The sequence below is a fragment of the Gossypium raimondii genome, chromosome 9, assembly GCF_025698545.1.
Source record: "Gossypium raimondii isolate GPD5lz chromosome 9, ASM2569854v1, whole genome shotgun sequence".
Lineage (NCBI taxonomy): Eukaryota > Viridiplantae > Streptophyta > Magnoliopsida > Malvales > Malvaceae > Gossypium > Gossypium raimondii.
Window position 1 is genome coordinate 46,704,153 of NC_068573.1, and position 60,948 is coordinate 46,765,100.

A 60,948-nucleotide genomic window follows, 5' to 3' on the forward strand; every position below is an offset into this window, starting at 1 on the left:
TATTTCTCAAATTTGACCGAAATAGGAGTCATACTCAACAAATCTCCACCTTGATTCATATTTCCACAATGTCATCTTTGTCAAAGCCCACCACGGGCCTATCTTGAACTATGCAAGGAATTAATTGAGTCGTATTTGTGCTTAGAATCTGGAAAACTTCTAGCCTTTGACTTGTACACTGCCAAATTAAAACTAACTCGAGTCTGATTTTCACAAACACAGTGCCCTAACTTTTCAAAACATGCATCCAAAAGAGAACATATCTTCAACGAAATGGTCATAACCTTTTCCCTCCTATGACCAAGTTGCCTCCGCTCCAAACGAGTTAACTTCGACTCCGTAACGGACGAGGGACGTATGATTTCACCGGTTACTGTAGAACCTTCCAAAATATAAAGACTGCCAATTCTTTTACCTCTAAACAAAACGAGAGTTCCACGAGATACTTTAATGTCGCTCGACTAGATGTTGATTCTGCATCCTTTCAAGTCTAAAATACTCAAGGAGATGAAATTTTTTATTAAATCAGGTACATACCTGACATCTGAGAGTGTCCTAATCGTCCCATCGTGTATCATAATTTTAACAATACCAATACCAATTACCTTACTAGATGAATCGTTTCCCATGCGCACAACTCCACCTTCAACCGAACTGTATGTGGAGAATCATTTTCTATTGGGACACATGTGGAAAAAACATCTCGAATCTAGGATCCACTCAAATGTGAGCTTGGAGTTATCGCTCGTTGACACTAATAAGAAATCATCACCACTTTCATCAGCCAAATTAGCACCAGTAGAGGTGCTCATGGGCTGGGCGGCCCGGCTCAGCCCTGCCCGATGGCCAGCCTGAAATATAGGAGGGTTTGGGTAAAAATATAGGCCCAAAATATGGGCTTGGGAAAAAAATGAGGCTCGTTTATAATAAATATATATTTTTATTTTTTTAATTTTAAAATATTTTTAAAATACTTTTTTTATTTTTTATTTTTAAAATAAATTTTTGGTGTTTTATTAAAAAATGGGCCGAGCCAGCCCGGGCTTAGGAATTTTTTTCGGGCCGGGCCTGGACAAAATTTCAAGCAGTATTTTGGTAGGTCAGCCTGCCTAGGATCTGAGCTAAAATTTTTTGTTGGCTGACCCGCCCATGAGCACCTCTAAGCACCAGTTACATCTTTTTCGTTACTCTCAGTAGCTCTTTTATTTCGTAGTTTATAACAATCTACTTTGACGTGACCTAACTTTGTACAATAACGACACTTTTTGTCTCATTTCTTTGATGCTACCAAAACGGAAGCTTGCCTATCTGCCTTGCTATCCAAACCAAACTCACTGTCGTCTTTGTCTCTACTCAACAAATGACCCTTCACATCTTCGAACGAGAGTTTGTCTCTGCCATAAATCAATGTCTCCTTGAAAGACTTGTATGAATGGGATAAAGAGCACAAAAATAGCATAGCTTGATATTCATCGTCAATATGAACCCCAACATTCTTTAAATCGTTTAAAAGAGTAATGAATTGACTGATTTGATCCTAAGAAGCTCACATTTGTTCATGCAAAACGTAAATAAACGTTGTTTCAACACTAAACAGTTAACTAGAGACTTAGTTGCATAAAGAGTTTCTAACCTTTTTTCACAAGGCGGATAAGGTCTTCTCCATCAATACCTCCTGCAATACCGTATTCGTGAGGCACAACTAGGTTGCAGACAATGCATTTTCATCAAGCTCTTCCCATTCTATTCGATTTAGATTCTCAGGCTTTTTCCTGTAACAACCTTTTTCAAGCCAATTTGAATTAGAATTGTCATAATCCGAACTTGCCACAGATTGAAATTTGTCTCACCATCGAACTTCTCAATTTCAAATCTTGTTGCTGCCATCTCTAAATGACATGATCTATAAAAATTAAACTAGCTCTGATACCACTTGTTGGGATCGACTCGATGAAGCAACAAGTAAAAAAATAGTGGAATAAATTGAGAAATTGAACACACAAATTTAACATGAAAAAACCCCTCCAAAGAGGATAAAAAACCACGGGCAAAAATAATTTTACTATAATAGCAAAAGAACGAAGAGTACAAATGTTGGAGATAAAAACTAAACCCCGAAAACTCGAAAACAAATAACTCTCAAAACGTAAACACAAAATTCTCTAAGTGTGTTATGAGTTCTAATCTCTAATGGGTGTATTTTCTAAGGTTGTAAAAGAGCCAATTTATAGGCTAAATTCATAGGTCAAATAATAATAAAATAATCTAGACTAATCAGAGTTTAATTGAAACAAACAAGCAGAGTTTAACTGAAAAATTATTTCTCAAAATTGACTGAAATAGGAGTCATACTCAACAGTTTGTATAGTCCTTTGAATGTTATGTTCTGAATTGGCATGTATCTAGGATCAAAATTGGTTTAGGGTCCCTTTTAATGATTTAGATGTTTGAGTCTAATAATTTTGTAATCATGTTGTTGTTCACATGTTTGGATGTGTTTAGATAAATATGAACGATTATTAAAATATATATTTTGAGTCTCATAAGTTATGGATTTGATTTGGTAGGTAATTTTTTTAGAGCAAGAGTTAGGTGTCCAATACCTTTCCTCTAGGGACCTATATGTAGTAGAAAAAAATACAAATTTTTACAGTAACAGGACTAGGTTAGGTACTGATACCTAAGATCATTGGTACTGATAACTAGCCCCAAACAAGGTTCTTACTGATTTATTATAATTAAACCGTTAGGAGTTTGTACCTAGCCCTAAACATCCCCGTACATATAGAAATTATTTTAAAATGCTCGCAACTTGATCTTTAAAGGTCTTAAAAATGATTTTAAACTATTGGAATGGTTTGATTTAATTTTGTTTTTGAATGCTTATCATGTTGAATTTAAGTAAGAGTTAGTTCGAGTTGTTCTGACGACGAATGTGGCGTCTTGCATTTGAACCCGACAAATGGGTCGAATGTGGGATGTCACAATTCGATTCTAATGCGCATTTACAATAAGAAAATAATAAATAACTAATGCTGTAAAAATATTTAATTTTAAAATACATTATGTTTGACTAAAATTAAATTTCATAAATATGTATTCTTTTATACCATGTTTATAACTATCCATAACCCTCCTTAACTAGAGATGTACATCCGGTCAGTTCAGTTTTTTATATCAAAACCAAATAAATTAAACTATTCATGTAAACCAAATAAATTGAACAAAAATTTTAGGTTTGATCCAGCTTTTAGATTTTATTTTGAGTTGGAAAAAAATTAAATTTCTTATAATTTAATTTCCTTTAATTGCTTTTTCACATAACTATCTTTTTCTTCAATTTAGTATATCATATTACTTTTGTTTTATTTATTTATTTCAAATTCATTATAAAAATATTAAAATCAAATCAAACATTTTCTAATGAACTCAAAATATATTTATTTTATTGCATGGCCAACAATCTAACGTACAATTTTCATGTCTTCTACTATTGTTAACGGGTATATATCAATTTGGGTTTTTATATATTAAATGGTAAAAATTAAAATGATATACCATAAAAAAAGCAAATTATCAATTTGAATTCTAAATATTAACGGGTATTGAATTTTAAATTTTAATGGGTTTGGACTTTTAAGAATATTAAGTTTTAATAAGTTTTTGGTTTAAAGTTTAAATTTCAGTTTGAGTATGTAAATAAGTTATAAGCTTATGGCCTCATGAGTTATGATTGAATCGATTTAAAATATGAAAATTGAAAATCAAATCGATTTAAAATATGAAAATTGAAAATCAATCGAATAAACTAATTAAACTGAGCATGAAAACCACTTAAACCAAAAAATTGAATAAACAAAAAAAAATTAATTTTTTCAATTTGATTTCTTCTATTTAGAAATTTTCTGCACACCTCTATCTCTAACCCTTAAATAGGAGAATAAAAGCGCTTCAACACGCTTGAATCCACGTCATTTTGCACTAACAACAATACTAACACTAACCGAACTAAGACTTACTCAACCATAAACATGCAAATAATTGCTAAAATATATTATATTAATTTAGACTATTAACATAACACATAATATCATCGTCAGATTCTGTATTAAAGAGGACAATTAATTTCTTACTAAAATAAAGACAATTAATTTTCTAATTTAATATATATTATCATTCACAAAAATAATAATGCAATCCTCAGCTATAAATATTTTTTATTATTCACATTTCACCTTTTACAATTTTCTTACATATCTTAAGGGTTATAAATAATTTCTATTTTTTAATTGTGTCGATACTAAAATTTAGGTTAATCCTGTAACAGCAATTAGCTGGATATGTATTAAACCTAAACCGATCTTATATAAGTATATCACACAAAATTATTAATTTAGTCCCTACGATTTTATACTTATTCTTAATTCATAAATAACTTATTAGTATTATACACATTAATCTCTAAATACTTTCAATTACTTATGAAAAAAATGTATTATTTTTTCCTTATTTATTTATATAATCTTACTTTTATAAATTTAATATAAACATTTTAATTTCTAAAATCTTAATGCTTAATATATAATTTTAACTAAATAATTGATAAATTGTATTCTTATATTTAAATGCTACAAATGTTGTGACAATATTTTAATTGATACATACAATTAAACTTGTGCATCGCATGAAATAAAAAAACTAATTTTTATATATTGTTTATAGATTGCATCAATAAAAGTTTAGTATTTTTATGTATTAAGCAATTTTTTAATTATTTAAACATTTTCCTCTTCACCTGTGTTCTTGAGAATTTAATATAGCTCGACTTTAATCTTGTCCTAATTTGTTTTGTCAAAGTGGAATTGGTTTTTTATCGTGTTTGTGCTTGTGGTCAATGTTTATAGAATTAGAGCAATGATCGAATCAGTCAAGTTATTGATTCACTAATTTAATTAGTTTAGCGGATTTCGCTAATCTGATTATTTCAATTAAATAAATCATTTAAAAATTTTAGAAAAATCCGATTCAATTAACCCGTAATTTCAGATCAACAAATTTAACAATTTTCTCTTAACCGATATTTTAATTACTTCTCAATCCGATTCATCGATAATCTGATTCATCGATCTAATCTTGTTTAAACAATGGAGTACTTTGCCCCTTCTTCATGTGATCTATTTATAGAATAGAGGACCTCGTTAATATACAAGACTTGTCTTAATGAGGTGTGTCCATATCTGGACGGCAAAAACAAAAGATAATAATGTTTTTAAGATAATCTATTTTATTTTTAGTTATACATTAATTTTAAATAAATATATAATTTGGTATTAATTTATTGTAATTATACACATAAACTTTTGATTGGAGTTCAAATGTATACATAAAACTTTAATTTGATTTAAATCGTACACATTTAAAGAAATAAATATATCAATTTATTTTATATTGGATAAATATAATTAATATTGTATACAATATTTAAATATCAAAACGATGTTATATCAATAAGCGTGTTAATAATTTGTGATAATTAAATCAATTTAAAATTTCATGTATAAAATTACACAAAATTAAATTTAACATATAAAATTACACATTAAACCCAAATTCAAGTATAATTTTAAGATTTATATCTTTTAATTAAAATCAATAAATTTTTGAATAAAAATATTACTTGAATAATAAAGGTACTAATTTAAGGAAATTCCTATTTTGTGCCCTTAAGCCCACAGATTTTCTTTGATGATTGCTGGTTTTAATTTGACTTCATTTTTGGCCATGAGATGAGAATTTATTTGTAATAAAAGCAATAAGCAGTGTAACATATGTTTGGGATAAATATTAAAATTATACATAAATTTTAATTTAATATACAATTTGAAATATCGATTTTGATTTGGTATAATTATATATATGAAAATTTGATTGTAGTTTAAAATATATATATATATATATATATATATATATATATGAAGTTTTAATTTTGAATCAATTATACACATTTGAGTAAATAAATATGTCAAAAAATATTAAATAAATAAAATTATTTGTGTATAAACTTAAAATGATGGTATATCAATAATTATGTTAATTCGTGAGAATTGAATTAAATTAAATTTTATGTATAAAATTACACATTAAATCAAAGTTTATGCATAATTTTAAGATTTATCTCGCGTTCTTTATTAATTTTTTCTTTAATTTTTAATAAAAGACAGAATTTTTAACTTCAATTATTCTATTTCTAAATTTTCCATTATTAAATCTTTTGAAATTTTAAAATCTTAATAACAGAGGAATGAAGATTTCATTTTTTGTACTCTTATACCATATTAATTTAGAATCCTATATTATATATTTAAGAGTTTTAAATTTTATATTAAATTAATTAAATATTTTCAAATTTTGAGCTACCTGATCTATAAATATATATAAAAAACTAATTTTACACTAACATAAATAAATATTTTGTTGATTGAAAAAAAAATATATTTAGCTCCGAGTCTGATTGTCAATATATAGTTAATAATTTTCTTTCGAATTAATTGTTTAGCTTTGAGTATATATGGTTGTTGTCAATTTAAATCACAGTTTCAACAGTTGTCCTTCTATTAGATTCGATGGAATGCTAATAAGATGGCTCACCGATCACACGTTTGATATTCTTCGTTGTTTATTTTCTTCTTAGTTTATATACATAGATGTTTCTTCTCTTATTGCCAACGAAGTAGAGTGATTTAAAATCAAATGTATAAGGTTAGTTCATCGGTTTGAGATCAAAGACAACACCAAAGGGGGCTAGCAAGGGTCTCGACTCCCTAAAAATATAAAATTTCACTTTCGTTCTTTAACTTTTACAATATTTTAATTTAATAAAAAATAAAATTATAATTTGATCCTCTAAAAATAATAACATTCTAATTTAATCATTTAAAATCTGTATAAAAATATAAACTATTAAAATTATAAAATTATTGTTAGAAGTTGAAATAAATACAAGTGACAATATACGGGATCTACGAGGGCGAAGGTTGAGGTGTTTACTTATTCTATTTGATGTTGATTAGAATAAGGTGCTTTAATAACCATACTGCATTATTTTTATTTTACTTTGATTAAAATAATGTTTTAAACATATAAATAGATGTAATTGTCTCTCCTATTGTATCATTCGAATTCGACATAGGAAATTTTCTTCTCCTCTGTCCGTGTTTTTTTTCCTGAAAAGATTTCGACGTAAAATTCTGTGTTCTATTTTTTTTTTCCTTTGTAATAAATTGACATTATCAACCTTCTGTTTTTCACAATTATATTTAAACTTTCATAAAATATACAAGTTAGCCCAAAAAAATTTACAGGGTGGCCTCGCTATTTAGAATCGTCCCTTTTGTTTTTATTATTTTGGCATTATCTTTACTCTACGTTTTCAGTGCATTGATATGATTCATAATACTGTAAGTTGGCAACTATAATATCCATCCAAGTGGATCAAGTTGAACCCATTTACAATCCAACGGCATTTCTTGTATGTATATGTGTGTTTATATATAATATACTAGGGGAGGGATTTATTATACTGTTGTAAAATTAAAATTATTTTATATATATATATTATTTTATATAATTAATATTTTAATAATTTAGTCCTCATATTTTATTTATACAGATTATGTAAGTTAATTTTGACATAAATTAATTTCTTATTATTTATTTTATGTAAAAATTTTAACTGTTCAATAAATTTTAATATATACATTTTAAGATCGAAATGATAGAGTTATTGAATTAGTTTGAAAATTTACATGCATAACAAGTATAATTATAGCAATAAATATAACGCAACAAACATATTATTATATGTAATGTCATGTTAGCTTGTTATTTTCACATATTACTTACTAGCAAATTAGTTAATAAATTAATGATAGACATTTATGTCAAGACTAAAATACATTTATGTCGGATTGAAATTTTAAAATTTAAAATATATAAGGACTTAAAATTATTCAATTGAATAATATAGACTAAATTTGCAAATCTGTATGCACAATACAAGACTAGTAATTGAATTTAATCATATCTTGTTTGAGTCAAGACTAAAATTTTAAAAATTAAAAAATATGAAACTAAAATTAATCAAATTAATATATGAAGACTAAATCCATAACTCTCATAAAATATAAAGATTAATAGTAGAATTTAACCAATATTTTAATTCAACCAAATTATTTTCCATACATATTAATAACCTGCCATTTTCAATTCCTAAAACATAGAATCATGATAAAAAAAAAAAAGAACAATAATAAAGAAACATTACGTAGAAAAAGATTAATAGGTTCATAGAATATAGCCAAATGGGTCCCTGAAATTTAAAAGGCACCCACCATGTGATAATAACCCATCACGTTCAATGTATTTCATCTTTTTCCCCAAAATGACTATTCCCTTTTATTTTTCTCTTACATTCTCTCTGGACTCTTTAAATCTTACTTTAATCATTCATTGAATTTGACATTTCACGTTTTTCCTATTTCTAAAAACCTTTGAAACCCCAATTTTTTTCCCTATCATCATAAAGTCTCCAAAGCCTCTAAGATGGATGTTTCATCTTGTTTTTACTCACGAGAGATGTTTCTATCACTGGTAATTTCGTTCCTTGTTTTGATCTACATTTTCTTGGCTGTTTTGGAGTTTCAGTGGAACAATAATGGAGTTCGTTCTTCGCTGTTTCTTCAAGATTGTTGCTTCCCTATGTCGCATCTCGTTTCGAAAAAAATGGGTAATTTTGTGAGTGATTCTAAGTTTTTGAATGTATTGGAAAATGAAGCGTTTTTCCCTTAGCGATTTGCTTCACGAAAAAAGAAAGAGAAAAGTTTGGATTAATGGTTTTTTTTGGGGGGGTTTAATTTGTAGGGTATTAACCAAAGGTTTGATTTAGGGTTTCAATGTAAAAAGAAATGTTAAAATTCTGATGAAGAAAATTTTGTTAGAATCCGTTGTAAAGTTTCGATGTTGTTTAGTTTTGATATGAATGATTGATTTGGTGAATTGAGTTTCGTACTTTTCAATGAATTTTAGGGTAATAATATTGGCTTTCACCAACCAGAGGAAAAACAAAATAGCATACACAATTAATTTCTCTAAATTCCCTTCAGAGAAGACTTGTTTCAATAATTGAACAAATCACTGTTATATGATCTCCCCAAATTTATATAAATAAAATAGCATTTTTTAGCATACACTCAATTTCCCTCAAAAACAACATACAATACCCGGAGATCACTTCAAATTAATTTTATAGCTAAAATAGCTATACAATATATTACTAAAGGTGTCTAGGGTGCTCGTCATGGCTATGCAGTGCTTGGAGCTTTAAAAATAAAAATGGTAAAAATAAAATAGCAAAATTATGATGGAGTAAGTTAAAATTTTGGTTACGCGAAACTGAACCACTACTATTCTTTTATTATTTAAAATTAATTTTATAATTTATGATATAAAACAAATATTTATATTTAAAATAGTAAAAATACCTTAAAAATTTTATATAAAAATGTTTTCAAAAATACCATACAAAAGTTTTATATTTTATTCCTTTGAAAATTTATTATTTTTTGAAATATTTATGAAAATAATTTTAAAATTTTACTAAATAATATTCAAAAATCAAAAGTCATAAAATAAAAATCATTTTGTAAAAGTAATACGAAAAGAATAAAAATCGAATTATACAGTTTTAAAAATCTAAAAACCCAACTAAGCTGATATCACCCTGCAAGTAAAAGTGAAACTTCTAACTATGTGGCTAAATCTCACGCCACTTTGTTAAACTATTTAACGAATCATATTCTGCATATTTGCATTCAAAACCATTAAACATGTAACAGTTTACCCTCATTAGCAACAAAGGCAACTTGTTAATATATGTAAAGATATACATATACATGTAGATTGTCGTCAGAAGGGTGGGGCACAGGAATAAGGTAGGCTCCACGGAAAAAAAAAATAAAGGTTACTATTTTTTATAATCTCACCAATGATTTATAGAACTCAGAAACTAGAAGGCACATAAGTTATAAGGCCTACTTACTTGTATCATCTACATTTTTGGGAGAACCACCGGCTCTGGGGCTCTCTTTGCCCCTGCTCCCTCTGCCCTTACCATTCCGTCCTGTAGGACTTCTTGGACTGGCCGGGCTTCTTGGGCTCACGATCTTGTTGCAAGCTGTGGAATTCACATCTTCTAGGCCATTCTCTAGTGCTCTAACCAGATTCTCAAAGTACGTTTTTGTGACGCTGTAAATGGAGAAATGCACCGAAAAGAATAAATCAGTGAAGGAAACACCAAGGATTGAAGATTCGGCTCCTAATGCGGAACATTTTCTGCTAAATGTTTGGAAGTACAATAAGTTTGTGCATGTCGAGAATGGCATGAATATGATAAGTGCGGGGTGGATTTTAAATACAGTAATGTATAACAGACAATATTATTGCAAGTTCCTCATAACGTAAACGTCAAGTCAGTCATTGGAAAGCAGATAAAACAAACCTGGTTAGTCCAGTTAACTTTGTGCGGAAGTCATCGAAGTCGCTTAATGGACCATCGGCAGTAACATATTTATCTAATTCCTTCTCGGCACAGCGATGAAGCCTTTCCAAACCAGCCTCGGCCTCCCCTAAACAAAAGCAAAGTAGGTAGTGTCATTAATGGTCCATTCAGAAGAATAAATTTTGACGCACATGTACTTTCAGAAAGAAAAAAAAGTGTATACCTTGCAAATACTCGAAAAACTGTGTCTTTGTTTTCTCATGCTCGGGAAGATCATACCCATATGCGTAAGTCCATTTGAGAACTCGTCTACATTCAACTATCTTCAATATTTTATGTATCAGAAAAGAGAAACCAAATCAATTAACTCATTTCCTTTTCCCGGAAAAGAAAGGATGAATAAATGGCGATTATATGACTATGATTTACCTGAAGCCATGCTTCTGTTATACACTTTAGCTGAGACATTGTTGTGCATTGCACATTGCAAAGCTTTTCCATCTGGAAAAGTTAATAATTTTTCTCAGAAATTTAGAACAAAAATGTAAATGAACGAAGAAGAAAACAAAGTATATATCCAGCGGTTCTAATAAAGCAATGAGGTAGTTATTGATTTGAATGAAAACATGTAATATAATAAAGCAACTTTCTGATCAAATCCACTTCAAAAATTCCGAGGTCAATCGACCATGCTGGAACGCCTCTTCAAATATCTCTCAGGTGCACGATCATCGTTAGATAACTCTAGGAGTTCATTATAACACATAATTTAAAAAAAAAAAAAAAACACTCTGGAATAATTTTGAAACAAAAACTAAACCAAAGAAAAAGGCAGTAAAGATGCATCATTCTACACCGAAAACTCTATAAGATCATATTTTAGAGAGCTGCTTTTATTGAGAATATATTTTTAATCTTCACTTGAGAAAAAAAAAACAAACATCAAAAGCCAATATAAAATGACAAGTTTATCTAAGAAAAAAATAGGTTAAATTCTGCTATTAGTCCCTATACTCTAATTTGACCAAATTTAGTCCCTATTCTTTTGAATTGATCAATTTTAATAGTTGTACTTTTAGTACTTTTCAAAATTCAAATTTCAGTCCTGATCTGGATGGTAATAGTTAAATTTGATTCGTTAAATTCTACTATTAATCTTGTACTATGCACAAAGTTATAGATTTAGTCCATGTTCTTCAATTAGATCATTCTTAGTTCCTATACTTTTTAATTTCCAAATTTCAGTTTTGATGCAAACAACAACAATTAAATCCATTAACTGGCTTTTTTTTGTGAGTAATATGTGAAAAAGCAAACTGATACGACATTACAAATGTGGTAATTTTTTGCCACATCAAAATTTGAAAATAGCAGAACATAACTTATGAATTTAATAGCTACTATTTGGTAAGGACTACAATTTTAAAAATCTAAAGTTAAAAGGCCTTAAAATGATCAAATTAAAGCATAGAGACTAAATCCACAATTTATGCATAGTAGAGGGACTAATAGCAAAAGTTAACAAAAAAAAAATGAAGATGCAATTACAAGCAAAAGATAATTCCGATGTTATTCAAACTTGGGGGTGAGAGTCGGATACGACCATGTGTCTAACATAGGTGTGCTCAATCCTTTTCTAGTTTTTCCATATATTTGGAGGATAGTATCTCCATACGTCCGATTATGTATAGGTTACGAACATTGAAAATGAATGCTTTAGGGAAAATAAAAAGTCGGAGTAATTTAGAATAATACTACTTATAAAAGGAACAAAAAAAGGAATAAGTAGATCCACCTCTCAAAATTAAAAAGATAGGAGATAGGAACTAACATTTTCACTTTCCATCCGATTTAAATCTTCAAGAGCCTTTTCTCTTGACTGCAAATAAGAACATTCAGATTATGTAAATTTGTTATTGAAAGAAAAAGTAAAAATTTTACCAACACAATCAACAAAAGGAAACAGTGCCAACTTGTTTTTTTACTTTAACTTTCTCCACAGATACATGCTAATAAATTGTAGTTTCTAGTTACTACAATCTGAAACGGATGATAGGATTCTCAGAAGGTTAAGCATTTGGTGGTACATCAACGAGTAAAAGTCTCAAGTTATGGTACTCAAACTTAGGCATGGGAAGGTTCATGTTTGACAAGAAAAGTCAAAATCTTGAGTTGATAGCACTCATCGTGAAGCAGATAAAAACTGGAACATAGAAGTCGATTTAAGAAATTTCTATCAAAGACCTATGCAATGAAAAATCAGAGAAAAACGGCGTACTGATTGATTGCTTGCCCAGCGTTCATAATAATGAGTGTATTTCTCAAAGGAGTTCTTTGCCATTTCTCGCCTCATTTCGGCGTCCACATTCTGCCAGCAAGAATATGAATCATGTCACAAGTTCAACCATTATGCTAGCAGATGTTAAAAAAGACAATGACCAAAAAGGACTATTAATCTCCATACTCCTTTTTGCATTTCAGCTTCATATACATTACAAGAATAGAAACCACCAGTGGCCAGACCATGACTTGACCATGCACGAAGGCATAACCTACATTTACATGTAATTGAAATCAAACAAAGGTTAACATGTTATATAAAGAGAGCTACAGTTTAATCCCAATTTTATGTAATTTGATTTTAGGGATTTCCAATCATCTATCATGAATTCTGAGTGGACAATTTTTCAAGGATGGAATTAATTTCAGCAAATAATGCACCCTACGAATATGATTTTGATTGAATTATGTTACTTGGAGAATTTCAAATTATTCTAGGAGATAAGTCTTATTTGCTCCAAGCCCAAGCTTGTTTAGTTAGTTTCCTATCACAATCTTAGTCCCACCCCTAGTAAATTTAGGCTATGCCACTTGGACTTGGGTGTGAGTGTTGGATGCATGTATGTGTCTGAGACTAGTATAGCCTAACAAGTTTCGTATTCTTCTCACTTTCGCTTTCCCACTTCTTACTTTTTCTTTATTGTTATAGTATTCTTGCTTTAACATTCACACCACATTACCTAGAATTTCCAGCAATCTTTCCCCTCAATCTCACTTTTTTTCTAGATTTATAACTGGATCAAAAGCAGATTGGTTCTTTGTCATTATTCTACTATAGCCTTAAGCCTTAAAATCCGTCAACTCTAATCCTATCCTACTATAAACTCAAAGTAGAGAGACTTAATGAATTATGATGCCATATATCAAGCAGTGTCTTTTTTTTCTCCTGGACAAAGAAAGAATTGAAGCTTACCAGCAGAACTCATAACTACAAGGCGGCGTGCATGTCATGTGCATACACCCTTGGTTCTTTTCAATTGGCCGCTTGCACTTGGGACAAGTCTTGGAATTATGAAGTATCCTACATGGAGCATACAACAAAAACAGTAAACATGATAGCAAGATTCTCCACCATATTCTATGTGAGCAAACAGACTATTTAAACGAATGAAGCTGATAATATGTGGAATAGAATAAAAAAAAGTAGCAGAGGTTTCGGCTTTCACAATAAAAAAAATAGTTAAAATAAGTTAGCACTTGGTCATCCAGCGTTTAATAATGTACAAGTAGTCCTTGTTAACAACAAAGTAAAAGTGAACTTAGCTTCACTTTCAAACCATTTCATGCATCATAAGCTAGTTCAAAATTTTCCTCCACTTGCCCTTGCAAACAAGATAGCCATGTTAAATGCCAACAAGAATGTGGAATTATGCATAGCTATATTACTTGGACTCAAGTCTGAGTGTCAGATATGGGTATTTGGCTGACACGGGCTTGTTCATTTTTTCCAAGTTTCCATGTACTCGAAGGGTTCCTAAAGGATCTATCCACACACCCATGTCCTAAAATGTATCCTACACAGGCACTTAAGAAAAATGAAGAGTCAAAACAACATAGATACAGAATGCAAAAACTAAAAAGAGGTTTCATATGAAACCTTTTTTCATTTCTCTCAATAACCAATATGTATAGCATATGCTGCACTGGAGGAAAAACAGTTACAGCATTTCTTCATATATTCAGATTACATGATACAAACACAGCAATCATTATTAGCAGAATGGTTCTTCTAGATGTGCAACAAATCTTTACCAGTTCACGTTTTCCCCATCCACGCTATTCTTCAACATCCATTTTGTTACAGTTTCACAGTCAACAGGACGATGGGCTTCTACAGTACACTGCAACCAAGATTTGCTAGAACTTAGACATCTCGAAGAGAGTAATGACCATGAAATTTAATCTAATAATTAAAAAAGAAAAAATAAGAAGAAACTTACATTCCAACAAAATCTATATGAGCACAAACAGGTGACGTCAAAATCCCCACCACCGACAGCAAAATTAACGGCATTTTCACACCCTGGAGCAGGACACCACTTGGCCTAGCAGTGACATGGTCGAAAAAGATAAGAACTTTGATCAAAAAGAGAGAACCCATTATGCTAAGAGAACCAGCAATTCGTGCTCATTTATGCATTGCATGCATAAGTGCTACACAAAAGGGGACTCATGCAAGCAAACATACATTACAAAGAGTCTAACCTGACTTTCAAAAGTCCGGTCATCATCAAACACAAAAGTTCAAATTATTGATGGCTAATCATCCATTATATGCTATTGGTATATCTCAAGGTTCTAATACAAGACATACCTCCCTGTTATCTTCAATATAAGATCTGAGTAAAAACTGAGAATACTTTTCCTTTTCTTCACAAGGTGCCAATTTATCAATCATATCTGGGCCAACAGCAGCTTTACAAGATGGCTCAGGACATCTCAGCAATAAACATCCAGGACCATCATTAATGCTTGTGCAAATGTAGCCTACCATATTAAACAAAATATCGCAATAAAAAGTATAAGGAAAGGTTTTGTGTCAAAAAGCATTAGAAATGACATAGGCGAAAAACTTACAAGTACACTGAATTTAGTATATATTAGCTACCTAATATATGAAAACTGAAACCTTGATAACCAAAACCAGATGGTAGTTCTTTTTAAGGCAATATTCATGGGAGATTTTAATTTTAAAGAAAAGGAAAGCATTTGCATACAACCATCACCTAGATTTTATATAAAATTAGCCTATCAAACAAAGAATATGGGAGCTACCTTGCCAGCATTCCCGGCAAAAAGGATGACCACAAGAAGCTGAAGCAAAATTGTCACATGGAAGCAAATCAAAACAAATCCCACAAGTAAACTGGTTGGGAAGCAAAAAAGATGTGTCAGAGGAACGTAATTTGCAAGGATGAACAATCAGAAGGAACAAGTTTAAAAAAACACAAGCAAACTTGTAACCTATAGAACTTACTTCGCTAGCATCGGATACATCTACAACTGGTCTCTCAAACAATCCAACAGATTTTCGTACTCTTTCTTCATCGGAAAACCATTCATCATGCACTTCATTAACATTCCTACAAAACCAACCATATTTGGGAAAACACAATTCAAAAACTATACAAACAGCTTAACACATGAAATTGCAGCTAAGTAAAGCAGCCACATTCACCTTTCCATCAAAGCCAAATAGTTTACTTGCAATGTTATACAAGGGAAAAGATGCCTTGAAATTAAAATGGTCCATGTAAACTAAGGCTTAAATAGAAAACATACACAAACTTGATATTAAAACCTCAATATTACCAATTATAGTGACGAAGCAAAATGGTTGCCTCAACTTGTGATAATGAAAGAACAGTTGAAACTTTAGAAATATCATCCTCTTGTCGTTGTTTTATATCTGCTTCTTGCAATACAGTATAACCTAGCTGAAATACTAAACAAAACCATATTAATAATGGTAATAATGCCAGAAATAGTTGTATTAAATTCAATGCATAATGTTTTTTATCTTCCAAACAAGGAATATTTGGAGCTCAGTAATTCTACTATTACTAGAAAGAACATGGAGAGCAAGAAACTAGTGCCCCTTTTCCAGTTCTTTTCATCATTAACAACGTAAACCCAAAAGTTCTAGACCTCAAACATATAACATGAAGTAACCAATTTTATCCAATCGTTTCTATGAACCTATTTCATCGTAATGTCAGAATGAAGATGTAATCAAGAACTAACTTGACAAGGTATTTAAATTCCAAATAAATAAAATTCAAGAAGAACACTAGCAATGGCAACCCCTTAAGCCAATCACTGCCACTTTAATACCCAAAGCGTTCAAAAATCCCTGAAAATAGTCTATGGTCAGCTACATAAAGTCCACTTGAATCATTTCACCACCAATATAACGAGCAAAAGATACAAATTTCCAAACATTTCCTTGCATTATCTTCTATTCTTTCTACTTTCTACTTTTAGCAACTAAATTCATTAAAATTTATGTTTCTTCACAGCTCCATGAAATTTATTCAGAAGCTTCAAATCCAATAACACACTAAAAGCAATTGAATTTAAAAAAAAAAAACATTTGACAAAATTACCTTAGGGCGCCGAGAAACCATGGCTCCTGGATCATCGACGTCGTCATCTTCAACCAAACCGTAATCATCATCGTCATCTCCAGCGTCACCGTAATCGTCGTCGTAATAATCGCCGCCGTCGTCGTAATCATAATCATCGCCGTCAAAATCGTCTTCGACGGAGGCTGAGTCCTCAATCACGTTATCCTCCGACACCATCCCGAAAACCTAAGATGACAAGGCCTTGTTTGGATGGTGAAAGAGGGAAAAGAAAAGAAACGAACAAACAGAGAAAACAAAATGAAAAAGAAGAAGAAGATTTTGGTGAGAAATGAGATTGACAAACAGTAACCCATGGTCATTGTGGAGCGAAAATGCGAAGCATGCGGCTCTGGCATTGGTCTCCTGATCATCCGAATTAACGTACCATTCATTTACCTTTGAATTTAACACTTGGGAGCCAAACACGCGTAACATGGAATTTTGGTGCTGTTAAAAGGCACCCAGATTTGTGCCGGACGTTGGGTTTTATATTTCCCGCCTCTTATATATGTTAATGGGTCTGCCCGTCAGCTCCAGAAGACCCGGCCCGATTTGGGTCTAACTTCAGCAATAAATAATATAGTAAAAAGACCTCTCCAGTCCCTTTTAATTTTGAAATTGAGCAAATTAGTCCCTATAAAAAAAATTGGAGCAATTTAATCCCTGTCAATTTTGAAAGTGAGCAACTAAGGATAATTAATCATGGAATTAATGTCTTCCTTCAATTATACATAATTTTGATTGGTAAAATAACAAATTTAGCCCTCAATGTTTACATATTTTTGTCATTTTGACCTCAATTCTAAAATTTCAACAAATTCATCCTCAAAATTACACATTTATACAAATGTTGTGGGATAAATTTATTAAATTAGGATCAATCTGATAGAATGTGTAAATTTTGAAGGCTAAATTTGCTATTATCTTGATAAGAATCATGTACAATTGATGGTAAACATTAACGATGTGATAAATTGTCCTTAGTTGCTCACTTTCAAAATTGACAGTGATTAAATTACTCTAATTTCTTTGAGAGGGACCAATTTACTCAATTTCGAAAATGAAAGAGATAGAAGTCCTTTTACCAAATAATTTTATATGAATTCAACTTGAATAATAAAAAATTAGATTTAATTATAATTAAATGATAATTTTTTTGAATGGTAAAATGATGAACATGACAATTAAGGTCTGCGCAATAATGATCTTGAGCTTGAATTTTGTTTAACTAGAAGGAAGCTCGACCTATGGACAACTCTTGTCTTAAATAAGATCCGATTTATTTTATTTAAGATCAAATTCTGCTATCGATCTTTTTATTATGAATATATTTTAGATTTAATTTTGTGCTCCAATTTAATAAAATTTAGTAACTATATTTTATGAAAAATTCAATTTTGACTTGAACAATAGTTAATAAATCCGTTAAGTCAAATTACATTATTAATCTTGTATTATATGTATATGATTGACTTAGTCATTGTTTTCCAATTTGATAACTTTTAGTTTTTAGCTTTTCAAAATTTGAAATATGAGTCTTGACTTTAACGATAGTTGTTAAATCTATTAATTAAATTGACATAGACGATAATTTAAAATACATAAATTTTTAGAGATATTGAGTTTTTATGAGTCGAATCGAATCATAGATAAATCAAGATGATATATTTAATCTAAATTATCAATAACTTAATAATAAATTGTAATAGTATCATAATCTAAAATTGTAAATGATATATAGACTAGTTTGAGATATATTTTTTCAAACCCTTTTAAATATTAAATAACCTCTGAACTTATTAGTATGACATTTACAGATAAATCTGATGCTTATATATATATATATATATTAAATTAAAAATCTAGGTTACATCGATGTAAAATCAATTTATTTTTTAACTTTTGTAAAAGTAAAAATTTAATATTGGCCTAAGTAAGGATGATAAGCCTGATTTGTCTTACGAAATTTTCCATTATTCCAGGCTAATTTACATTTCGAGTCATACAAAAGTTATAATTGATGATTAATATTTTTAAAATTAATTTTAAAGAATTTAAATAAAAATATTAAATTTGAAAAGAATTCAAACAAAACAACCCCTTTTATACAAAGAGTCGAGTCTTTAGTGGCCTAAGCCTAGTTTTATTATTATTATTTTCATGTTTTCAATTAATTTTCTTATATTTATATCAAAATTGTTCATTTTGGATTGAAGTTATCAAATATTGATTTAAACAATCTTATTACTATGAATAATATTAATTAACCTTAAAGAATGGTTGAGCCAAATATATCAGACATGTAATCCAACTCACAAAATAAAACATTTTTACATAAAAGATTTACATATGTAAGTATTAACTTAAACATCACAAAAGCACAAAAGCAAACTATACTCATGTAACATTTATATTCACCAGACAACCCAAATCCCTCATTCAACTTGAAAAACTTCAGCACCTGGGGTCCGGAAACTAGCGACAGTCGAACTCAACCCTACACGTCGATGTCGTATTTGAAAAGTTGGAAAGAAATACGAATAAAATATTTAGTGATCTGATGAAATCTGCAGTCCAATGATACTAAAAACTGTGTATAGGTTACTGGAATTTCGATAAAAGGTGAAGAAACCGGGCTCATCTGAGTTTTAAGACTCGGGTGCTGGTGCTGGTACTGGAGCAGGAGCCTTCAATAGTGGTTGGAGAGCCTTAACAACGATGCTCATGTTGGGGCGGAACTCAGCTTCGTATTGCACGCATAATGCTGCCACAGCTGCCAACTGCAGCAACAAAACGTAACGTAAACAGTTAACAGCTAGTTCAGTGTGGCTGTTACATGTCTTCCGGGTGTTCAAACACCAAAAACCCGGAAACATATTTAAGTTACAAAATTAAACTATTGCAAGTTAAGCAGACACGGGAGGATAGAAGTACCTTCGCAACTCCTTTAGGAGGATACTCTCCCTTCAGTTTTGGATCTACACATTGTTTAACTTTATCTTCACTCAGTCTTGGAGTAGCCTAAATCGAGATAAAGAAAAGCTGGTGAATTAGTCAAATTTAAAGCGAATTGGAAAGATCAAGCACTATATAAATGAAACAAAAACGTGCCACTCATTCTAGTCTAGATAAAGAAAAGGAAGATGATTGACAGAATGAAGAAAGTATCAACTCACCCAGGTAACGAGACTTTGCTGTCCACGCGGCATTGTGTGGTCGACAGGTTTCCTCCCGGTCAAAAGCTCTAGAAGGACAACCCCAAAACTGTAGACATCACTCTTCTGTGTCAACTGTCCAGTCATTGCATACCTGGAAAAGAATTGGAGCCATAATCCATTAAAATCATACATTATATGTGCAACACATTCACAAAAAAATTATACACTTCTGTGAATTCAAGCCTGTAACTATTTACATACAACCATCAAACCATAGATGCCTGCCTATCTATTACAAAAGAGGCAGGAAAGAACATAGAAGGCCTAAATAGTGGGGTACCATTTGGGGAAACTTGTGCATGATTTCCTAGATGTTACCCGAGAATGGAATCAAACATAATCAGACACATGCGAGAAGATAATGACTGGTTGGTTCATAGAAAAGGATAACATAAGAAAGCATACTCTGGAGCATGATAGCCAAAGGTCCCCAAAACTCGAGTAGAATGAAGACGAGCAGCCATGTCAGGAGACTGGTTTGAGAGGTTAAAATCGGCAATTTTCGCTTTGAAATCTTCAAAGAGAAGGACATTGCTAGATCTGATATCTCGGTGTATAATAGAGGGTTGAACCTTCTCATGCAAGTATTCCAATCCCCTTGCTGCATCAACTGCAATTCTTACCCGTTGCATCCAGTCAAGCACAGGACCTGGTTGTGCCCCTTGAACGCCCTTCCTTCCTAGAGTCGCCAAAAAGAAAGAAGTCAAACTAATCGTGTCTATTTTGTATAACAAGATATTGCCTGAAAAATCTCTTTCAGGAACTAATAATGCAAATATGATGACTTCACAAACCATGCAATACGTCATGCAGTGATCCCATTGTAGCAAACTCATATGCAAGCACGCGGAGATTTCCTTCAACACAGTAACCTTGCAACTCGACAAAATTGTCATGCTTTAATCTTGAAACCATTGAAACCTAAACAAAGAAAATTTGTAAAGTTCAAGTGCTATGAAAAAAAGGGGAAGCACATGACACTGTCGCAACATAAATTTGCATTATCAATAAAAATAAAAAATATAATTGGAAAAGACCGTTCTGTCAAATTGCTCACACACCTGGGTCAAAAACTCGACATTTGATTCAGCATCGGAGGAGTCAAGCTTTTTCACAGCAACAGCTTTTCCATTGTCCAAGTTTGCATAATAAACTCTTCCATATGAACCCTCACCAATCAAAGCCTTTGATCCGAAATTGTCAGTCTTTTCTTTCAATTCTTCCAATGATAATGCAGGCACTTCGATAGGTGGTGCTGATTTTTGCACTTCGGCCTTGGGAGGAGCTGCCGCCTTTGAGTTCTTTTGATTCCCTGAAAGCACATTACATCATCAATGAGAAATTATAGAAAGAAGCATGCAAAAGGGACCAAAAAAGATAATAATTGAATAACTGAGCATTAATAAGAAAATTTTTAGCAAAGAACCTTTGTCAGAGACATTCATATTTTAAATAACAACATTAGAATATCACACAACATATGCCATACGTCTTAAGTTTTATTCCAACACTAAGATTTAAATTGAAAAAGAAAGACAACCCAAAATAGTCTTCTTATATTAGCAAGTAAAAGCCAAATCCCTCCTCCCCAACACGCACAAAGGTAATTATTTTCCAAATTCAAAAAATAAGAGAAATATTTCAGAAGTTATTTTTCTCTCGTGCCTCTCCCTCCTAAGAGCACAGGCTATGCAAATAACAAACATAAAGCCTAATACATGCTAAAGAAGGACTAGAATTCAAAAGTTTCCATCATGAAAATTAAATGAACAGCAAATTAGAATTACCAAATCAAGTTAGCATCAAAGCATACCTTCTGTATTATAGTTGGGGCTCCTCAAGTGCTCATTTTCATGTGATTGGTAAGTATCCTCAACCAGACATGAACAGCAAAGCCATCGACGCATTCTTGTTCGTTTCTTCAAATACAAATCGTCGGAATTTTCTAGTCGAATAAAGTAGCCAGGAGGAGGTGCCTGTCCCTGCATAATGTTTTACGAACTCATTCACGGTCCCATTAACAGTGTAGACTTAAATTAAATTATGCTAATCGAAACAAATATATACGAAGAATCCAACATTGTAAGACTACAGTTCCAATATCAGCAAACAACATATTGAAATTAAAAACATACAATTAAGAAAAAGCCACTAAAAGAGGTTCAACATGAGGTGGATTTTCAATCAAATTTACATCTTTAACATTCAAATTCATATAAACTAAAGGAAAAAAAAAACCATTAAGCATTACCATCAGTCCTTGCCTCTGGTACCTATCTTCCATTAGGCAAATAACAGAGAAATTAAATATCAAAACACAAACAAATAAAAAATTAAATGAAAACCCAGAAATATTACGCCCACAGTCTAAAATGGGTCGATGAGAATTCACAAAAGAAATCAAAGACTCAAAAGGTAAACGAAATTCTTGAACTTTTAGTTGACAAAAACGAGGAATGAAAAGGGTAATAATTATAGTCGAAGAAAACAGCAGAGACAGATAAGCACACGGAAAGAACAGCAGATTCATAACCGAAAGAAAAAGATTAAAATAGATGAAAATTTGAAAAACAAAAGATGGATTTTTACTATAATAATACCTGGCTTTTCTTCTCTCAAACTTTTTAATTGTTGAAAAATCAGCACTCTTTCTGTTCTAGAATTTGTTGTTAGTTCGATTTTGTGAAGAGGATTTAGTAAGAAACAGAAACAGAGAGATGTACAGAGTAACAGAAATTGGCAAGAGTTTTGATGATTTTTGAAGGGTTTTTCTTTTTTAGCTCTTGAATTTGAAAGGGAAAATGAAAAAGAAAACATAAAATGTGACAGAGAGGCAACGTGGGGACAAAGACAAAACTAATATTAAAAAAAGAAAAAAGGAAATATTCCTCTCTTTGAGGATGGTTTTTTCATTAAAACATCTCTAAAAATTTAAATTAGGATTATTATTTAATGTAAGTAGAGTTTTTTTAATTATATAAAGAATTAAAAATATATCTATCATAGCTGATTGAGTTGCATACGCACTGTTGTTAATGCAAGAGAACGCGTAAATGCAATAACAATATTTTGTTTATATCTTTATAATTTTAAAAGATTAAATTAACTTTTCATAATTTTAAAGGTTAAAATGTAATTTTATTTTTATTAATTTAAAATTTTAAAATTTTAAATAAATTTTTTCATTTTAAGTCCCCTGGTAGCCCCCATGATTGCACCTATAAGGACTTGGATTCGAGTTAGAAGATGTAATAAAATTATTAAAAAAAAGTTATCTATCATAATTAGATTACAATTTAATTATTAAAAATTTTTATTTTTATAAAAGAATAAATTTCAAGTGTTTTCATGTTTTAACTAAAAGTTGATTTGAATGGCTGATGTGTTTACTTGCGATTAGTTTAAAAACAGCGATGGCGGTGAGATTAGATACTATAATATTATTATCGGGTGAGACAAAAAATAAGCTAAAGACACCGCACTGTACCCACTGTTCATCCAAACCCACCTTAAATAACCGAAGTCTCATTTTTTTTGTATCTTTTATAAATTTATTATATTTTTATCTAAATTGTGTCATAGTCTAATATTATTTATTCATGTCATCATTGTATGATTTGTTTCTAAGGGTATATGAGTTGAAAAATAATTAAATTTAAGATTTATTATTCAGTTAAATAGTATTAAAATTCTAAAATACACGTATGTCATTGAAACTATATATTTAAAATGTAAAAGACGTTTTAAAAATAATATATAATAAATAACAAAATTTATTGAAACAAATTAATAATAACACGTGAAATATATGTACAATATTAAAATAAAAATAAATTATGAGTAAAATAAAATTTAAATATGCAAATACATCATATTGTGAATACTAAATGCATTATAATAATTTATTATGGTGTTGTTATCAATATTAAATTAGTGTTTGATCAACAATATTATTAATATTATGTAATAACGAATGCACAATAAAATTAAAATGTATATATAATATTAAAATAAAACTTTAATTTATTAGTTAAGTTAATATTTTATTGGTATAAATGACATTGATTATAATCTATATTTTATTAATTTTTATAAAAAAATAAAATTTAAAATAATATCAAATAATATAATTTATTATACCAATTCAATTTTTAAAGTGTCATCGTTTATATCTAAATTAACTAAATATATAAAATAAAATTTATTAAACCAATATTTTGCCAAGTAGGCCAATACTCAAATAGTCATAAAAAAATTATTATTTTTGGTAATGAAAATTTCTTGACTATAAACTGCCTTTTCAATTTTTCATCACCAAAACTTCAAAGTAGGGTCACCAAAAACAGGCAAAGAGAGTGTGACAGAGTTTAATGAACTTCAACCTTCAAAGCATGAACCCATCATCATCATTTGTGGCTACCAGAGATCAAGCTCTCTCTGTTTTCAACCACCCTTTCTCACAATCTCACTCTTTCCTTGTTTCTAATTTCAAAAATGGCTCCTTTCTATCTCCCATCAATACCCACACAAGAAGGCCAAAGACCCACACTTCTTTTACCACTCCTAAGCGATTCCAACCCATCACTGGTTGTTTAGGTGAGAGGAATACACCTGCAAAGGCACTTAGACAGATTCTGGAATCGCCTGGTGCTCACCAAGGCCCTGCTTGTTTTGATGGTCTCAGTGCTAAGCTTGTTGAAAGAGCTGGCTTTCAGTATTGTTTCACCAGTGGTACCTTCTCTTTCCTTTGCTTTCTGTTCCATTTTTTTTCATTGATTCAGGAATTTCAAGATATGGGTTTTCTTCAGTTGGACTTGTTGGATCTAAAAGCTTCAATTTTTCTGTTTGTTTGTGATTTGGGTTTCTTCTAATTTTGATGGTTCATGCAAGTTTTGCTTTGAGTTGATAATCCCAAGACTTGTTCTTTGTTTTGAGTTTCTATGGCTGAATGGTTCTTTAAAATTGGATTTTCCCCCTTTTAATCTGCTATTGTTGTTCCATTACAATTTTCTAAAGTGATAAATGCAATCTTCTGTGAATTTGTCAGTAGTTAGTGCTAACTGATCATTTCATTGATGCTGATTGTTTCTTCATCCAAGGCATTTTGTTTTACTTATGAATCCAGATGTTAGTTTCATTGGACTTGGACCATATATGAATTCATAAGGTTTTATACAGTCAAAAGTTTGTGATTACTACAGTTTTGGTCTTTCTGTTCTTCCTACACGTTGCCTTTTCATTTTACAACACTATTTCTTATATAAGTTTGATGCATTCCCAGTATCAAAATCTGAAATGTATTAGTTTAAACGATTTTTGCTATCCCATTGCTGAACTGTTTTGAGATGGTATGCATATTAACGTCCTTTGCTGTCATCATTAGGATTTTCCATTTCTGCCGCTCGCCTGGGACTACCAGACACCGGATTTATTTCTTATGGAGAAATGGTGGATCAGGGGCAACAAATTACTCAGGCTGTATCAATTCCTGTCATCGGAGATGGTGACAACGGATACGGAAATGCGATGAATGTGAAGAGAACTGTTAAAGGATATATAAGAGCAGGCTTTGCCGGGATCATTCTCGAAGATCAGGTTCATGTTCTGAATAAAAAAGTCATTTTTTGAAAATTTTTTGTTGCTGTATTGACATTACGCAAACACTGTACTGCCGTAAACAATGTTATGGTATTCTAAGCAGTTTCTTTTTAGTCTTTGAATTGCTTATTTGGTTTTGTTCATATTTTGAGGCTCGGATTTTTATCAAACTTCACTGTTAGGTGTCCCCAAAAGCTTGTGGACATACACAAGGCCGGAAGGTGGTTTCCAGAGAGGAAGCTGTCATGAGAATTAAAGCAGCAGTTGACGCTCGCAAAGAGAGTGGTTCCGACATTGTTATTGTGGCACGAACAGATTCTCGTCAAGCACTGTCTTTAGAGGAGTCACTCTGGAGATCAAGAGCTTTTGCTGATGCCGGTGCGGATGTCCTTTTTATTGATGCACTATCGTCTAAAGAAGAGATGAAAGCTTTCTGTGAAGTTTCTCCATTAGTTCCAAAAATGGTATGGTATAACTGTATAAGCATCATTTGCATTATAGATTTATTGCATGATAAATTGGACGCCGAGGGAACATAATGCTTATTCAGTGCTATGCCAGTAGCTTTCTCTTGTTGCTTAAATGTTTGAAAATTTAACATCTCTATTGGCTTTTCGATATGAATTTTATTGGTATTTGTCAGTAGCATGGGACTTCTATATGACAATTGCTTGTATTTAACATGCTCTTGAACTACGCTTGTAAGTAGGCCAATATGCTTGAAGGTGGGGGGAAAACACCAATACTATCTCCGCTTGAACTTGAAGAAATTGGATATAAACTTGTGGCATATCCGCTTTCCTTGATCGGGGTATCCATCCGAGCAATGCAGGTTATGTATCTTCACTTGATTCATGTCTACGAAAGCTCACTTAATCTTGTGTAATATCCGTAGCCTTAACTCTTACATCTACGATACAAAAGTTCTAATTTCTTGTGATTCCCGCGATACGGATATTTAGTCACAATTTAATTGTTAATACAATGTCGCTTCTCAAAGGCCAACTTCTACAAAATTTGCAGGATTCACTGACTGCTCTCAATGGTGGTCGTATTCCACCTCCAGGAAGCATGCCATCCTTTGAGGAAATCAAGGAAATCTTAGGTTTCAATAATTACTACGAAGAAGAAAAAAGATATGCTACCAGCAAGTATCAACTATATGCTGACAGAGGTGGGTGAGATATAGTACTTAAAACCTATATTACCATGACTTAGTGTGAGTGTTCGATAAGGGATGTCTGCCCGACATGGGCATTTTCAATTTTTTTCGATGTTTCTTAATGTATTTGGATTTTGGAGGGTCTTTGGTCAGTTGTACCCCTAAAACCATGATAGGATGTCAGACCTTTTGTATTTGTCCTACCTTCTTTGTTGGTATGAGTTATATGGTATCGCCAATTTGGACTCTCAAATTAATGAATATTGTTGCCGTGTCTTCCTAATCCAATAAACATGGTTTATGTTCAGAGGGCAGTAATGCATACAGTATACAAAGGGTTCGAGATGACTCGGAACAAAGAGGTCAAAGTCCTCAAGATCCAGTTGTTGAGGTGATAACTCCTGATGTATACACTAAATATGGTGCAGATGGTTCAAGGGATCCTTTTTCTGGAATCTGGTCTCGGACATTGAGAATCAAGATTACTGGAAGAGATGGATTTGAGAAACTTGATGTTAGAGTTCCAGTAAGTCTTCTGCTTTGAGCAAAGATGCCTTATTATTTAGTTAGCTTATCCATCTGTTAACTTAAAATGCGCGAACTTGTGTTGGATGCATATCAAAGTCCAACCAGAGTTTGAAGAACATAAATATAGTTGATATTCTTTAGTCTTTACCTTTTTTGTTGAAATATGTCTTTTTATCAAAATGATGAAAGCCCTTTTCCTGTTACCATTTTCTGTTTTTCCCCAGGCCGGGTTTTTGGAAGGAATCACAAATATCGTTCCAGGTATATTTTTGTTTTACGATGTAAATTCACCATGACCAAGTTTTCTTGAAAAGATTACGGGTAAGGGTTTGATTTCTGTTCTCGACAGCTTTGGGTGGTGTAAACCTCAAGGCATTGTTGGACGATGCTGCCGAGGAAGTAGGGGGGAAGGTATTGTTGGATTTTAACGACACAATGGGTGATCGAATTCAAGTCTTTCTTGAGTGAAACCCGATTGTGATCAAGCTGTCAGGAGTCCAAACTGGAAGGTACCTTTTAACCTTATTTCTTTAATGGTTTGTTAGGCCTGAGAGAGAGAAGTATTAATTGTTAACCAAACCTTTCAACAATGGATCGATAGGCCGTAAATCAAGAAGTGTTAGTTCTTAGTTGGAACTTCGTCTGATCTTTGCTCTGCTGAGGCTGCAGGTGTAGGCTGGGAATGCCAATATAAAATGGTAGAAAAATAATAAAGAAAACTAAACATAAGATGTGAGTGTTTGATTCGGGTACTCATGTTTGATCCGAATCCGAGTAACATAGCTCCAAGCCCAGATAGAGTTATGTTCTCTTTATGCTTAATGTCTCGAAAAGTGAGCCGAATCAACAAGTTTAAGACTCGAATTCAAACTGTTTCCATATTTGCTGTTGACACTTCAACTTCTTTCGCAGGTAGTTTTCGGGAGAAATGCGGATGGGATCGCAGAGGTGGCGAGCAGAAAACTAGCAGATTCGCACCATAGTTTAAAGCCTTCCTTAGAATCATCAAGTTTTCGAAAATACTTGGGAACAAATACAAACTGATCAAACCATAGTTTCTTTATAACATCAAAATAAAGGCATGCAAGTTATAAGAACATCTTACGGTATTCAATGATGTAAAGCTTTGTACACTCAAGTTTGATGCAAATTGGTTCTCATTAACAATCCCATTTTTTTATGAGCCCAAAATTTTAATACAATTGGTTTATGCAATTTAGTAGTTTAAAGTTTGAATTTAATCATTTAAACTCCTGTTAAGCTACAATTCAACTTAGGCAAATATAAAAATAAAGAAAATCTAAGATTTTCCTGGATAATTTGAGCCAATCCAAATCGACCCACAATATTATTTAAAAATAAAAATAATTTAAATCGGCCATCCAGCCCATCAACTCAAGCTTGCTTGGGTAAGAGATACGACTAGACTCGAATAATGAACAAGTCTACTTCATAATTGAAATTATTGAAGAAAAACACATGAATATTTAATCAAATTCAAGCTCTTGGTATCTTTACATGAAGTTTCTTACATACTTTTTATCAGTGCCTCAAGTTTCAACTAATCTACTGTGTATTTAATTAACAATGAGCACAACAACTGCAATAGACGGTTTATGAAAACCTTAGTTATTATTTGCAACCACTCAACTAATTTAACATCAAGGGCACAAAATTTGAATGAATCAGTGTTTGAAGTTTGAACCCAGGAATGGGGAGGAGCACGATGGGCTGTGCATATGATTTAAATCTTTGAAACCATTTTCGTAGGACGAGAATTAGTCTACAAGCGGGCATCTGTATGTGAAATGAGCAAACCTGGACAAATCCTCATCCTCAACTAGGAGGAGTGCCTTCTCCTTTGGCTCGATAGATGGCTTCTAAGCACTCTTTAGCCCTATGAACCTTTGACTGAAGGTAGAAGCTCCCGACCTTGGCGTTCTTCTCGAATAAGACATCATACTTCTGCAATAAAGTAACAGGAGAAGTTTTAAAGGTTATTCAAGATGAAAGCAACAGAAAAGGGGAAAGAAAAAACGATACATGAAATACTAGCCTTCATCATCTCCTCCCAAGCAGTATCCTCGCTTACACCAAGAATCTGCCTCGCTTCTTGCTCTGTCATGACTTTGCCAGCTCTACGGGCAGCATTTTGTAGTGTCTCATGAGTAACACCGGATTTGGCAGCATCTGCGATGAACTTACTGTTCAGAAGATTGATACATATGAAGCAAACACATGCCACTATAAAAATATTACTAATCATCTCATTATTGCTCATGGTTATAGCTAAAGCATAAGCACATCTTATTACAAAAGAATGCTGTTTTTGGGCTTTTTTTTTTTTTTTGATAAGAAAAAGTGGGTATATACACTCATTAGCAAACAACATATGCATGTATGTATATATATATCAGTGTATGTCAAAAAGGAGAATAAGATTTGCTTTAGTTCATTATGAAAATATCCCAATAAGCAGCGTCTGCTACAATGATTATAGCAGACAATTGTACTATTTTTAAGATAATATCTTCATAACAATCTATAAAAACAAGTCTACTTTTCAAGCAAAGTAGAAACACAATATAACGGTAGTGAAATAATGAACTAACTTGCAAGTGCTTGCCGGTATGCCTGAACAACAGCACGAGCAAAAATACCCGAGCCCATTACGATTAAGTTGGCAAGAATCTTTGCAGCCTACAAAAAAGGATATATGGATAAGAGAAAAAAGAATGATAATATCAAAAAAGCAAAAGAGTATAATGAGAATATATATATAAGAATTTTACAGTCATCCATAGCTACAATCTCTCTGATCTATATCCTTATCAGAAACAGGACACTATTTCAAATCTGGGAATTCTGGAAATCAGAATCAGAACAAAAAGGCAACGAAGGCAGCTCAACAAAGCTGACTGCAAATAGTTTAATGTTACCTAGAAGTGATTCTATAATTTAAAGTTGCATTTCATGGTTAAATCTTAGGTATTAAAACTTAAAAGAATCACTTTTTACCAGCAATCAATATGTTCTATAATTATTAGGGCCAAAGAACTAAAAAGAAAATCACTTAAGACATCCTGGCTTGGAATGCCATGTTACTTGAACTTGAGAGTGAAGTGTCGGATTTGGGCACATGTCCCACACAAGCATGTTCAATTTTTTCCATGAATTTGGAAAATGCTTGGAGGGCCATACTACCCGTTTCCGTGATTGAGTTGGACACGGGTACTTCAAGGAAAAAGAAGAGTAGACGCAACAGAGTTGGAATGAATACCTTGACATTATACTAAAAGGTCCTCATCTTACTCGAATGGCTTATAATGTCAAAATTAACATAACTAGGAATGAACTTGTATAGCATGGTCATTGGTCACTTATTTTTAATCTCGGTACAACAATGATATTATCATGGTCATTCTAAAAGTTATGGACTTTAATGCTCAAATTGCTGTTTCGGAAAAACTAGGCACCACACGCAAATAAGGCCCAAGTAACTAGACGCATTTAACATCAAAACCTATATGAAGCATAGAATTAACTATGCAAGTTTAGATTAATTTCCTCCAATCTATCACAACCAAAAAATATGCTAAAGAAACATAAAGTTAAAATCATTCTTAATGTAGCAAGACTCGTTCTAGAATTGATATACAATTTACATTCTTAGGTCTTAACATTAAAATCAATATGAATTTAGGTTCATTTCCCTCCAATATATCACAACCAAAATATGCTCAAGAAACCAAGATTCTATAAATGAAAAATCTACAATAAACTCTTGTAATAGAAGCATTCAAGCCCTATAACATCAATGTTAAGAAAAAAGATTAAGAGATAGAGGTGTTGAACCATGACGCAACTTAAACCAACTTCACCAAAGGATTCAAATTTTAGGTCCACCAAGAATACGAATCAAAACCTTTTCAAATTACATTAGCTGCTTGCAAAAAAAAAAAAAAAACCCAACTTTATATTGATCCTAAAAGATAGTAAAAAGTTGAACCAGATCAAGTTAACCTAAAATTTGAAAGATCACGTCTAAAGGTTGTTAAAATATTAACCAATATATGGATGCCGATTACCAAAACTTGAATTACCTAAAAACTTCACAAGCTACCTAAACCATCCATATTAGCATTTAGAATTTTTTTTTTTATTACTTTTTCATTTAATTACTATTCCCCAGCTTATTCTAATTTAATTTAAAACTAATAGTAATAAATAAAAAATTCATGCAACTGAATTGAGAAACAAAATTAGAGAAGGTTAAACAGAGAACGTACCATGGCGGATCAAAATTCGATTCAATCAATGATTACGATGACAGAACACGTTTCTTGCTAACCCAAAAGATAAAAGAGAAAATTTGATTGAAACAATTTCTAAAATGAAAACAGAGTTCGAGAAAATGAAGGAAAATGAGAAATATTGTTTTTTAGCAGTGTTTTATATATATATATATATATATATATTGATTGGAGAAGAAGCAAAATTAGGAGACTTAAAAATTTTAAGATCTCCAATGACAATAGGAAATTTCCAATTTTCTTTAAAGAAAAAGTCCAAAATACTTTTGGGCTATCTTGTACTAATAGTTAGGAAACAAACCCTAAAAAGATTTGAGCTTAACGGCAATTTAGGAAAAAGAAGAATCCAATAATGACATTTCGGCCCAATAAAGCCCAAATATTATAGATACAAAAGAAAGCAAAAGGTCAAATTTTGATATTAGTCCTAATACTATATGTATGCTGCAAGTTTAGTCCCTATACTCCAATCGGTCAATTTTAGTCCAAGACATTTTGAATTCTAAAATTTCAGTCTTGATTCAAACAGTAGTAGTTAAATCCATTAGGTCAAATTATATATTTAGTCCCATGATATGTGCATATGTAAATGAGGGCATACTTTTTCAAATATTGTTTTGTGCACTCAACTGGTCATGAGTTATTTCCTTAAAGCAACAACCAAATAAATTGACATAGTTTCCCCAGCGGAGGCATTCGACTTGCCATAACGACTTTTATGCTTGATCATTTGTTGGGTTGTGGTTTTGCTCGAGGTTGATGACTAAGCTTTTTGCTATGTCGATAATAATTGTTTTCAGCGAGTCTACGAAAGAGATTCTTTGCATCGAGGTGACTACTCAGTTTAATGGTTTGTCTTTTATCGGTGATCAATGATGGAGGTCTGATTCAAGTGTTGGCTCAAAACCCCGAAGTTCAGCTACCTCTTAAAACTAAAAAAAGAAAAAAGGAAAAAGAAGTCGTAACCAGTGACGTGTTCGACGTTTTGCCGCAAAGAGAGAGATCCTCACAAATTTCTTTAGGACCTACAAGTAGCTACAGCTGTAGCTAGCTATTTCTTTTTGCCATTTGGTTATTTCATGCATGAATGCACAATCATAATCCCTCTTAATGTAATTGGATCTTTCAAACAAAAATACAAATGACAAAGGAGTATTGATCTTTTCTTTGACCATGTTTTTTTCATCCTGGTCCTCATCAATAATGTGAGATTGAAAGACTGAATTGTTAATTATATTAAAAATATAAGTGTATAATAAAATCATTTTAGTATAAGTGGGGTAAGGTATAAATTGCTGGCTAAAAGCATAATTAAGGCATATGAAATAGCTTCAAGTTTGCCATATGTACAATATACTTGCTTTCTCAGTTCACTTTCATATGATATTTTATTCTTCTTTTTCCCTTTTCATGACTTTAAGTTTTGAAAATATATGTTATTTTATTAGGAGTTTGGTAAGAGATATTTAGATTTTCAATATGAGAAATACAAATTATTTGTCATTATATAATTGAAAATTGTTTTATTACGAGGATGATATTGAAAAATAAAATATACAATATTAATTTGATCGTACCGTTAATATTCAAATTTAAGATTTATTCTATAAATTCTTTTATTAGCTAACAATCCGTCTCACAAAATCACAAATGCATGCCCACAATAAATAGAAACGCTTACACATTTCTGTGCACAATTAAATTAGGTGAAAACCAATATAATTAAAGATGTTATTGAACGATAATTAAACAGCCACTAGCTCTCAAGCTTTCTTCCCAAGCCACTTGAACAAATTAAGAGAATGTGTAAGATGGCCACCAAAGAATTGGAAGCAGTATGGCTTGGACTATCGAAATTGTAGCTCCCAAATGCAATGTCCAAACTCTTATTCAATGGACTTGAAAATCTTTCATGGCCAAATTTTCTCTCCTTGGTGCCTTCTTTTATTCTTTTTGAGAAACTAGAACCTGAAATTTTAATTTAAACAAAAAATTTAGAATATTAAATTAATTGTTAGATTATTATTAGTTAACTATAGGTTTGACTAAAATTTTACTTACATGAACGTTGCGATTTTGTGGTTGATCTTTCTAGACTCAATAGTGAGTAGGTGGTGGAGGAGAAGCGTAAATATAGGCTGGAGGTGGAGGTGATTTCACTGGTGGGGGAGGTGAGTGATAGTAGTATGGGGGAGGGGGTGAAGGGGATGGAGGAGGTGGGGACTTGTAATAGTAGGGTGGTGGTGGAGAGTGGACTGGTGGTGGTGGAGATTTGTAGTAGTAGGGAGGAGGTGGAGATGGTGATGGGGGAGGTGGAGATTTGTAGTAGTATGGTGGTGGTGGTGATGGAGATGGAGGTGGTGGAGATTTGTAGTAGTAAGGAGGAGGAGGAGATGGCGATGGGGGAGGAGGAGATTTGTAGTAGTATGGTGGTGGTGGTGATGGAGATGGGGGAGGTGGGGACTTGTAATAGTAGGGTGGTGGTGGAGAGTGGACTGGTGGTGGTGGAGATTTGTAGTAGTATGGTGGTGGTGGTGATGGAGATGGAGGTGGTGGAGATTTGTAGTAGTAGGGAGGAGGAGGAGATGGCGATGGGGGAGGAGGAGACTTGTAGTAATATGGTGGTGGTGGTGATGGAGATGGAGGAGGTGGAGATTTGTAGTAGTATGGTGGTGGTGGTGATGGTGATGGTGGAGGAGGGGAGTTGTAGTGGTAAGTTGGTGCTGGAGCCTTCACTGGAGGTGGTGGTGATTTGTAATAGTATGGTGGTGGAGGGGAATGAATTGGTGGAGGTGGGGATTTGTAATGGTATGGCGGTGGTGGAGAGTGGACTGGTGGTGGTGGAGATTTGTAGTAGTATGGTGGTGGTGGAGAGTAGGCTGGTGGTGGTGGAGATTTGTAGTAGTATGGTGGTGGTGGAGAGTGGACTGGTGGTGGTGGGGACTTGTAGTAGTAAGGAGGAGGCGGAGATGAAGACGGGGGAGGAGGGGATTTGTAGTAGTATGGAGGTGGTGGTGATGGAGATGGAGGTGGTGGGGATTTGTAGTAGTAAGGAGGAGGAGGAGATGGTGATGGTGGAGGCGGGGAGTTGTAGTGGTAGGTTGGTGCTGGGGCCTTCACTGGAGGTGGTGGTGATTTGTAGTAGTATGGTGGGGGTGGAGAGTGGACTGGTGGTGGTGGAGACTTGTAGTAATATGGTGGGGGTGGAGAGTGGACTGGTGGGGGTGGAGATTTGTAGTAGTATGGTGGTGGTGGTGGTGACTTATAAACATAGGTAGGGCTTGGTGGTGGCGGGGACTTGTAATAGTATGGTGGAGGAGGTGGTGACTTGTAAGCATAAGTAGGCGATGGTGGTGGTGGAGAGGTGTAATAGTAAGGAGATGGAGTAGGCTTTGGCTTTGGCTTCTCACACTCCTTGTAAGGGGTCTTTGGAGCATAGGCAAATGGCTCAGCCTTAAGCACAACCTCATACTTGTCCTTGGACTTCACGGTGAGCATGGCACCCTTGTTGCCCCCATGTAGACCGGTAGCAATGTTGCAAGATGAACCCTTGGGTGGGGCATGGAGCTTGGCCTTGCATGCCTCAGCTCCATATTTGGCATAGTTAAATCCTTCAACTGTGATGCTAAATTTTCCATTGATTTTGGTTTTTCCGTAAGCTGTGATCTCCTTTTCTCCAACCTTGCAAGTCACTTCCACAACAGCATCTGCTCCATGTGAAATAATCAAAGTCAATCACCATATTTAGCATCAATTTGTTGCGAAATGTCAACCAAATTCTGTACCATGTATATACTATATTTTTCTTATGTACCGAAAAAGCAAGCATATTTAGCTTTTCATGTGTCTATATGCTGCCAAATGGGATGACAGAAACGGTAAATCAACCAAGTTTTATTATTTTAATAGGAAAATTTTGATCTGATTATAAGATTTCTATTCAAAATTCTTCACTAATTAATTAGTTAATCTAACAGGCAGGCTTGTCATTGCTTAATTAGATACAGTTACAAAAGAAATAAATAGACAAGGACTTTGTTTTCTTGCTTAACCTGTTTGTTTTTTCTCTTTTAATTTAATTTATTTCGGTAAATATATATACATATTGATTCCTTAAAATTATTACAATATTTACATGGTTTAAATTAAAATATTAAATATATAAAATTTTAACTTCTAGAGCACATGATATATGACAGGGTTCCGCGAAAATCTTAACGTAAATTTAAAAGAAAAACAAAAGAAAGCTAATTTACATGCAAATGTAAAATAATATATATATTAACAGATGAATCAAAGTTGGACATTTAAAAATTGGAAATGTATGAGAAAATTGTACCTTTGAGATGTTTCTTGTTGTGCGATTTTGCTGGATAGCTCCAGTCATAGCACCTGTAGCAGTAAACTTTACCAACGACCTTGACTATGAATGGGTGGGGGTGGGGGTGAGGGGCGGGATGATATGGAGTTGGAGGAGGTGGTGATTTGTAGTAGTATGGTGGAGAGACGTAATGCGGAGGAGGTGGCGGAGACGTATAGTAGTAAGGTGGTGGAGGAGATGGTGAAGGTGGTGGTGGAGACTTGTAGTAGTAAGGAGGTGGTGGAGATGGTGATGGTGGTGGGGGAGACTTATAATAGTATGGTGGTGGGGGAGACTTCACTGGAGGTGGTGGGGACTTGTAGTAGTAAGGTGGTGGTGGAGATGGTGAGGGTGGTGGTGGAGATTTGTAGTAGTAAGGAGGTGGTGGAGATGGTGATGGTGGTGGTGGAGACTTATAATAGTAAGGTGGGGGTGGTGAAGGAGAAGGTGGGGGAGACTTGTAGTAGTAAGGTGGTGGTGGGGAAGGAGATGGAGGTGGCGGGGATTTGTAGTAGTAAGGAGGAGGTGGTGATGGGGACGGTGGTGGTGGAGATTTGTAGTAATATGGAGGAGGTGGAGATGGAGATGGAGGAGGTGGGGACTTGTAGTAGTATGGAGGAGGTGGGGAAGGAGATGGAGGTGGTGGGGATTTGTAGTAATAAGGAGGAGGTGGTGACGGGGACGGAGGTGGTGGAGACTTATAGTAATATGGAGGAGGTAGGGATGGGGATGGAGGTGGTGGAGACTTGTAGTAGTACGGGGGAGGTGGTGATGGGGATGGTGGCGGTGGAGACTTGTAGTAGTATGGAGGAGGTGGTGACGGGGATGGTGGTGGAGGAGACTTATAATAGTATGGAGGAGGAGGTGATGGAGACGGTGGTGGTGGAGATTTATAGTGGTATGGAGGGTTCACTTCATGTTTCGGTGGAGGTGGTGGTGACTTGTACTCATAAGGTGGTGGTGGAGAAGGTGAAGGAGGTGGTGGAGATTTATACACGTATGGTGGTGGGGGAGATGGAGAAGGTGGTGGAGGTGACTTATACTCATAAGGTGGTGGAGGAGGTGAAGAGTATACATAACTATCAGCCGACGCAACACCTACATTACTCGCAACAGCAACGACAACAACAGCCAAAGCCACCAACATTTGGGACCAAAACTGACCCCTGGCAGGGTCGCCCCAAGGAGCAGTCATGAATGGTCACTCAAAAACACCACCCTCAGCGGCCAATGTGGTGCAGAATTACTACACTACTTCTCCCTGTTTGTAAGAGAAGGAAAAGGGAGGGAAAGAGAGAAAGATTTGGTTAAAGCCAGCATGAAATGGAAACTGTATATATAGTTGAAAATAATTGTTGATAAAGAGCTGTCACTAATAGACTTATTCAATGGATTTTATTTTATTTTATTTTCACAAGCTGGCTTCTTAAAAAAATAAATTTTAGATCTTCATGCTTTTGGGATTCCTCCTATGAGCAGTCCAACTACGCATTTAGTCTATGATGTTATAATCTTTAATTTATTTTATTTTATTTTATTAAAATTTTATTGAAATTGTTTCAGGAATCAAATGACACAATAATTGGATAATTAATCAAAATAATGTTATAAGGCTAAATTATTATTTTAAATATAATTTTCTTTTATTTCACAATCTATTTAAAAGAATTGGTATGTAATATTTTCAAATATTTATTATATTTTATAAAACACTCATCCAATTTCTAACCCTACTTATAAAATCTGAAAACTACCTTAATAAAATAACAAATGACTTCTCTTAATATAATTATATAATCTTTTATTACTTCACATTATGGAAAAATTCAACACTGCTTCTAAGAAGAAAGAAAACAAGAGAGAGGCTGCCGCTTTGCTGGAAAAAGTATTTAAGTCTCTTCTAAAGTTTATTTATTAAATAAATCTTAAATTAAAAGACACATAATTATTATTTAATATTTTATTTTTGTTATATTTAACACATTTTATTCAATAAGTTTTGATTAAAGTAATAAATATATAACAATTATTTAATTTGAATTGGGGTTGTAATTAAAATTCTTTGTTTAAGAGTTGGGATTATTGAATCAAGCGAGCCACTTAGACCATGACAAATTTACTTGTAGTTAAATTTTTTTTGAAAATCTAATTTAATTGTGAAAGTTTCTAAATTGATACAATATTTAAAACTACTCATAATCCATCACAACTCTTAAAAGATGAATAAATGTGCTTCAAGATGCTCGAACCCACATTCTTTTACATTAAAATAATTAAATTAAAAATAGTGAAAAATAAATGAAATAAATAACCATGGTAGAATTATATTTTTATTTAAAGGGATTATGTGATTTTCTTCAAAGGCTAAATGAGTATTTTTCAAATTATATGGATAGTAAGTGTCTTATATTTATTAATATTATTTATGGAGAATCACAGCCCTTCGATCATGGTTTAATCAGTCTTATAACTTCCATTTAATTTTATAATCAAAGTGATCAAATTTCGGCCAAATGCTCTACAGACAATTCACACATAGCTTTTAATTTGACCAATTAAAGTAAAGCTAATTATTAAGGAAGTAAATTCCAGAAACAGATATATAATTTACCCACAAGTTCTTTTTTATTAATGTTTTAATTTTTATTATCTTTACATTTTTTAAACTCTTCAAATATTCACGTTTATAGCATACTCAAATGAATGCACGTCTGTAGGCACCTTCCTTTCACTATTTGCAATACTTTACTTATTTAAAAAATAATTCACTATTTGTCCACATATTCCATTTCCATATCGTTTCCTCAATTATATGGCAATGGCATGTGAAATTCAGTCAAGTCGTCTTATAGTAATTCAACGGATTGGGATAGGTTCGTCTTATGCGAATCCCAATAGAGATTGGGTGTTTGGATATAGTCGACATATTAGGAGTTGATTCGATATTAGAAGCTGAAATTCATACGATTGTAGATGGTCTTTAATTGACATGGAAGGGAATGATACACCGATTAGTTATTGAGATTGATAGTAAAACGACGATGGATTTAATACTAAGAGATAAAAAGAGGGGGTAACACTTAAATGGAGTCGAAAGTATGTAATTAGATGGCGAATGATTGGCATGTTAAAATTTAATTTGTGCCACGAACAGCAAATATGACAATTAATACTATAGCTAAGGAGGTTAGAGGACACACAATGGAATTAATTGTTTTTCTCAATCACATCCGACGATACATAATGCAATTTTACATGATTAAGTACTAAGCAAATTAATTTTTAGCTTCTGTTGAATACTACTATTCAACTTCCTTTGTACCGAAAAAGACATAATTTTTTTATTTCCATAATTAATTTCTATGAAAATATTTTTATTATTTAAAAACAATATAAATTATGTTACACCGATTCAAACGTAAATTAGAGATCCATGAATATATCTATTTGCATTATTTTAACAAATTTGTACTAAAATCGTTGCGTGTAAGAAATCATAATTCAAATCCTTAGCTCCCACAGACCAAAATTACTTCAATGCCATAAATTATATTTTGGAGTTTAAAAATATAAAATGTTATTTTATAGTATTTTTATTAAGTAATAATTGAGCCTTTTAAATTTAAAATATATTTTGATTAAAATCCTAAATAAAATATGTAATATATAAATGGAAGTCAACTTCTTATAAGCTAGCTTTATTTGTTACATAAATTAGCTGTCACATTGTTGAATATGATAATAAATAAATTGCACAATTAATATTCTGTCAGAATAATTAAAATTTCTATTTATTTTTTAAAGCGATGTGGTTAATGTACACAAATCTAGATGAATTCAGTCATTTACTTTCATAAATTAAATCCTAAGTGTAAACTACAAAAACAAAAATAAACCATTTTTCTCTAATATGGTCAATGCCTTCTTAAAAATACTTAGTAATTTTCATATAGGGTAAATTATTAAAATAGTTAATTTTGTTTGTCTTAGATTACATTTTAGTCACTTATGTAATCTTATTGTAACATTTTAGTCATTAAGCCGTTAATTGTTGTTAACAGTGTAACGGTAAGCTGATGTGGCATGTTAAATCATCATTTTAAATGAAATTTAGGTTAAATTATACAATCGGTCCTTATATTTTTTCGTTTTGAGTAATTTAATTTTTTCTTTTATGTTTTTAAACTTTTTTCCATTCTCTGCTGCTTCTCCCTCTATTTTCCTCCTTCTCCATTTCTTTTAACATATTTTTCTATGTTTTTCATTTGTTAAAACTAGTCCCTATACTTTTATTTTGATATTGGGTTTTTCTTGTATGTTCTATTTAATGTTCCTTTTGATCACTTTTAATATGTTTTCGAGTTAGGGTAACAATTTTGTATTTATCTTCAATGAAAACTCAAAATAAAGATTTTTTAATCTTTTTTTACTTATTATAGGCAATTGTGAATTGGAGTTTCTAATATTTTACAATTATTGCTGAAGCTATACAAAGGATCCAAAAATAGATTATTGTGGTGATTAGGGTTAGCTTGGTTTCTAGTTCTTGGCATCAAATTAGTAAGCAAATCAATGTCTTTGGTAGAATTTAGCTTGGTGTCCTATTATATATCGGAGAAGAATCAGCATTAATTAATTCAATATATAGGATCGATTTTATTCATCTTGCAGTGATAAAAAATGGTCTACGAGTTTACGCACAAAGTATGTAATCAAATATATTTGAATTTAACAAATAAAGAAATAAAATAAAAATTAAATTAAATTGTTCAAAAAATAAAAGTATAGGGACTAGTGTTAACAAATGGAAAACATAGAAAAACTACATTAAAAGAAATAGAGAAAGGAGAAAAATAGAGGGAAAAGCATAAGAAAATGGGAAAAAAAGTTAAAAGAATATAAAAGAAAAAAATTAAATTGCTCAAAATAAAAAAATATATAGGGACCAATTGTATAATTTAACATAAAATTCCCGTTTAAAATGATGATTTAACATACCACGTCAGCTTACTGTTACACTGTTAACGACAATTAACGGCTCAATGACTAAAATGTTACAACACGATAATATAAGTGACTAAAATATAACCTGAGGTAAACAAAAGTGACTACTTTGATAGTTTACCCTTTCGTATATTAATGAAAACAAGATTGTAGAAAAAATTTAATTAATTAAACTTTACAACTTACGAGATTAAAAGATTTATACAACAATTTTGTTAACTATGAGATAATTAAAGAATGTATAATATATGTATATAAATATATATATTAGAGACAAAAATTAATTGTTGAAGTCATGAATGGACTGCTTTCATCAAACCCTTTTGGTTGTATACTTAAATTGCTCTATTCATCTTCACCTAACATTGTCATCATTCATCTGTTTCTAGCCCGTTTTGTGTATATATATTTTTGAACAATTATGGTTTTAATTACATAACATGGTTTTTTTTCCATGACATGCAATTGTAGTATTTTACTAAACTTTGAATCCATCATATATTAGATTAATTTTGTAAAATTATACATAAACAAAAGGTTTACAATATGAAAAGAATTAGAAAGCATGTTGATAAATAAAAGTTTTAGTTTTAGTTCTTTGTCGGCGCAATCCAATAGTTAGCAATAGCACAACTAAGATGTTGTTATTAGCAGTTGTTCACAGTGATACATCTTTAGTAGTTTTGTTAGTACTGCCAGTTTTAAAACAACTGAATTGCTATTTCTCAAAAAAAAAAAAATCGATGTTATCCTAATCATCACAATTATTAAAATTACTTATTTTAAAAAAAATTATTAAAAATCTTAAAATCAAAGAAACAAATTTTAAATTTAAACATATTTTAAGTCCTTTAATAATAATCGCCGATTGAGTTTTAACTCGATTGGCATGAGTATTGTTGTCAATGCAGGAGTGAGTTCAAATGCATTAAAAAGCATTATCCTCCTATTTATAAGTTAGGGGTAGTTTTAAGCATTGTGTTTAAAAAAACAGATATATGAACTCATTTTATTACAATAATAACTTAAAATCTATATATTTTATTACACTTAAATACCGTTAATTTTATTTTGTTACCAAATAAGCTCTTTAATTATTATTTTTGAAATAAGAGCTTATTAGGTTACGAAAAAGGACTAATTTGAGTACAATTAAAATATATGAACTCATTCTAAGAAAAAGTGAAATGATTTTTATTAAAAAGGTGAATTTTTTATAATTATTTTAATTTTTCACCGGTGAAAAATTAATAGATTCCCTAGTATTAAGATGTATAAGACAAATAAAAGACACGTAAAGCTGAATAAATTTTCAATATATATATATATAGGAAGAAGAGGTAGTCAAGTAGATAGCGTATTTAGAAAGGTGTACAGAGGCATTTGTCAATAAAACCAATTATTGGTTTTGATATCTATAATTAATGCTTCTATAAAATGCTATCAGTGACAGTCGTTAAATTATTTATAGGAATAAATCATATTTAGTCCCTAAATTTAGTAAATCTTTTAATTTAATCCCTAATTTTTTTTCATCCATGTTAGCCTCAAAACTTGACATTTTTTTCTCAATTTGGTCTTACAACTTGGATTTTATTAAACTGTGATTATGTGAAACTCTGAGATTGTGCCACATCGTCATCTGAAAATTAAAAAAATTATAAAAAAAATTAAAAAGGAATTCCAGTGATGATGTGATGTAATCTCAAAGTGTAGTGTCATCATATATAGACGAAATCCAAGTTGAAGGATCAAATTTAAAAAATCTGCTAAATTTTGAGACTAATGTAAATAAATAAAACTTAAAAACTAAGGTGTCATATAAAGGATAATGTTATTTAATTTAGCAAGGCATATGCATGCATTTAAGGAGGCTGTCTTAATGGAATAATAATTAATGAATGAGCTTATATCCATGTTTTGGAATCCTCAAAGTTGGATAGTCCCTTTTAAACCCCAAATTGGACATGTAAAAATATTATTATAGGCCGAGTTTACTGGTGAAGTTTTATTTATTTATTTTTGGAATTCACTGGTTAATGTTGATCTGCGGAAAAGATGTTCTAATGTCCAACCTAATTGAAAATTGAACCAACCAATATAAATTTAAAAATTCTTACGTAACATCCTATCCATGTTTATTAATCTGTTGCTTGAGTTGCAGTTAACTTAAAACGGTAATTAATAATTAAATAGTAAAATAAGTAGCCCTAAATGGATCATAAGATCAGCATCAAATCAAATAAGATACTCCCACGCCCCATTTTTCACATGCATGCCATAAATTTTTAGCAACCAATTCTTTCTGTTAACATTAATTTAGATAGAGATTAGAGAAATAATTGTTTTATTTTATTTTAAAATAGTATGATTATAATTTTTAAATAATTTTTGCAACGAATATTTAGAACGCCTTAGGACTTTTTTTTGAAGTTGTTTTTTTTACATTATTAATAAAAATGGTTAAATTTCAATTCTAGTCTCTCTACTTTTTAACTATATAAAATGGTTAAATTTCAATTGTTGTCCCTATATATGCTTAAATTTAAGATTTGATCTTTATGTTGACATAATTTGGTACCTTGACATTTATAATACCATTATTTAATCTAAATGTTTTATTTTAATTAAATTGCTAATGTAAACTTAAAGAATTGTTAACATCATTAAAGTTTGGACAAATTACCAAAAAGCTCTATTTTTTAAAAAATTATCGAAATGGGCCCGGTATTTTATTATTTACTGGAATGGGCCATTTCCCCGAAATCGCGTCCACGTCAGCGCGATGTCAGGGGACATGTCAGAACATCGCGTCCACGTCAGCGCGCTTTGCTTACGTTGACACAAATCGCGCCTACAAGGACGCGATTTGCTGACGTGGATGAACAGTTTATGTTTTTTAGCTTGGAAAACTTTGAAAGGCCATAACTATTCGCTCGGTTGTCCGATTGAGACGATTTTTTTTATTTCAAATAAATTTTCGAGATCTACGCGCTGACAAACAGCCGAAGGCGGTTTGCCGTAGTTTTCATCGAAAAAGATCATTTTTTGCCCCTAAATTTCGATTTTTTCGGTTTAAAATTGAATTTTGAAACATTCAAATCATTATTTTCCTTATTTATTTGAAGTAAACACCGGATTTTTTTTACAGAATTGTTGTATTATTTTTTCTGATTTGACACGTGTATGGAATAGGTTTTTATAAATCGTTAGAACGTAAGTAATATAATTAAGATAATAACAGTATTTCTATAATATGTCAATTAATTAGTTTAGTTTAGTTGGTTAAGATGCTTGTTCTTTTTCCTTAGTACCTTGGTTCAAATCTTGTTGGTAACAATTTTGAATCTTTTTTGTACTTGTTGCTATTGATGTAATATTGAAGAGTTAATTGATTAAAAAAATAAATACAAGTACAAAAAGATTCAAAATTTATTTTTTTTAAAATACCAAAAAAGCCCTATATTTTTAAAATTTATCGAAATGGGTCCGGTATTTTATTTTTTTGACCATTGGGTACTGTTCACGCGCGGGCCGAAATCGCGTCCACGTTAGCATCTCACGCTGATGTGGACGCGATTTCCTGACGCGTACCCTGACATCGCGTTGACGTGAACGCGATTTCCCGAAAAAAGAACCATTCCGGTAAATAATTAAAAAATGGGCCTATTTCGGTAATTTTTGAAAAAAAGGGGCTTTTATTGGTAAATTACCCTTAAAGTTTTTGTTAAATTCAAACCCATTACAATGTCATTTTTTTATGACATAATTATCGAGTGAGTATTTTGTTTAAAAATAAAAAAATTTAACAATATTAATAACTAAATCTAATTTTAAATTGAAAAATAAAAAATACAAATATATATATAAAGTAAAAACTATTATAATTTTAAATTTTAACTATTTAATTAAAAATAATTAGTTTCGTATCGTAAATGTGAAACCATACTAAATATACATAAATCTAAAAGTTTGAAAATGTCCACTTTTCATTCCTTCATTATTAATCATTTCATTAAATTGACTTACAAAATATACATATGCACATGAGTTGTCATACCCTTGTCGGTAAATAAAATAATTTGCCGATAATCTTGTTTTATTCATTGTTTGTTACTTTGTCCCTTTTTAATTTTTTTTTCTATTTCAATCCTTTAATTTAGTGTTTAAGTTTGAGATTTATCATGTGTAATTATATGTATAGATTTTCGAGTTTTGCCATATACAATTACCAAGTGTGGGTTTTATTTTAGTAAGTTCATTTGTTAGCTTTAGTTTGGGTTGTATCAGTTCTTATACCAGCTGTGCTGTAATAATTTGATTCAACTTTCTGATTCCCCGGATAATCCATGTTATAATAGTTTGATACTTATGATTCCTTAGACATATATTTGTATTTGTACCTTGATTATACTTGTAACACTTTTTTCTAAAAGGAGCAACTGAAAATATAAAATAGAAACGACAACTAATTGGTTATGTCGAATCTAATCCTACATTTATAGGTTTTATGTATAGAGTAATTTACTATCATTCAAATTTATCTCACTTAATATGTTGTATCCTCACTCACATACAACTATTTACATTCAATTCTACTACTAAATATTTCCTCTCTAAAAGTCTAGACTAAGTTGATAAAAAAACCAATTTATTTACAACATAAAAATTTCATGAATGATCCTAAACAACATATTTGAGCTCTCTAAAGAGCATATATCAATGCATAAATAAGTTTGTCTTTTGTGGATTAAACTCCTGATTTTAGAATGAGATAATATAAATATTTTCATCAATTGAACTTTTTTTGATTGTATCTCTCTTTAGACATGAAAAGTAAATCACATTATATCATTTTGTATTGTCCTTACTTAATTGAATATCTTTCATAATGTTCATCGCGAAATTTGTTGCATTATATTCTTTAAAAATACACATATATAATCATAAATTTTAAGTTAAAATATACCAATAAACAAGCAAGCTATAACCAACTCAGTTGCATTTGACTATTACAACTATAGCATCAACATTTTCTTTTCAGATACTTGTTACATTAATCAAAATTTCAAATCTCATTTATTTGTTCTCAATTTGTAACACATCAACATATTCACATAAACATAAACCTCTGTAAGACATCTTAAGTAACACATCCTTGAATTATATATTCTTATATTATGTATTAACTTCAATCTAAACTACAAACTTAATCTATCATATATCTATATATATATTATAGCAATTTGAAGTTACAAAAAACGGAACAATTTCTATGTGACATGCTTATAATCTACCTTTGACACAAATTTGTAATTATAATTTTCAAAGTTATCTGAAAAAAAAGGCTGATATCACTATTAATATTTCGTGTGATATGTTAAGTCTGATCCTAATTTATTTTTTATTTGTCAAATTTGCTTCTTCTTTTTTTCCTTTAAAAAACAGATAATTTATCCACCGAAATTATGAAAAATAATGCAAAAAAAAATGTTCTTCACGTCTTTGTCACTTATCATTGCCAGATTTACTCTCTTTGCACGTTTTGGGTCTCGCACAATTTTTCTTATTTTTCAATTGATTTTTGTTTTGATTTGCCGTTTTATTAAAAAAATAAAAACAAATTGATGGAAGACTTAATTAAAAATAATAAAAAATTGACCCCATTCTTAATTATATACCACTTGTCACATGCAAGCGATAAAATAAATTAAAGTAAGCACATAAAAGGTATATATATTAAGAAAATGTTTTTCTTCTAAATTTTGTAAGATCTTGATGCATGCATTAATTTAACCTAAAGTATTTTAGTTTAATGATTTACTTCAGATTTGAGTTTTGAGTTCGTATTCGAATTTTATGCTTTGTAAATTATGTGCAATTTTTTTGAATTTTATTTTGATTTAAATGTGATAATGGAATATGCCCAAATTTTTTATTTAAATTTAGATATATTTATATTATCAACTCTTAATTACGATTATAATTATTTAAATATATTATTTTCTATTGTAATTATATTAATAACTTTTTAAATATATATTTATTTTATGAAAGTCATTCTTTTTTATACATTTCTAGGACAAGAGATTATCCTCATATAAGTAAATAATTCTTAATTAGTGGCTTATAGATATTGAAAATAATTATTAATCAACGTTTATAAAAAAGATTAAGAATTTATATATGGTTCGGTTAAGATGGATTCAGGACTGACAACAGCTGGTGGAGTAGTACGCGAAAGCAATGGAGACTAGATACTAGGCTATAATCAATTCTTGGATAATTTTTCAGTTTTTGATGCAGAGGTATGGGGCATTTTAGATGGCCTTTCTCTTCTTCATAAACGAGGACACAGAAGGGTAATGATTCAATCTGATAGCTTGAAAGTGGTTAGTATTATCCAAGACGGGTCATTGGAGGCTTCGAGTTTTACTTTGCCCAGGCGAACTAAACAATTTTTGAAACATGAAAGTTGGTGGTTTATAAGGCATATTCTTTGGGAGGAGAATCAATTTGTTGATCACCTAATTAGAATGACTTCTAATTGGAAGGAAGGGTTGCAAGTTTTTGTTGATCCAGAGAGATTCTAGCAATGATTTGTTTTGATAAAACAATTGGTGTTTTTGCTTAAAATAGTCCTATGTAACTAAGTGTTATTTTCTTTTTATTACACAGAAAAATGTACATCCAACTTCTTACAAGGAAGACATTTAATTGAATTTTGTCATTTATTACTATATTTGAGTAAAGCTAAAATAATTAAAAAAATCAAAATTGAAATATAAATTTATAATTTTATAAATGTTTGAGTAGTCAAATTGTCCGATCTTACAAGTTTTTACATGAAAAGTTGATTAATGTGATATTTATTAACAAAATAAATGTATTAGGTTTTTTTATTAATTTGATGATAAGAAAATAAATATTGTTTTTCGATAATTGACACATTTTTTCAAGTGAAAGATGCATAAAAGTAGTTTATAGAGTGTGGACTTTTCTTTTTAGTTACAAAGAATTAAAGAAATAAATTGAATGCGTCCGTACGGTACAACATAGTTTTCATGATGTATGTTTAATATTTCTTAAGCAGCAATCAACCAATTATTATGACCAAATTAAGAATTATTCAGACATTACATTATCCAATGTACGAAACCGAGTAAATGAAAATGTAAGACTTATCCCAACATATTGAATTTCAAAGGAAAATGTTTAATAATTGACTGACTTGTTTAGTTTAACACGTTTAATACAAACCCAATTGTGTCTAAAATTTTTTATTAATAAGAATGAGTTATTCAATTTTTTATACATAATTATAAAATATTAAGTCGGTTGAGTCTTAACTAGATTGGCATGAGCATTGTTATCAATGTAGAAGGACGTGAGTTCAAATACGTTGAAGCGCATTATCCTCTTATTTATGGGTTGGGGAGGAGGTATGAGTAGTTCTAGACATTGTGTCAAAAAAAGTAGATATGATCGGAACTTATAATTAGATTATTCAAAAAAAATATAAAATATTAATATTACAATATTAGTTTAACATATTTTAAATGAAAAAAAATCGAAATAGAAGTCAAATCGTTGTGATTTTTGGTCATTAATCCAACTAATTATAGGGACGAGTAAAATTTGATCCGATTTAAAAAATAAATTTTTTATTTTGAGTTATTAGATTATTTTAATCAAATTAATAAATATTTTAATTTTTGAGTTTGAGTTGAGTTAAATTTTAAACTTAAAATTTTGAACTCAAATAATATATTAGTATAAATATCATTCTTTTAAAAATTACAAAATAATATTTAAAAATATAAAATATCTATAATTTCATTTCAAAAATTGATAAAATATATAAAAATTCAAAAAAGTAAAATAGCAAAATTATAAAAGATATGTTAAACTATAATTTAGTTTTTAAAATCCAAAATAATAAATTGAGATCTTGAACAAGTAAAATATCAAATTAAATTTACCATACTAATTATTTTATTTTTCTCTTATTTTGCTTTAAACGAGTTTTAAAATGCTCATAAACCGTAAAATGAATATGGATGATATCTTTGTGTTATATATAGATAGAGAGAGATTTGAAATATATATGATATCAAAATATGCTAATTAACTTAAAATTCAATCATATTGCCAACTAGGTTTTAATATGGTTGGTTTATTTTTTAATTTAATTAAAACAAATTTATTCAACCGACTTGACTTGAGCTCCATTTTATTTCGCTTGGTTTGAAAAATATTCATATTGAATTACGATGATAATAAAATAGGATTCATCAACTTAACAACTCCAAAATTGTTCACTCAATTCAATCGAAAACTCACCCCTACTTGATTAGATGAGATTATATAGTTAAATATACTAAAATATTAAATTATTGATAAATGTTAAGGTTGGATACTTTGATGTCTTAGGTTTGACTTTTCACTTTCTACCTAACTATGGGTTAAAATATATTGGAGGTCCCTTTATTATAGAGACGAGATTAAATTAGTTTATCTATAATTAAATAGATCAACCTAGTTCTATATTATTAAAAGAATCCAATAAGTCTAAATTGTAACAAAGTTAATATTTATTGTAAAAATATATCTTGAAATTTATTTATTTTCAATTGCAATTCATTTCAAATGAAAAAAAATCATTTACGAATCATAAAAAGTTTATAAATATTAACTCTATTAAAATGTAAATGATATTTTTTGGTAGAAAAGAACAGCTTTTAAGCAATTACATTAACAATCAACTTTATTCTAATTTAGTTTTATTTGATTCCTTTTAACAACACAAAGACTTAATTGATTTTTTTTCGGTAGAAATGGAAATAGGCCAAGCCTTAAAAAAAAAAAACTAATTACTACTTGATCCTACAAGCATACCCAAATAGATATCCTATTCAACAAAAATCTTATCTCAGACAGCGATTATTTAAGTATCACCAAATATATTTACCCTTAACCATGTGTTGTCCCTAGAATTATTTTTATTGCAATCCCACATGTTTGGTCTTTTTCAAAGTTATTTTAGTTTTGGTTCTAGACATATTTTGGTTTTTAGTTCAATTATCCTTCTACACTGCTTCATTTTATTATAATTAATTTAGATGTATAAAATTTAAGTTTTAATATGGGAACAATTGTCAAGTTTAAGGACTAACTTGGAAAAAAAATTTAAGCCTTAATGTGAGAACAATTGTCTAGTTCGAGTCCCAATGTGAGAAGAATTATCAAGTTTAAAAATTAACATGGACTAAAAAAATTCAGACCTTAATATAGAAAGTTGTTGCCAAGTTTAAACCTCAAATAATGATTTAACCTTTAATAAAAGTACAGCAAAAAGGGGTTACATTCAAGGTTCCTGGGCTCAACCTAGACCCTCCACCCAACAATTACTGGTCGAATATTGATGATCCAATTAGAAGCCCAAGCCTGCAATATTCGTACTTCATCAAACGGACCGTCTCAAGGGGGTCGAACGGCAGCGGTGATTTGCATCAGCCTTTCATTTTCAAGTTTCAACCCAAGTACAGCGATCGGCTCTCGATTCCTTACTTTAAACTTACTGGTAATTTCTGTTTTATATTTTCCTATTGATTTTCAATTGTTCAGTCTTTTCTATTTCTGGGTTTAGATTCTTAAATTCTTTCCTATTATCTTCAATTAATTTCTTTTTTAATTCTTCCTTTCTATTTGTTATCTGATTTGTTTTCCTGTGAAAGGTAAATAAAGCAATAATTATATTTATTTATTTTCGGTAATTTGTTCATTTATGGGTGCATTTTGATCTGCTCATTAACACCAAGTTGACATGTTATTGGAAACCAATGAATAACTTTGTCATACCAAGCTTTCATTTTACTGCAAAGGTAGAAATTCCTAAATACTAAAGCTTCAATTCTCATTTGATCTCATCAATATGTTGTAGATTAGCTGAAATTCTACAAGTTTCGATCTTATCTTGATCGAGGCTGCGAATATCAAGATGGTGTATGAAATAACTGAGCAACAAAGTAAGCATATTTTTATTGTGTAGAGTTGAAGTATTAAGTTTGAAATTTCTTTTGTGAAGATTGTTGATTAATATGATTGATTCTCTCATCGATGTTGGGAATTAATGGTTAGCTCGTATCTTCGTGATTATCATCGTTATTTCTGCCATTGCTTCCCTGTTTGAACCCTAATAAATTTTCTTGTGTAAAGTTGAATTATCAAGCTTGAACTTATTGTGTAAGGACTGTTGACTAATATGATTGATTCTCTCATTGAAGTTAGTAATTAATGGTTTGCTTGTATCTTCGTGATTGTCACTGTTATTCTGCCATTTCAAGAAGCTAGAACTAACTATCTCTTCGGAAACAAGCAATGGCCGAAGAAATTCAAGCTTTAGAGAAAACACGTACTTGGGGTTTTGTTGATTTGCCTACTGGAAAGACTTTTGTTTGCTGTAAATGGGTTCACAAAATTAAAACTCATTTTAATGGTTCGGACACCGTTTTGAAATATGATGAATTCCAAGGAATTCGTATTTCTTGAGTTGAATTGAATGTACAAAAGTAGGTTTTATACCATAGTAAATCCATGGATTATGTACATAAAGAATAAAATCCCTAAAATAAATACTAGAATCACTAAGATTAGCCAGCTCAAATGGTGTGCATGCTGCTGACAAGGTCCATAAGATTTATTTGAAATTCAACTTTTCCCATATTCTCTCGAAATCTTTAATAAGTTTATTTATCTTTTGGCTTGTAACATGAGAAATTTTGGCTTTAATTTGCAGAGGTTGGCTTGGGTCTTATTGGCTTCGGTATCTCCTTCGCATTTCTAGGTGTATCTCTCTTCTTTGACCGGGGTCTGCTTGCTTTAGGAAATGTAAGGCCCCGCATAGAAACAACATAATTTTTATGTAGATTATGTGTCACAATATGATAATTCATTATATTTCAGTATTCTAACGTTCTGGAATTATGCAATCAGATTTTGTGGTTAGCAGGGGTCGTAATATTGATCGGTTGGTATTCTACTTTGCAGCTTTTCAGAAAAAACTACAAGGTACCGTTTACAAAATCATGTTAATTCACTCGTCCCGTAATACTTACAATGGTTTTAATTTCTCGATGTGTATCCATTGGGAATAAATCATTCATAAAGAGTTTCGTTACCTTCAGTAGCATGAGTACTATTCCATACCACTTGTGAAGAGTATGCAGTTTACTTTTTCTGATCAACCTATATAGCTTTAGGTTCCCGTAGTATAAACTTTACCTTTTTTCGGCCTTCTAATGGAAGTTAGGCGCATGTGATGCATCGATTATGCTTGATTTGTTACATCCTAACAATATTTGTAAGAAGTTGCTTTATTTACTTTTAGTCACAAATATTTTAAACATATTGACGAATTTAAATTACATAGTATCGGTGGACACTGATGTAATTCTGTCTCTATCTCCTTTCTTACTCAGGGTACTGCTTGTTTTATTCTGGGGCTCTTTTTCTTATTCGTGCGTTGGCCAATAGTTGGTATAATCTTGGAAATATATGGTTGCTTTGTGGTTTTCAGGTTAGTTTTGTGTTGCGTTGCGAGCTTTAAATAAGATGACATGTTTATGCTGCTGCTAAACTTCAGTTGCATTTTTTCTTCTTTCAGTGGCTTTTGGCCTTCGGTCAGTGGGTTCCTCTGTCACATTCCGGTTGTTGGATGGGTTATACAGTATCCGGTCATGGTACGTTGATAAAGTTTTCTCGGTTACCTCTTTGTAGTTTTTGTTTGCTTGATGGCTTGACATAAAAATTCATTGCTTTTCATTTTTTTCGGAAACATCTGGTCCGTAAACATCTGCAATTTATATTAAGTTGCTATGACGTTCTTTAATTCATTTTCTTGCTAATCAAGAAAAACTTGCATGGATTAGTATTTATGCTTGCACGTTTTCGAGTTCAACATCATGAAGTTATCTGATCCGAGTATCGACTGTTAGCAAAGTATTTCACTTTTGCTATTTCTTAATGGCTGCAGTTCCTTGATCGGTTGAGAAGGGGTTAGGATCATCCGAATACAGGATGAAGTATGCGATGTTGATCTTATCTAAGGTACTGTTAGTTCTATAGTTCAGTGTGGCTTACATTTAGTTTCAAAAGCTTAAGATGTTTGTAAATGAAGACATGGAAAACCTCCCTCTTGAAGGGAAACTAGGAATCTCTGAATTTTCAATTTTTAATGATCAAAGCTTTTTGTTGACACCTACAAATGTTAAACCGGTTTATTCCAAATGCTTGTCTGGCTGATAGGATATTGATGTTGCTGGTACAATTACAGGTAAATGACAATCACAGTATAAATTATAACGGACTGAATTTTGAACTTCATTAATTTTTCTTTTACTTTATTTTTTTCCTTCTTTTTTCTTTTTCCACGTTTCTTATTCTTTCCTCTCTTTTTTTTTTTTCTTTTCCTTTATCACCATCATCTCACCCAAGAACATTCACCATTATCATCTTCAGCCCACTAAACCTACTAACAACCCATGAACCAAGAACCCCAAACCACCAAAACACCAGACCCATAAAGCTGGACAGTGGAGAGGAAAAGCCGGATGAGGCTTTACAGCTCCATTCGTAGATTTCAAGGGTGAAAGTGACGCTTAAGAGTAAAGAAACAACATACAAAAAATGGGGGTTGATCCGACGGTGGGGAAGGGAGATCGGAGAAAGCTAGGCTGTAACTTTGGCTTTAGATCTAGGAAAATCAGTGATGATTTTGAAGAAACGAGTTTGGACGAGAAGAATAGATATCGTCGGCCACCGGAGATCACTACCGGCACGGTAACCCGACACCTAAACTAAAGTATCCAGCAATTAACAAAAGGAATATTGTATGTATTTAAAGCGTATTAAAGGTAATAGAAACAAAGTATTTATTATAAAGGAAATGAAAATGTTCAAATATCGGTAAATTATATTTAATGCTTATTAAAGGTATGTACAATAATCTTAGGGTACAATCATAAATTTTGTTCTTAATGTTTATAGTTTTATTTTTATTTAGTTAAATTTAGTCATTAATTTTTAAAAAGTGCCAAATCGATTTTCTTTAATAAAAATATTGGCTAAAACATTAATTCATTAATAAATTTGTTTTATATCTCATGTCAACAAGTAATTTAAAAATTAAAAAATAAATCAAAATTCAAAAAAATTATGAAAAGTTCATAAAAGTCCAAAAATATAATTTTAACATTTTAATCAATATTTTCATTAACAAAACATCAATTCGATTCTTTTGCGAAATGTTAATAGTCAAGTTTATTTTTTTAAATGTTAATTAATTAAATTTAACTAAAAGAATAAATGTCAGATTGATAAAATTAATAACTAATTTTGACGCTATGCCTAAACTTGACGTATGTTGAAATGCACTCTATTTACCTTTAAATATACACATATACATTAGTATATAAATACTAAAAGAAAAGACGATTGTATATATTTAAAGTTGCAATTGTTGTTAACGGTTTACATTTTGAAAAATATTATCTATAAAACCCTAAACTCAGGTATCCAGCAATTAACAAAAGGAAATTTTATAGAAAATAGGATGTTATCACATGCTTTCTCTTATGATGGAAATCATAAATACTTTAATATTATGGCCTCAATTTGTAATTCTTCCATACAAAAATGGTCTGTTGATATGTCACTGTCATGAGGATAGAATTTAAGTCTCGCAAATCGTACAATCTTAGGAAGAAACTTCACTACAAATTTATCTAAGTCAGTCTAACATTCGAAAGCGAAAATTTACAAATGAAATTCTCTAAGACACCGAGATAAAACGGACACAAACTAAAAGTGAAGAAAAAACAAAAAAAACTAAAAAAACTTACAAGAAAAGAGTGCATACAAAGTGTTTGAATAAACGCTCTCAAGGTGTTTCTATTATTTTAAAGAAATACAAATGAGTAACTACAAATGATGGGAATGTTTTTATTTCTAGTTGAGCTCCTCAAATCCAACAGCACAGTTTAAATTACATCGACTGTCGAAATCAAAACCTATCTACAATATAGGAGTCCTAAGAGATTTAAACTCTATATAATCTTATCCATTAAGATTACAAATACTCACCACGATAACTCAAGTTTTACTGGAGTATTTCACTGGGCCACCAAAACTTTAATAGATGACATTATTTATATGTTCCACGAATCAGGTCAGTTAACCTCCATGGAACGTTCTGTGTGCATTCGTTATTTGCTTTGATTCACGACCTGTGACATTACAACATAATTGGTCTTTTGCCTGTCATCCTTATAGTTTTACTATTACTTTTGAACAGTCAAGTAGCCTATTATTATACATGGTATTTTCAGATCACGAGAAGAGGTGCTAGAATTAAAAGGCATAGTTTCTGAGCTTCGGGAAAAGATAAATGATTTTAAAACAAATCACAGAGAGAACTCACACAAAAACCCTCAAAAATGATGAAGCAAATCGAGTAGAATGTAAAGAGCATGTTCGAAGAAAAATTAGACAACTAACAAAAGAAATACGACAAATATGAATGCATACTTCTATGAGTTTTCCTACATTTCATTCAACAAAATCACAACCTTTAATAATATTATTTTTAGTTATAACTACAACTTCATAATAAAAATTAAAAATAATATTTATCAAAATTCTAATCTTAGTTGTATACTTATCAATTGCAGGACAAAGCTATTTGCATATGGATTGATTCAAATCTCAAACTTCCTTATTATTATTAGGTGATATAAACCTTCATTTTTCTTACCTTCAATTTTTATTACATCTTGCTTGGTATTGATTTTAGTAACTACGGTTTATAAAAATTTTAGTTATGTGTTTATTATGATTTTACAATTTCCAAGCTTTAAATTTTATGAGTTGGTTAGTTGTAAAATTATTTTTATTAGATTATTTCTTATATATTTCTTAGATGTTTATTTAAATTTAATTGCAACCAAATAAAGAAATAATCAATTTTTAAAGATTGTTGTTGACTATTTTATTACCACCCATAATATTTTAGAGCAAAATAAAATTAAACAGCCATAATAATATCATTACATATACAATTTTGTGATCAAATATTTTGGTTGCTGAAATTGACTTTACGCAATGACTAAATACCGTTGTGTTACATAAGACGTGACCAATTGTTATGTCATTGTAAGTTAATATTCCACAACTAAACATCATTACATAAAAAATTAACAACCATATATATTATCATTGTTGCTCAAATTATTTAACCACCACATTTTATAGTTGTTAAAATAAATTATTATTTTTTTATAATAACATAATATAATATACAGTCAATTAAAATATGGTGACAACTAATAATATTATTGATACGTAACAAAATTGCAGTAATTAAAATTTATTTGGATCGTTTCACTCAAATCAAGGTCTATGGGTTTGATGGTTGAGTTTGGTTCAACTATAGTAGTGTGTGTTGGTGCAAGAATAAAACTGAAAGATCATGGAAATTATGGGTGATGTTTCTTGGATATAGTCTTGTTTTTTAGCATGTTAAACGTGATACAATTTTTGCGGCTGCTTCACTGGTTAAAGTTGGGGTTGATAGGCTTTGCATGTTTAGTGCTTGCTTGGTCCTACTTTACCTGTTTTTTAAAACTACAGGCTGACAGTTCTTGTATTCATCTAAGTTTATCAATTGTTTTCTTTAATTAAATTTAAAAAATCATATATAAAGAAATTTAGAATTTATGATTTTAGGGTTTAGAGTTTTAATTTTTTTAAATATTAAATTTAGAATCATAATTATTATAATAATGGGATGACTCACATTTGTCTATACAGTTACGGGCCTGAGCTAAGTTTCTTCTCTCTCTTTTTTTTTGTTGCGTTTTGATTTTGATCTGATTATGAGTTGAGTCACTCGGCCTGATTGAAAAGTAGAAAGGGTTGGACAAAAATATAAGTCTAAAAAATGGATTTGGGTAAAAAAAATAAAGCCCATTTAAAAAATAAATCAAGCCTTCGATAAGTTTTTTTGGCCTGAGCCTATAAAACGGGGCTGAAATTTTATTATAGTCCAGCCTAACCCACAATCACCTCTTAATTCTGGTTTAGGTTGATTCTAGTTTATATTATTGTTGTAATTGAAACTTTATTTCTTTTTTTATTATTGTCCTTAATAAAATTCTTTTAGTGTTGAAACAAATGCTTTAAAATGTCAAATATAGCCATCACGAAGCGTGACGACGACAGACTGATGAATATATTAATCCTCATCCATGAGAATGAAGTATATTTCATTACCAATCATTTACTTATTCGGAGAGCACCTAGGACGAGAAAATTAGTCACTGCTATCAGTAATGAACACACTGATATATATCAATAACCAAGCGGTGGAAAATTTGACAATATCTGACTAGCCAGTGGCAGAGTCGGGGGGCTAGCAGGGGCCCGATCTCCCCTGAAATGGAAAAAAATTTCATTTATGCCCTTTATAATTTATAAAATTTTTAATTAGTAATAGTAAAATTAAACTTTATCCCTCCCAAAATGATAAAAATTTGCTTTAATCCTTTAAAATTTATAAAAACATAAACTACTAAAATGGTGAAATCATATTTTTACTATCTTAAATGTATATAGTATAATTCCGACCCCTAAGACAAATTTTATTGACTCCACTATAACTCGCTCTACTCCACCACATTATGGTTAGATAATAAGAATAATATTTTGTCCATTAATTTGAAACATGATTGTTACTTAATACGAACCCCCCTTTTTTTTCAGAAAGTAACGGCTACATATACTAAATATTATATATCGTATTCATTATTATCTAGAGTTTGTGTTCAGTTAGATTGCTTGAAACCCTACCGACCACTTACCGTAAATAAAATAAACCCTTTTTCTTAATAAAATTGGGATGATCTTCTCCGTAATATACTCGTTACTTTCATTTCTTTTTATTTGCTGTTTCAAGTTTTCACCATGAGAGAAACACCATTTCCTGTTCTTTGTCTCTTTAAATATCCCACACCAAGCTTCCTTGTCTCCTTCCTTTATACATTTATATACACACACACACAGGTGTGTGTGTTTATCCAATTCCAAACCTCTATCTCTCTCTTTCATGCTCTGAAAATGGAGTCAAAAGTTTTCAGACCAAGATTAAACCTGAACCATGTTACATTTCAAGGCAACAACAACCACGCTCAATCACATTCATTTGGGCAAGTCTTTTTGCATAAAAAAACTGGGGTTTCTTCATCAAGACGATCTGTTGTTGCTGCAGAAGCAGCAGCAATGGCAGAGGAGACTATTGCTAAAACTGGTAATTCAGCCTTATCTCATTTCTGGAGAGAGGTTCAAGGTTCAAACAACTGGGAAAATCTAGTAGAACCATTGCACCCTCTCCTCAGAAAAGAGATTATTCGATATGGAGAGTTCGTTGCAGCATGTTACAAGGCCTTCGACCTCGATCCCACTTCCAAAAGATACTTGCATTGCAAGTATGGCAAAAGTAGGATGTTAAATGAAGTTGGCATGGAGGATTGTGGTTATACAGTAACTAAATATATCTACGCTACACCCGATATCAACATCCCAATGCAAAACGAGGCCTCTCGTGGTCATTGGATCGGATATGTAGCCGTGTCATCGGATGAATCCTTCGTTAAAAGGCTCGGGAGACGAGATTTGCTGATAGCATTTCGTGGAACGGTTACGAATCATGAATGGGTTACTAATTTAATGAGCTCACTAACGCCTGCACGCCTCGACCCCAATAATCCAGATCCCGATGTGAAAGTGGAGTCTGGGTTTTTGAGCTTGTATACATCTGATGAAACCAAGAGCAAATTCGGGCTCGCAAGTTGTCGAGAGCAGCTTTTATCTGAGGTTTCCAGGCTGTTAAACAAGCACAAAGTTGAGGATTTGAGCATTACATTGGCTGGCCATAGTATGGGGAGTGCTTTGGCTCTTCTTCTTGCTTATGATATAGCTGAGCTTGGTTTAAATAAAACTGATCATGAAACAGTACCAATCACTGCGTTTTCCTTTGGGGGACCAAGAGTGGGGAACCCAAGTTTCAAGCAAAGGTGTGAGGAATTAGGGGTTAAAGTGATGAGAATAGTGAATGTAAATGACCCCATTACAAAGCTTCCAGGGATGTTTTTGAATGAGAATTTTAGGGTTTTGGGGGGGAGATATGAGTTGCCATGGATAAGTTGCTCTTGTTATGCTCATGTTGGGGTTGAGTTAGTGATGGATTTCTTCAATGTTCAAAACCCTTCATGTGTGCACGATCTTGAAACCTATATCAGCTTACTCAAATGCCCCACCAAAACATTGCACACTCGAAAGGAGGGTTTTGATAATTTATTGAATAGGGCAAGGGAGCTAATCTTCAGTGCACGAAGTTTGAAATCAATTTGCCTTTGAAAGATGGTGCATTCTACATGCAGTGTAACCATGGTTCAACTCCCAAGAACCTAATCCTTTTTCTTCCACATCTTTTTTTCACCATCATTTTGGTGATTTTTTTTTTGGAAGGAAAAGGGAGTTCATTGTGAGTCACATAAAGTTTTCTAAATTTTATGTTTAGGAAAATTTGTAATCTCCAAGGAAAAAAACTTTTTCGGAAATTTTCTTTTATGTTTGAAATATAAATTTAAAATTTTCAATCTGAATTTGAATTTTTTGTGAGAATGCAAATAACATGTATAAATTAATTAGTGAGAAAATATGTATAAACTAATTAATACAATCAAGACTTAGTGTTTAGGTTTCGCATTAGAAATTAGTATTTAGGTTTTAGCTTTTCATTGTTTAGTGTTTTTAATTAAATTTTAAGGTTTAAGTTTAATGGTTTATAATTTAATATTTAAAATTTAGACTTTTAAAATAAATGTTTAGGATTTAGGGTTATAATTAAAAGATTAATATTTAGAGTCTAGGATTTAGGGTTTTATATTTTTAGAGTGTAAGATTTAAGATTATTTATAGCGGCTTTCTAGTTAATTGAGTTGTTTGCTTTTAAAAATATTTGGTTAAGACCGTGGAACTTCAACATGAAAACATAATTAAGTGAACTTTGATTCGTGTCTTGATGGATTTATGGTGTTGTGAGAATATTTTAAATTTACAATCACAGACGATATATATCTAAACTAATTATGGCTAAATCAAGTATTATAGAGTATAATTGAACTATTATTCAAAAAATTATCCAGAGTTAAATCAAAATAATTTTGGTGAAAATTCACATATAATATGATTTAAGTTGAAATAAATTTAAAAATAAGTTACATGTATTTTACTTAATGTGGGAGTTAACCATTAAAATCCCATAGCTCAACCTTTGTGGACCGTGCGAATTCCTTAGTGGTAAAGACGAAAACATTGAAATGTAAATGAGGGGATTAGGATTACAAATTAAAAGGAACGTGTTCAAAAAAACCTTGGGGCACATTTAAATGTGGAGTTGTTGTAACCTAAAAAAAAAAAAAAAAGGAGAGAAAGGAGGAAAAAGGTGTATTCCAGTGGACCCTTAAAATGGAAAATTTTCTATTTAAGTCCTTTATAATTTGTAAAATTTTAAATTAGTAATGATATAGTTGCACTTTGGCCTTCTAAAATATAGACTATTAAAATGATGAAATTGTATTTTTACTATCGTAAAATATACAATTTAATTCTACTCAAAAAAAATTT

General features: G+C 31.2%; 7 protein-coding genes across 11 annotated transcripts; 3 read left to right on the forward strand and 4 right to left on the reverse strand.

Moving 5' to 3' along the window:
* Positions 1-9,827: 9,827 nt before the first annotated feature.
* Positions 9,828-17,500, reverse strand: LOC105800419 (probable E3 ubiquitin-protein ligase ARI7). 3 transcript variants are annotated; one of them, XM_012631546.2, is made up of 16 exons: positions 17,419-17,500; positions 17,002-17,208; positions 16,208-16,332; positions 15,873-15,978; positions 15,671-15,761; positions 15,210-15,382; positions 14,836-14,940; positions 14,648-14,736; positions 13,809-13,916; positions 13,020-13,107; positions 12,834-12,923; positions 12,387-12,434; positions 10,985-11,056; positions 10,779-10,878; positions 10,556-10,682; positions 9,828-10,302 (listed from the first exon to the last, which is right to left on the reverse strand). In XM_012631546.2, exons 1-16 carry the CDS (start codon positions 17,455-17,457, stop codon positions 10,089-10,091), a joined length of 1,782 nt encoding a protein of 593 aa, XP_012487000.1. In that variant the 5' UTR covers positions 17,458-17,500; the 3' UTR covers positions 9,828-10,088. The 3 variants fall into 3 exon arrangements, with proteins under 3 accessions (XP_012487000.1, XP_012487001.1, XP_012487003.1); XM_012631547.2 differs by having other exon boundaries at positions 17,408-17,486; XM_012631549.2 differs by having other exon boundaries at positions 17,327-17,485.
* A 1,814-nt stretch (positions 17,501-19,314) lies between these two features.
* LOC105800421 (PTI1-like tyrosine-protein kinase 3) lies at positions 19,315-23,064 on the reverse strand. Its single transcript, XM_012631552.2, has 8 exons — positions 22,841-23,064; positions 22,054-22,222; positions 21,302-21,552; positions 21,035-21,161; positions 20,646-20,919; positions 20,199-20,331; positions 19,957-20,043; positions 19,315-19,802 (listed from the first exon to the last, which is right to left on the reverse strand). The coding sequence occupies exons 2-8, from the start codon at positions 22,145-22,147 to the stop codon at positions 19,671-19,673; spliced, it is 1,098 nt and encodes a 365-aa protein (XP_012487006.1). The 5' UTR covers positions 22,148-22,222; positions 22,841-23,064; the 3' UTR covers positions 19,315-19,670.
* A 1,481-nt stretch (positions 23,065-24,545) lies between these two features.
* LOC105800422 (uncharacterized) lies at positions 24,546-28,695 on the forward strand. 2 transcript variants are annotated; one of them, XM_012631556.2, is made up of 9 exons: positions 24,546-24,971; positions 25,624-25,835; positions 26,021-26,302; positions 26,548-26,670; positions 26,862-27,012; positions 27,429-27,526; positions 27,753-27,789; positions 27,878-28,037; positions 28,441-28,695. In XM_012631556.2, exons 1-8 carry the CDS (start codon positions 24,611-24,613, stop codon positions 27,994-27,996), a joined length of 1,383 nt encoding a protein of 460 aa, XP_012487010.1. In that variant the 5' UTR covers positions 24,546-24,610; the 3' UTR covers positions 27,997-28,037; positions 28,441-28,695. The 2 variants fall into 2 exon arrangements, with proteins under 2 accessions (XP_012487010.1, XP_012487007.1); XM_012631553.2 differs by having other exon boundaries at positions 24,547-24,971; positions 27,309-27,526.
* Positions 28,696-28,990: 295 nt separating this feature from the next.
* On the reverse strand, positions 28,991-31,984 carry LOC105800423 (mitochondrial import inner membrane translocase subunit PAM16 like 2). The gene is made up of 4 exons (XM_012631558.2): positions 31,818-31,984; positions 30,141-30,228; positions 29,585-29,718; positions 28,991-29,493 (listed from the first exon to the last, which is right to left on the reverse strand). Exons 1-4 carry the CDS (start codon positions 31,818-31,820, stop codon positions 29,365-29,367), a joined length of 354 nt encoding a protein of 117 aa, XP_012487012.1. The 5' UTR covers positions 31,821-31,984; the 3' UTR covers positions 28,991-29,364.
* A 1,436-nt stretch (positions 31,985-33,420) lies between these two features.
* Positions 33,421-37,499, reverse strand: LOC105800424 (extensin-2). Its single transcript, XM_052621439.1, has 3 exons — positions 36,181-37,499; positions 33,903-35,548; positions 33,421-33,809 (listed from the first exon to the last, which is right to left on the reverse strand). Exons 1-2 carry the CDS (start codon positions 37,394-37,396, stop codon positions 33,939-33,941), a joined length of 2,826 nt encoding a protein of 941 aa, XP_052477399.1. The 5' UTR covers positions 37,397-37,499; the 3' UTR covers positions 33,421-33,809; positions 33,903-33,938.
* A 13,167-nt stretch (positions 37,500-50,666) lies between these two features.
* On the forward strand, positions 50,667-53,471 carry LOC105800425 (vesicle transport protein GOT1). 2 transcript variants are annotated; one of them, XM_012631561.2, is made up of 7 exons: positions 50,667-50,788; positions 51,149-51,233; positions 52,004-52,095; positions 52,201-52,275; positions 52,686-52,783; positions 52,871-52,946; positions 53,240-53,471. In XM_012631561.2, exons 2-7 carry the CDS (start codon positions 51,206-51,208, stop codon positions 53,264-53,266), a joined length of 396 nt encoding a protein of 131 aa, XP_012487015.1. In that variant the 5' UTR covers positions 50,667-50,788; positions 51,149-51,205; the 3' UTR covers positions 53,267-53,471. The 2 variants fall into 2 exon arrangements, with proteins under 2 accessions (XP_012487015.1, XP_012487016.1); XM_012631562.2 differs by lacking the exon at positions 50,667-50,788 and adding an exon at positions 50,798-50,942.
* Positions 53,472-58,377: 4,906 nt separating this feature from the next.
* On the forward strand, positions 58,378-59,680 carry LOC105797978 (galactolipase DONGLE, chloroplastic). Its single transcript, XM_012627839.2, has one exon. The coding sequence runs from the start codon at positions 58,378-58,380 to the stop codon at positions 59,674-59,676; it is 1,299 nt and encodes a 432-aa protein (XP_012483293.1). The 3' UTR covers positions 59,677-59,680.
* The last annotated feature ends 1,268 nt before the right edge of the window (positions 59,681-60,948 follow it).

Excerpts from the sequence above, each read along its gene's own strand:
- LOC105800422 (XM_012631553.2), top strand. The coding sequence starts at position 24,611 with ATGAACTTCAACCTTCAAAGCATGAACCCATCATCATCATTTGTGGCT. Across the intron at positions 27,013-27,308 it reads TCAACTATATGCTGACAGAG|AGGGCAGTAATGCATACAGT; the intron begins GTGGGTGAGATA and ends GTTTATGTTCAG. Across the intron at positions 27,527-27,752 it reads AACTTGATGTTAGAGTTCCA|GCCGGGTTTTTGGAAGGAAT; the intron begins GTAAGTCTTCTG and ends GTTTTTCCCCAG.
- LOC105800425 (XM_012631561.2), top strand. The coding sequence starts at position 51,206 with ATGGTGTATGAAATAACTGAGCAACAAA. Across the intron at positions 51,234-52,003 it reads TGAAATAACTGAGCAACAAA|AGGTTGGCTTGGGTCTTATT; the intron begins GTAAGCATATTT and ends TTTAATTTGCAG. Across the intron at positions 52,947-53,239 it reads TTATACAGTATCCGGTCATG|TTCCTTGATCGGTTGAGAAG; the intron begins GTACGTTGATAA and ends TAATGGCTGCAG.
- LOC105800424 (XM_052621439.1), bottom strand. The coding sequence starts at position 37,396 with ATGACTGCTCCTTGGGGCGACCCTGCCAGGGGTCAGTTTTGGTCCCAA. Across the intron at positions 35,549-36,180 it reads CAACAAGAAACATCTCAAAG|ATGCTGTTGTGGAAGTGACT; the intron begins GTACAATTTTCT and ends CACATGGAGCAG.
- LOC105797978 (XM_012627839.2), top strand. The coding sequence starts at position 58,378 with ATGGAGTCAAAAGTTTTCAGACCAAGATTAAACCTGAACCATGTTACA.
- LOC105800423 (XM_012631558.2), bottom strand. Across the intron at positions 29,719-30,140 it reads ATACCGGCAAGCACTTGCAA|ATGCTGCCAAATCCGGTGTT; the intron begins GTTAGTTCATTA and ends AGTTCATCGCAG. Across the intron at positions 29,494-29,584 it reads CTTGGGAGGAGATGATGAAG|AAGTATGATGTCTTATTCGA; the intron begins GCTAGTATTTCA and ends ACTTTATTGCAG.
- LOC105800421 (XM_012631552.2), bottom strand. The coding sequence starts at position 22,147 with ATGCGTCGATGGCTTTGCTGTTCATGTCTGGTTGAGGATACTTACCAA. Across the intron at positions 21,553-22,053 it reads CCCCAACTATAATACAGAAG|GGAATCAAAAGAACTCAAAG; the intron begins GTATGCTTTGAT and ends ATGTGCTTTCAG. Across the intron at positions 21,162-21,301 it reads ATGTCGAGTTTTTGACCCAG|GTTTCAATGGTTTCAAGATT; the intron begins GTGTGTGAGCAA and ends TTCTTTGTTTAG.
- LOC105800419 (XM_012631546.2), bottom strand. The coding sequence starts at position 17,457 with ATGTTACGCGTGTTTGGCTCCCAAGTGTTAAATTCAAAG. Across the intron at positions 11,057-12,386 it reads ATCGGATGGAAAGTGAAAAT|ATGGAAAAGCTTTGCAATGT; the intron begins GTTAGTTCCTAT and ends TAACTTTTCCAG. Across the intron at positions 10,879-10,984 it reads TAACAGAAGCATGGCTTCAG|ATAGTTGAATGTAGACGAGT; the intron begins GTAAATCATAGT and ends AAAATATTGAAG.